The 50,590-nt window shown below is 35.9% G+C and overlaps 2 protein-coding genes across 2 annotated transcripts; both read left to right on the top strand.

Moving 5' to 3' along the window:
• The first annotated feature begins 8,474 nt into the window (after nt 1-8,474).
• LOC115415144 (hydroperoxide isomerase ALOXE3-like) lies at nt 8,475-24,445 on the top strand. Its single transcript, XM_030128618.1, has 15 exons — nt 8,475-8,890; nt 8,973-9,135; nt 10,389-10,596; nt 10,721-10,802; nt 10,881-10,997; nt 11,095-11,198; nt 11,736-11,908; nt 12,067-12,210; nt 16,686-16,889; nt 18,825-18,911; nt 19,020-19,186; nt 20,001-20,122; nt 20,216-20,316; nt 20,465-20,635; nt 23,363-24,445. The coding sequence occupies exons 2-15, from the start codon at nt 8,989-8,991 to the stop codon at nt 23,540-23,542; spliced, it is 2,007 nt and encodes a 668-aa protein (XP_029984478.1). The 5' UTR covers nt 8,475-8,890; nt 8,973-8,988; the 3' UTR covers nt 23,543-24,445.
• A 3,899-nt stretch (nt 24,446-28,344) lies between these two features.
• On the top strand, nt 28,345-48,898 carry epm2a (EPM2A glucan phosphatase, laforin). The gene is made up of 4 exons (XM_030127798.1): nt 28,345-28,809; nt 32,176-32,350; nt 46,240-46,484; nt 47,708-48,898. The coding sequence occupies exons 1-4, from the start codon at nt 28,563-28,565 to the stop codon at nt 47,989-47,991; spliced, it is 951 nt and encodes a 316-aa protein (XP_029983658.1). The 5' UTR covers nt 28,345-28,562; the 3' UTR covers nt 47,992-48,898.
• Nucleotides 48,899-50,590: the final 1,692 nt, after the last annotated feature.

The raw sequence follows: 50,590 nt of genomic DNA, 5'->3' as shown, positions 1-50,590 counted from the left end.
TCAGTCCTTCTGATCAAACCTCCTTAAATTATCTTTTTATACTGCTGAGAAATACCCGAGCTCCATCAGAATTATAATGTAATAAATGGAATGTAAAAATAATCCAGTACATTATCAATAAAAATGCTGTATCATATAAAAGACAGTCGTCTGCAAATGGTTTGTTCTGGTAAAAAGTGCTGAGTAGTCACTAGCAGCAAGTGAGAGAGTTACTGCAAATATATTATCAAATAAGTACAAGTTTGCCTCCAAAGAGGGGGAGTGGTGGTGGGTTAAAGAAAAAAAAAAGTACAAGTTTACAATAGTTACTCCACAAAATGCTTGTTTGAAAAAAAAAAAAAAACCTTACAGGTAAATAAACAGTGAAATACTTACATGTAGGATAGCAGCTAACTACACTAATATAGCTGTGCTTTCTTTATTGTATTTTTATTTAATTTTTGTAACTGGATAAAATAAATTATATGGGCCTAACATTTAAAGTCATTTACAGGAAAAAGTAGAGACAAAAAAAAAAAAAGACTACACATGGAAAAACTACACATTAAAAAAAGGAAAATTGGTCCTTTTTTAACTTTAGGCACCTTTCCATTGACTCTCAAATTGTGCAAATATAACTTGCACATACAAATTTGCCTAATGGAAATAACAATTTCAGCAAAACTCTCATTTTTCAATGAAAAGTTTTTGCGCTGGCAAGAGGTGGTTTCTTTGGGTGTAGCAAAATTGGTATATGTCACAAAACTGCAATGGAAAGACGTTTTTCTGCAACTAGAGTCACATGAACAAAAAAAACGGATGTTGCCAGATGTTATGGTATACAGGTAATATATAATAATAATGAATATATCTGTAAATCAACTAATATTTATATTCGTTGACATGTTTATGGAATGACTTCTCATGCCGTCTCATGAAAATAATAAACAAATCATCGCATTTGTGATTTAATGGAAAAATCGACATCACGTACTTCTGTTCTTTTGACATTTAGTAAATATCTGTAAAGTTTAGCGCAGATGTCCAATGGAAAAGCAACTATTGGTGCTTTGACTGTAACTCAGTATTGACATAATGATAATATGTGTAGCTGTAACTGAATATGAGAGTCCAACAGGTGAAATTTGTCAGATTAGCACCAACAAACCCTTGTAATTTCCATTCTGAGATTATTAGGTTTTGTTTTGCTTTTTTCAATCGTCGATTAACACTATGTTTAATATTCAGGTCTGATAACTTTGAATTGAACTCTGGGATAAAAAGTATAATGAAAGCGTGTCCTATTTGCCTCCGGTAAAACAGTCAGCATTTCAGGGGAACTGCACTGTTGACTGAAGGAGTTTACAGATCTGAGCATGTCTTTGTCGCATTGCCAACACACTTCTGTTGAACAGCAGTTTTCTCACAGTGAATGCAACGCCATCTCTAAACCAAAGACAAAACTCAGATCCATACTCAAAATACTCTAGCTCAGGTGTGTCAAACTCATTTTAGTTTAGGGGCCACATACAGCCCAATGTGATCTAAAGTGGGCCGGACCAGTGCAATAACAGGCATAATAACACTGGTCTACAATTTTTTAGGAATGATTTGCTTCAGACATTAAATGTGCTAAATGTTACGTATTTTAATAAGATTAATTGGAAAATAAATGACAAAAGTGCTCATGTTTTCAAGGTATATGATCAAGTGTTATTACACATATATATTGGTTTATGGACATTTATATAATAGTTTTATAAATCTTCCACTAAATAGAACCTGTAAAGTGAATGTATTCTAATGTGCAGACAGTGTTTTCAAGTAGATCTTGTAGCTCTGAGACAAATATTCCTTTTGAGTCAAACCCATTCTCTCGTTAATTCTTGAATTTCACATTTTGACCCTAGGCTGTATCTTGGAAACTTCAGCCAACCAGCAGTTTTCATTTCGCTTTTCTTTAGCAGTGACTCCCATGTGGTAAAATTTCATTACTTTTATTCTGGAAGCATTTTCCTTGTAGACCAGTGTAACCTTTACCTAATAATCAAAATTTTTCCACTTTGTTTTAGTGTGAAAAAAGTCAAATTGCATTATGAATATATGAATGACCTGAACAACTATGTGTAATTTTAACAATATTATGCGTCAACTTATCATTTATACGTGCACATTACACACAATGTTACACAAACATTTGGTAACAGGTATAATATTGTTAAAATTTTAGAGTTTGGAACTAAAATAAGAACCATTTCTACAATAATATGTCTAGCTTATTATTAACACAACTTGCAGATCACAGTGAATCTATTATTTTGTTCAAAGTTGATTTTTTTTTTCTTAAAACATTTCAGGTTGTTCATATTTGTTCAGCTTATTCACATTTTATTGCAAGGATAGTTTATAAATGTAAATTTGACATCCTTGATTGTTAATATTCTCAGTGTAATTTTTTTCATTTTGCAAATTCAACCGTTGGGCCGGATTGGAACCTTTGGCGGGCCGCATTTGGCCCCCGGGCCGCATGTTTGACACCCCTGCTCTAACTCCTCCTCTGGCATTAATTCTTATCCCAGTCACTTCACATTTGGCTGCAAACTGCTCTACTGCAAACAATAATTCATCTTCACACAAACACACTATTATATTTCTGTTCATCTTATGGTAATACGGTGGCAGAAAAAATTATTAGACCATCAAAAGTCATCAAAAATAATGGTTATGCAATCAAGTACAATGGAAAAAATCTAAATCTTCCCAAGTGTATTTTTCTTATTTCTAGTCAAAATATCTCATCACACTTAAAATAAGACATAATCACCAAAAGAGTAACTTTCCAGTGAGATATAAGAACTTATTTTTAGACAATAGATCTTGAAAATCTTATTTCAAGAAATTTTACCAAGATCATTTTTACTTGTTTCATTGGCAGATTTTTTTTGTTGTTGTTTGAATTAAGCAAAAAAAAAAAAAAATCTTGAATGTGTGCTGCACTGTCCTGTTCAACCAACAACTGAACATTTTAGGTAATCAGCTCAAAGTTTGGACATATTTTCAGTTTTTACTACAACCGCTGCTGCTGCTGGTAAACAGTTATGTCGTACTCGGAGAAATGTTCGTCGGAAGTCTTGACCTTATATGTGCAAATGTCGTGACGTAACTGGTTATAAACGTAACAAATTAGGATGAAATTAAAACTGGTTGTAGAAATCCACTCGATTTTTGCCAAAATGAATATAAAGATAGTTTTGCTGCACATGGAGGGTTCAAATTCAAACTTTATGAACTATTAGGGTCCAAATACACAAATGAACCAAAGACTAATAAAAGTGGGTTTAGCAAAATATGACCCCTTTAAACAGTGCCACTATTTGCACGTATGTTTGTCAAAAAAAAAAAAAAAACAGAAGAAAGATGTAGTTTTCCGTTAAACAGATACATGGACTACATCCGTCAAAGCATGGGATTTACGACTCCAATATTTTTTCACTTAGATCTTCAAGAATGAGGTGGAAAAAGTAAAAAAAGAGGTGAAAACCACTACAGTCTGGTTATGCTGAAGCTGCAGAAACTCCTGAAAGTATAATGGGAAGAGACAGTTATAATGACATCACCTTTATGACTTTTTTTTTTTTTTAATTTTCACAGTCTGATCCAGTTTTATTCCAAACCATTACCATCTAAAACAGGTGTGTCAAACTCATTTTAGTTCAGGGGCCACATCCAGCCTAATATGATATAAAGTGGGGTGGACCAGTCAAATAATATAAACAACAGGATAAGAACTTGTGAGAGAAAAAAGTAAATTCCATGAAATTTAAAAAAAAACTTAAATATGCTTAAATATCCTACAATACACGCAATAATACACTTAATTATGCTCAAAAATCCTACAATGCGCGCAAAAATACACTTAATTAGGCTCAAAAATCCTACAATACGTGCAAAAATACACTTAATTATGCTCAAAAATCCTACAACACACGCAAAAATACACTTAAATGTGCTTAAATATCCGACAATGCGCGCAAAAGTACACTTAATTGGGCTCAAAAATCCTACAATGTGCGCAAAAATACACTTAATTGTGCTCAAAAATCCAACAATACGCGCAAAAATACATTTAATTGTGCTCAAAAATCCTACAATACACTGCAAAAATACACTTAAATGTGCTTAAATATCCTACAATACATGCAAAAATACACTTAATTATGCTCAAAAATCCTACAATACACACAAAAATACACTTAATTATGCTAAAAAATCCTACAATACACGCAAAAATACACTTAATTATGCTCAAAAATCCTACAATACACCCTACAATACACTTAATTATGCTCAAAAAACCTACAATACATGCAAAAATACCCTTAAATATGCTTAAATATCCTACAATACATGCAAAAATACACTTAATTATGCTCAAAAAACCCACAATACATGCAAAAATACACTTAAATATGCTTAAATATCCTATAATACACGCAAAAATACACTTAAAATTCTGTAATTAAACAACCTGAAAATTCTTTAGTAAAATAAGTGCAATGTTAACAATATCACGCCTTAGTTTATCATTTATACATGTGAATCACAACTTACAGATCACAGTGGATCTACAAATACACCAAACATTAAATAACAGGCAGAATATTATTAAAATTCCACAGACTTCTCTTAAGACATTTCAGATATTCACATTTTTTGTAAAAGACTAGTCTGTAAATGTGAACATTTCTGTGTAATTTTACATTTTTTACACTGAAACAAAGAGACAAATTTGCAGTTTTCATTATTTATAGTTTATTATGACAGTACCTTACTGTTCTGATCCACTTTAGAATTAATTGACCTAAAATTATTTTAACATCCTTGATTGTTAATATTTTCAGTGTAATTTTTGTATTTCACAAATTCATCCCATGGGCCGGACTGAACCCTTTGCGAGCCAGATTTGGCCCCCGGGCCGCATGTTTGACACCCCTGATCTAAAACTTGTAAAATCATCTTTTAAACTGACAGATATCATATGTGTAAATGATTCCAACCGAATCAAAAAATAACTTCTGCTTCTCTTCTATGTCTCGACAGCAGCAACAGTGTACAATACTGCCTTGTGTTATCTTAGAACCGGCTTCAGTTAGTGTCTAAATATGTGGTTTGGTGCAGATCTGGTGTAATTATAGTGCAGGTTCTTTCATGCAGTGACTTGACAAACTGAGAATCCCTGAGGCCAAACCAGGTCACACAATACCAGGTTTCTTATTTACCTCCAGTAAAACAGACAATGTTAGAGTGGTGTTGGCAGCCTGTAGTGTTCAATTAATGGTGTTAAAGCACTAGGGCTCAACTGTGCAACTTTACCAACACACAGCTTTTGCACAAGACTTTTTACAAAGAATGTGTGAGGAAATACCTGCATTCTGTATTTAGCACTGGGACGTACATCAGTATAAAAATAGCTCAAATGTAACCCTAAAGTGGGTCATATACTGGTGGATGGTAGGAGGAGAAAATGCAATATTTTAAGAATAGTTTGGTGAAATTTCCAAAAATTTGGCACAAAAATTCACTTGGATACAAGGATGAACTGAGTAGATTTCAGTCAAAAATGAAAAGTCGAGGTCACCATGGTCTGAAAATGTGTGTTTTGGGGAGTGACTCCAGACTCAGCAAATTGTGGAGAAAATTTGTAAGAGGATGTGATGAGATCATGTATCTGAAATGTCAAAGAGAATATCTTGCAAAAACCGTACTTGGACATAAGGTTGAGTTGATTCCGTTTTGGTCACAGGCAAGGTTATAAAAGTTTTAGATTTTTCATTATAGTTTATTTAGTTTCGACTTTTTTTCTCTAATTGTTAGTTTTCATTAGTTTTTGAATAAATGAATGAATACATTTATTTTGGTTTTACATCAGTCATTGTACTCAGTACATCAATTGTAATAAACATAATAATAATAATAATAATAATAATTATTATTATTATTATTATTATTATTATTATTATTATTATTATTGATTAGATTTTATATAGCGCTTTTCTAGACACCCAAAGCGCTTTACATTATTGATCCATTATTCATTCACTCTCACATTCTCCCTCTGGTGGTGGTAAACTACATATGTAGCCACAGTTGCCCTGGGGCAGACTGACAGAGGCGTGGCTGCCAATTTGCGCCTACGGCCCCTCCGACCACCACCAAACATTCATATGCATTCATACACCAGTGTGAGTGGCACTGGAGGCAAGGAGGGTGAAGTGTCTTGCCCAAGGACACAACGGACTGACTAGGATAGAGCGGGATTCGAACTGCCAACCCTTCGGTAATTGGATGACCCACTCTACCACCTGAGCCATGGGCGGCCATGGCTCAGGTGGTAGCCACCTGAGCTATAAAAAACCAAAAAGGAATAGGCTAGAAGCAAAAGCTTATTTTTTTGCCTGTCCTTTTCAACTAATACACTGCTTACATCAACTTAAATGTGTACAGCATCAAGCATTTACACCATAATAATAACAAATTTAAAAAAAAAAAAAAAAAAAAAAAGTCAACAACAAAAACACATCTACCATCTCAATTCAATATTTCTGAATAATTTAAACTTAAAGTACTCTTTTTTTTTTTTTTTTAAACTTCGCCAAAGGAGTGGATAACTTAAATGCATCAAAAGGTCCATTCCAGTTTTTAGAGCAGGTTTGCTAGTTTTTATTAGTTTTTGTTATTTTCTAAATGCTTACTTTTAGTTTAGTTTTAGTTTTTTTCATATCTTTTCTCTTCTTCTCCGTCGTATTCAAATAAAATATCATCCAAAAATCCCATTTGTCTTATGAAGCATCTCTGTTAATACAAATGGCACATCCTCTACCCTTTCAACTCGCCTGCGTAGGGCATAGGGCGTAGGGTATGACCCTGGGTCATAATTTGTCTATTTATATGTATATGTATGTGTTTTCTGTTTAGTGTGTGTGTTCTCCCCCGTCCTGTAGGTGTGCTGTGCGCCCTTTTGTGTCTGTTTGTTTGCAGGTGCTGATTGGTGGAACAAGATTGACCAGCCCCTTTAAAAATGGCCCTGGAGCTTCCATCCTCGCTCTCTCTTGCCTCCTGCCAGCTCTCAACCCTGTGTTCGTGTGTGTGACTGTCAGTCTTCGTGTGCTCCTGAAAAATTCAATTGTTTGTATTTGTAAATAGTTTTTGTTAAATTGAGCCTTTTTCTGGTAGGGGAGGTTGGCTCTTTTGTTTTCCCATATTCTCCTGTTTTTTGGTTAGGTAGTTAGGTAAGTTTCCTGTATTTTATTTCTTGCATTTATTTTGATTAGGTAATTTAGTTTAAACTGTACAGAAGATATTTTGTTTGTTGTTTAAGCCGCTCCCTCCCCTAACCCTTCCTTAGTTGTTTAGAAAAAAATAGTTGAAATAAACATTGTGTATTTTAGGTTTTGACTGACGTGTGTGCTTGGGAGCTGGGAGGGGACAAAAGGTGAGCACATTATGTTCGCCCTGGTGAACCCCTAGGCCGGGGCGTAACACCTACATAAATGCCTCCAACATGACACAACATGAGTAAACTGAATGGATTTTCAGGTTACTTCAGGCAAGATAAACCTTATGTAACCTTGTGGTGTTACAGTCTTCAATATTCAGATTTTTACATTTACACGTTCTGCATATAAATGTAGCCTACTTTTAACAAATATGGGGAAAATGCAAAATATATCTAAAATTCCCCTTAGTGACACTTATTTTCCATGGTCTGAGGTTGAAACTCACAACAAAAGTAGACAAAGGGAAAAGTCACAAGTCTGAGTTTAAAGTCAGAATTCTGGGAAAAAAGTGAGAATTCTGAGATTAAAGTCAAAATTCCGAGAAAAATCAGAATTCAGAGATTAAAAGTCAAAATTCTGAGATTTAAGTCAAAATTCTGAGATTAAAGTCAGAATTCTGAGAAAAAAGTCAGAATTTTGAATTTAAAATCAAAATTCTGAGATTAAAGTTGGAATTCTGAGATTAAAGTCAAAACTCTGAGATCAGAGTCAGAATTCTGAGGGGAAAAAAAATCTGAGATTAAAGTCATAATTCTGAGACTAAAGTCATAATTCTGAGAAAAAAACCAGAATTTTGAGTTTAAAATCAAAATTCTGAGATTAAAGTCAGAATTCTGAGATCAGAGTCAGAATTCTGAGAAAAAAAATTCTGAGATTAAAGTCAGAATTCTGAGAAAAAATACAGAAATCTGACATTAAAGTCAAAATTCTGAGGAAAAAACTCAGAATTCTGAGATTAAAGTCAAAATTCTGAGATTAAAGTCAGAATTCAGAGATTAAAGCCAGAATTCTGAGAAAAAACTCAGAATTCTGAGTTTAAAGTCAAAATTCTGAGATTAAAGTCGGAATCCTGAGATTAAAGTCAAAATTCTGAGATCAGAGTCAGAATTCTGAGATGAAAGTCAAAATTCTGAGAAAAAAGCCAGAATTTTGAGAAACAAGTCAGAATTCTGAGATTAAAGTCATAATTTTGCGAAAAAGACAGAATTCTGAGTTTAGTGACACCTATTTTCCATGGTCTGAGGTTGAAACTCACAACAATAGTAGACAAACAAAACATCTACTGGTTGTTAAACCAACAAAATTATCCAATCAGAAATAATTCATATATTTTATGTTTTCATGTACAGACTAAGGGCGTTTCTCTAAGTCAAGGAAAGATCTGTGACCTTAAAAAATCTTAGCTCTCACTGTGTCACAGATATGAAAAACAAAAAAAAAATGCCAGAGCTGTTTCTCTACTGAGAAGAAAAAAAAAAGAAACCTCCCATATGGCTTTGAATTCATTGTCTGTAAAAACATCCACACAAGCAGCAACATGCAGACAAACAAAGCAACCATCCAACATAAACAAGGTAGGAATTAACCGTGAGACACTGACACATGCAGAACTGTACCATTTTACTTCAAATTTGAGAGTTTTATTTTTATGCACAGCTCCTACTGACCAACCATGGCTGAGTATAAGTTACAGGTGACAACAGGTTCAATGAAAAAAGCAGGAACATTTGACCACATCTTCGTCACCTTAATTGGAACCAATGGGCAAAGTGAGCGAACTGACTTGGACAACTTCGGCTTGGATTTCATGACTGGGCAGGTACGTGAAGAAAATCAGGGAAAATAACTTGTATTGTCAATTACAGTATTGTGTTTTTGTTTGTTTACACATTGCATATGGTTCTAAAAAGGTGCTGAATGTGACATGGGTAGTTCAGGGACATCGACAACAACTTTTTTACAGAAACATATGTGGTGCACAGGGTTAGAATGAGGTTTTTTTTTTTTCTGGTTATTTCACCTGAGAAACTTACGGAGGAGAATTAGAGCCACTGGAAAAAAAATACAATTAAAATTCAAGTCCAAAATATATTTTTTAAATTATCAGTATGGGGGGAAACGCCAAAATTTTGAGATAAAAGCCAGAGTAAATCAGAATTCTGAGAAAAAAGTCAAAATTATGAGGAAAAAAAGTCAGAATTCTGAGAAAAGCAGTCAGAGTTCTTAGATTAAAATCAGAATTTTGAGGGAAAAAAATGTCAGAATTCTGAATTTTAAGTCAGAATTTTGAGATTAAAGTCAGAATTCTGAGGGGAAAAAAAGTCAGAATTCTGAGTTTAAAGTCAGAAATCTGAGGAAAAAAGTCAGAATTCTGAGTTTAAAGTCAGAATTCTGAGATTGAAGTCAGAATTCTGTGAAAAAAAGGTCAGAATTCTGAACTTAAAGTCAGAATTCTAAGTTTAAAGTCAGAATTCTGAGATTCAAGTCAGAATTCTGAGAAAAAAAGTCAGAATTCTGAATTTAAAGTCAGAATTCTGAGATTCAAGTCAGTCACTTGAAATGTCTTTTCGTGCCACCATGATGTTTTTTCTCTTGCGTAACAAAAGTCCTGAAGTGCTACCAGAGTTGCCTGACAAGAAGAACAAGTCTGTGTTACTGTGTCACTGGTTTTAATACAGTACTTCAAATTACTGCAGTACTGCAAAATAATTACCAAAAAAGGCATTTCTGACACTATTATTACAAAGAAAACATGATGACACCTACAGGCGGCCTCAGGAAGCTCTTTTAGAGGTAGTTCTTTAGCAAGTGTCTTTTAGAGTATATATACTAACCTTAATGTCAACATGGCTTCTAACCCATTGTTGTTTTTTGGTCTGTTTTTTGTCTTCTTGTGCTGTATGCAAAGCTGCTGAATACCTGAATTTCCCTCGGGATCAATAAATTATCTATCTATCTATCTATCTATCTATCTTATAATGCCAGTTTTGAAAGGATTAATCATCAAACTTATCTTTTCTGCTCATGGATGTTTTTACTATTTTATTCGTCTATCTTAACCTTTCTTCACAGACATCGACCTACACTATAAAAACCGACTCGTCTTTGGGGGAACTCCTGTTGATCAAGTTAGAAAAAGATCCCAATATGTGGTTACCGTTCGAAGATCAGTGGTACTGCTCTAAAATAGTAGCGACGACCCCAGAAGGAGACGAAATCCTTTTCCCGTGTTACTTATGGATGTCCAGGGGTGAAGTGGTGGAGCTGAGAGGAGGAAAAGGTCTGTTCAAACAACCAGAAATAGCCGACCGTGATCATACTGATGATAAATATTACAGCTCATGTAGTCAATCTGTTCTCATTAATTTCACATATTGATGATGGGGTCTCTTTTTACATCAAAGCTATTAAGGTTTTTGAGGAAACCCACCCTTTGTTGACCGAGCACAGGCAGAAAGAGCTAACACAGAAAAAGAACATCTTCAAGTGAGTTGTGTATGGTGAATATCTGCAGTTGTAAATATGAAATCAGAACTTCGTATGGATTAATGTGTTTCTCTTTAGATGGAAGACTATGGAGGAAGGATTACCCCACCATTTCGATAACGAAGCCGGAATCCCAGCCGAAGTTAGCTTCTCTGATTCCAAATTAACTGAAATACGGTTCACCAAAGCCTTGACGTGAGTTGTATGTATTTTTAGACTGGTTTGCACACAGCTGTAGTTTGGACATGGTTAATTCTCATGTATTCTGTTTCCCTTCTTCACTCTATTGCAGTGACTTTGAGCTCAAGCTTCGAGGACTGTTCAAATCCATGGAAAAATGGGACAACATCGAAGACATCAAAAAAATATTTTATTTCAAGAGGACAGCCATCTCAGGTAGGTTTCTATCCATAGTCTATGGTTCACTGATCTTATAATGTAAACATTTTTAACCCATAAAGACCCAGTGCTACTTTTGTGGCGGTTCCCAAATATTTTTTTCTCTATATTTAACTTTTCTTAAGTGATTTAGATTATAATTGTTTTGGATTTTTCACTATAGCTTAGTTTTATTTAGATTTGACTTCTTTTTCTCTAATTCAGTTAGTTTTAATTTGTGTTTAGAGCAGGTTTGCTAGTTTTTATTAGTTTTCATTTTTTTCTAAATTCTTAGTTTAGTATTAATTTTAGTTTTGTCATATCTTTTATCTTCTTCATCGTCACATTCAAATAAATCCCAGACAGGACTCTGCTGCTTTCTCCCAACTTTAGTCTCCATGTTTAAAAGGTAGAGAAGACGAGAAGATGACTCTAAACAACAAGTGACGAGAAGTGACGGATTGTGAAGTGTCATATGGTGCCGCTAGCTAAAATTGCTAAAAAAAAAAAACACCATTTAGTCTGTCAGATATTCACCAGTTGCCATTCCTCCAGATTATGTAACAGAACACTGGATGGACGATGACTTCTATGGGTACCAGTTTCTGAACGCAATCAACCCTAATGTGATCAAGCGCTGCTCAGAACTTCCACCAAACTTTCCAGTCACGAATGAGATGGTGCAGCCGTTCTTGGAAAAGGGTAGCTCTCTGAAGAAAGAAATAGAGGTATGGGGGAGGTGTGGTGTTGGATAAAGACATTTTGAGTATTGTAAAAGTATGTGTTGTAAGTAGATAAAGTTCACAATTTTGGAAAGCTCTCACAGTCATCATAAATTCTTACCTATTATTATTGCCTAACATCTTGCTTATTTAAATTTTTATAGAAAGGCAATATATTCCTCTATGACCAGAAGATGATGGATGGAATACCCCCTAGACTCCACAATGATGAACCTCTGCATGTGACCCCTGGCCTCTGTTTGCTCTACTTGAACAAAGACAACAAACTGATGCCAATTGCAATACAGGTATTTAATCTGACAGAAACAGCGGTCATTTTTGTCAAACACTCTGCCTTGCATATTTACTTCGATTCCTAAAATATACCTGAGAGAGAATAAAAAGACATTCAAAAAAAAAAAAAAAGCAGTGCGTAATTTTCGTGTCCTTTTTTACTGCGTTACACACGGATTTTTAATCTAAAAATAATCTAAAAATATGTTTTATCTGAAAAATTGTTCCTCTTTTATTTTATAGTAAATATTTATTTTTTAAAATAGACCCAAAGTGCTTCCAAACTTGTTTCATAACATTAGACTACATCTGGTTTGAAGTTTTAGCCCCCATGTCCTGTTTCATAGAAGCACCCAAATCAGCTTCACCGGTAATCTTAGCAGCGAAAACACCACATTTTTTTCAATTTATTTTTTGTAATGAGTAACGATACTGTGCATTAAAAATGAATGGGAGTTGAAGTATGCAATTGAGTTAGGAAATGTAGTGAAGTAAAAGTGAAAGTAAACAGAATAAAAAATACTCAGTAACGTACAACATTCTCCCTAAACATACTTGAGTACAGTAGTGAAGTATTAGTACTTTGTTACTAAACAACATGGTGCAGTTTACTGTATCTTTTCTGATTGCGAAAAAATACAGTCCCTGTGTCCAACCAATGTTTACGTTTTCACTCAACGTAGGGCTCAAACTTTTTGTACTGCTATAATAGCACTTTTAGTAGAGAAAGGCATGATCTGGTTACCACACCTTACTACATCATCCAGACATTTCCTATTTAGCCATCAGAGTTCTAGAGAGTATATTGCATTCTTTACTTCTCAGAAACAACTCTCTTTTGTCACTTCTGTTTCTCAGAACTCCTTCTTGCACAATCTTTAACATTCAGGGGCTGTTTACACGGCGTCGGATTCAGTCGACTCCGGGGATCGCGGATTAGCCTTCTGTTAAGATGGAAACGGTGCCTAGAGTGCCTGAATCCGGAAACTTTTGATACCAGGGTCCAGGGTGGAACGTTATCGATACGCTCCGCATTCCAGCTCCGTGTTAACGCGAGTCGGAGCGTTCCGGGGTAAAATATGATGTCACCGCATGCGCGCGCAGCCAAGAACCGCCAGTTAACCCACTCCAGGCCAGTTGGTGGCGGTAATGCGCCTCCAAGCTGGTTTGCCAGCCTCTATGACACAATAAAGCTGCAGAAAAAGAACGAACAACCACAACAACAATGGCCGGTGTCAGAACAAAATACGTGCTGCTAACTTTTATAATTCAGGGCCACATCCAGCAACAACCCAACTTCATCGTCTGTCCAGACAAAGAAGTCCTGCGTCTTCGTTCTACCACTCGCCATTGTTGTTTGTAAATAGTGTTGTCCGCCTATTCTTCTTCTTCTCATTTAAAGGCTGTCTAAACCAGAAATCGTTTGTGCGCAGGCGCGTGTTTTACCGCCACTGTTTCACTACAACTCTACATCGCCAGCTACTGGTCTGGCATGGCCACTACAGCGTATTCAGCCGTCCTCGCGGACTCATGTTAACGCAGATCGTTATCATAGCGGCTTCGTCTTAACGCGGAATGATTTTAAAACGCAAAGGAGAAATCTTTGCGGAATTGGATCATAGCGTTGCCGTGTAAACGTAGCCTAAGTTAATGGTTAGAACTGTGTTAATGGTTTATGAATGTAAAACAACATCTTTCTCTTACACTCTGATGAATCACAAGTTAATCATTTAAGAATCAACCTCTTCTTAATTATCCTTAACCTTAAAATTTACATTTGTTAAGAGTGTTTATATAAGCTGGCGTAGGGGTCCAGGGGTGCTTGAAATTATTTTGGAAAAATTAATTAATTATTGTAGCACCTGTAGCCTGATTTGAAAGAACACACTACAACATACATTCTCTCTAGGTTTGGAAAACTGGTAATAGTCATGCAATGATACCATGAAGTTAATAGTTGACAATTTATTGCCACAACAATAACACTTAACAGTGTATGAAAATAAAAGGTACAAAATCAAAACAACAAAATAAAATAGAGCTCTTCCCCAAAGAACTGAAAAATAATAAAATAAAATAAATAAAAGTTCAAAATAAATTGTCCCTCCTTCTTTCTTAGAAGGTAAGTGCTCAGTTCAGTTCTGTGTCTTGTGTGTGTAATGTTCCATTCAAATGGTTACTACCCGGGTAGATTTTGTGTATGTTATGTTCTTATCTGTATCACAAATGAAGTGAAGCGATGTCTTTAGTTCCTTGGAGTGGATCCCACAGTTGGCCAGTTAGCCGTCTGAGTCGTTCGTCCTTCCTGGCTCGCCACCGAACCACCTCGGTTCGGAATCTGAATCAAATCCAAATCCAGCAAAACGAAAAAACCAGTCTGCACATAGAGTGCAGAACAAATAACCATTACTCTCTATTCAAATCATGACATCTTTCTATTTCCACTTCTCATTCTATTCCACTCAATACCAAGATACAGAATACAGAAATCAAAGCATTGTAAATGAGATTTACAGTACAACTTAAGTATTTCAATCATGACAATGACCTATCATGAACTTATATCTTAGTATAAATGCACTTATTTATTTTAATAAAGCACCATTTATATTTCAAAACAGCTCTACAAATCAATATTTATCTTTTAAACCATAGATTGTATATCTTTTTAACTCATCTTTTTAAACAACATGAATATTTTAACATCTTCAGTGCAGTAAAACACATAATGCACATTACATTTAACAACAAATACTTCCTCTATCATAACTGGCATCATATCCACACAATTATGCATCATATGCCGTCTTTTTTTCTCTTTCATATGCTACAGTAGTAGCATTTTAGCTTAACAAGCCACACCATTAGCATTCATATTGCAGGCAATACCTAAATTAGCCTAGTAATGCTAACCTCAATTAATGTTAGCTTCCCGCTAGCTCGGTTAGCGATCTTTCTAAAGCTACTTTTCAAGTTCACAATGATACAGCTGGTACCACGGAGGGTTTAAAACATTGGAAAAACGTTTCAGGAAATGTATCGGGTACTCTGACTGGTCTTATGTATATACTTCTATGAACAGGAATTTTCCTACACAACAAGCTAATATCAAAAAGCTAACCACGAGGCTTACTCTCTAGCATGTAGCATTTTCTTAGCAGAGTTCTCACAGAGGACGACACAGTGAAACCGGCTCCTCTCTCTCTCTCTTATGCACATTCACACGGCTTCTCCTAATAACAAAAGACCTATCTAGACACTGCGTGAAGATTATTTGATGATTTACACGGTTTCCGTCATGTTACATACCCCGGTTTGTCAGTTCGTTCCTAATGCACGTGCTCTGGTCAGTATTTCGCACTAAGATGGCGCTTGCACAGACAGAGGTTACGTTCAATGATCTCGACACTGAGGTCACATTAAAAAATCATTACACCTGGGCTAATGTGCCACCTTGTGGTGGGGCTGAGGTATTACAATCAAATCACATATATTGGTCTAGTAACCATGTGGGTAACATTATTATTATTATTATTATTATTATTATTATTATTATTATTATTATTATTATTATTAATAATAATAATAATAATAATAATAATAATAATAATAATAATGACAATAATAACAATGGATTCGATTTCTACAGCACTTTTCAAGGCACCCAAAGTGCTTTACATTCTTGATCCGTTTTTCATTCGCTCTCACATTCACACTGGTGAAAATACATTAAATACATCAAATAAGTCATCATGTACCAAATACATAATAAATAATGAGAATTAATGCTGAAATATAAGACACAATAAATACATTCATATAATAGTTTTATTGTCATTCATCTTGTTTAAACTTTGGTAACATTTTAAGAACATTTCTATTTTGTATTATTCAAAATGAGTTTATTTGAGTAGCTAAGTAATTATTTTTTGTTGATTAAAGGTTCATTTTTTAATCAATGACCAATTTAACTATTTTTCTTATCAATGAAAGAGGGAACTTTTCAGATTATATTTTACACACAAAATTTACTTTAAAAAAATTGTTTTTTTATATTACAGTTAAATCTATGTTTGTTTAAAAAGTTTAGAAAATATAAACAGATACTTTTGGCACAGGAACAAATTTTGCCTATTTTTTTTTTTTTTTTATCAAAACTACTGAAGTGAGAGTTAGGGGTACTTGGCTAAAACAGTATATTTCAGAGGGTACTCCACTGTAAAAAGTTTGAGAACCACTGGCATAGAGAATCCATTTAAATCACAACATTAGTAATTGTTATACAAAAGCACTACTTTACTCTGGATAACATATTCCTTGTTTAGACCTGCATCTACTGATGTGCCCTGAGCCTCAACTCAACTCGACAACTGATACTGCCGACAAAATCTTCTTTCTTCAGCCGTTCGTGAGTTTTATCAGTCTTGTCTTGAAATTTTTACATGACTTTGTTTTTTGTTTTTTTGTTGTTTTTTTTTAATTCCTTCAGCTGCAGCAACAACCCTCTGAGACAAACCCCATCTTTCTGCCCAGTGACTCAGAAACAGACTGGCTTCTGGCCAAGATGTTTATCAAAAATGCAGATTTAATGGAACATCAGTCAGTTCAACACCTCACCAAGACCCACTTCCTTGGAGAAACTTATGCTGTTTCAACACTCCGCAACCTCCCTGTCATTCATCCAATTTACAAGGTACAGATGCACACCAAACATCCAACAGCTGGTGATAGTTTTCTGTAGGTTTGGTTTGTTCATCTGAAACCTGATGTTTTCACTCAGGTTTTTGAGCTGAAATTAATTACACAGGGTGTTTGCTCTTTATCCAAATAAAAGCTCCAGACTTTTTCAAAACTGCTATTTTTTTCCCCTAGACCTTGACTTTATGTACTTTTATACGTACTTATGTGTCTGCTTTTTTGTCTACTCTTATACTTACACTACAAACAAAAAGTTAAAGATATTTTTAATTTTTGGGCTATTTTTTTTTTTCAGTTGGGATTCTTGCACAGCGCTTTTTACTTTTTTGTGCAAATTGAACTGAAACACATTTTTTTAATGACCAGACATAGTTTTATTTACAAATGGCCTAAATGACAAAAAAAATGACAAAAAAAAGAAATATCCTTAACATTTTGTTTGTAGTGTATGTGTCTGACTTTTCTGTCCAATCCTAGCGCAGTTCGTCACATGCATGCTTCTGTTTACAGATTTTGTTCCACTAGTAAAAAAAGTGCAATGACAATACAATCCAACCCAAATGAAAAAAATAAAGTCAGCATTTGATCCGAACCAAATATGCAGACTAAAGGACTTTCCAGATGTGAATACACCCTTAGGGGCTGTTTACACGCCGTAGGATTCAGTCAACTCTGGGAAGATTTCATCGCGGATCTTCTGTTAACATGGAAACGGTGCCTAGAGTGCCTGAATCCGGAAACTTTTGATACCAGGGTCCAGGGTGGAATGTTATCGATACGCTCCGCATTTCAGCTCCGTGTTAACGCAAATCGGAGCGTTCCGGGGTAAAATATGACGTCACCGCATGCGCGCGCAGCCAAGAACCGCCAGTTAACCTACTCCAGGCCAGTTGGTGGCGGTAATGCGCCTCCAAGCTGGTTTGCCAGCCTCTATGACACAATAAAGCTGCAGAAAAAGAAGGAACAACCACAACAACAATGGCCGGTTTCAGAACAACATACGTGCTGCTAACTGTGCTCAGTTTGCTGTCGCTTCTCCACCAAAAGTTAGACTTACTGCGTCTACACTCTTACCAGCGGAGACGCATTTCTTATATTCGCCAATGCCTGAGTCAATCCCTACATCTACAGCTCTACATCGCCAGCTACCGGTCTGGCATGGCCACTACAGCGTATTCAGCCGTCCTCGCGGACTCATGTTAACGCAGATCGTTATCATAGCGGCTTCGTCTTAACGCGGAATGATTTTATAACGCAAAGGAGAAATCTTTGCGGAATTAGATCCTAGTGTTGCCATGTAAACGTACCCTTAGTCAATATGAGGGTCGTGGGGATACTGGAGCCTATCCCAGCTACCTGTGGGCAAAGAGGGGTACACCCTGGACATGTCACCAGTTCACTGCAGGAATGACACGTATACACAAACAACCAATCACTCTCATATTCACAACTATGGACACCAGTCAGTAATGCTAACCACTGCACTACCACAGAACAATAAAGTCAGGAAAATACTGTTAATAGAGAATACAATTAAATAATGTTCATGTTGGAGGTTTGTTTTTTTTTTTTATATTTATACCTTTTTGGTTGTCCCTGCACTTCTTGCAATATTTTCTCTTAAAACAATAGAAATGAATTGCATTTCAGTTTTTTAAATTCATTTTGAACTCTTAAAAACTGATACATTAATAATTGGCTCTGACACCCCCATGATCGTCTATGGGGGCTAAACGGTTCAGAACTAACTCACCTCACATACACCTTTTATATGTCTGTTTGGTTCTAATAGAAGAAACACACTGACATCTGGTTTCAGGTTTGTTAAATTATAGTTTCTTTAGAGATCGTTGCCATTAATGTTGGACACGCTGCTGTTGTTTATGCCTCTGTTACTTTAATTATATCATTCATCCTTTTGTTTGTCCAGTTGCTGATCCCTCACTTCCGATTCAACCTCCACATAAACATCGCAGCCCGCAAAACTCTTTTTGGACCTACACAACCTTTTGGCTTGGTATGACTACTACTGCACTATTGAAACACAAGCCATGCTTTGTTTCTTACAATATACAGACTTTTCTACTTTTCTGGCCTTGGCTGACCGTGTGCTTTTGATTAATAGAGCACAGCTGGATATGATGGAATGATCGAGCTCATGAGGAGGGGTTTGTCCGAGGTTACCTTCAGCTCCCTCTGTCTGCCAGATGACATCACTGCCAGAGGACTGGGGTCTGTCCCCAACTTCTACTACAGAGATGATGGGCTGAGGTTGTGGGACATCGTCAACAGGTGATAGATTCATAGATTCACAAATACAGGAGTGCTCTGGAAGCTGGTTTCTTTCTTTCTTTCTTTCTTTCTTTCTATTGGTAGAATTCATACCAAATTTGGTTTATAGATTGCCAGTGACCCAGAGTAGATCTCATTACATTTTGGGAACAGTAGGTCAAACTTAAAATTTTGTATGAATTTTTTAAATCTTTTTTTTCCCATTTACTTATAATGGGTGAAATTTCAAATGTCTGGAGCAGCAAAACTCTTGATTGAATTCATACCAAATTTGGTTTGTAGATTGCCAGTGACCCAGAATACTTGTGATAACATTCTGGGAAAAATTGTTGAAAATTTAAATTTTTTATGAATTTTTTCAAATCCCCTCCCATTTACTTATAATGGGAAAAATTTCACATGTCTGTGGCAGCAAAACTATTGATTGAATTCATCTCAAATTGGGTTAACAATTGCCAGTGACCCAGAATTGATGGGGTAACATTTTGGGAAAAGTATGTCAAAGTTCAAATTTTTAATGAATTTTTTACTTTTTTTTTCTCCCATTTACTTATAATGGGCAAAATTTCACGTCAATAAAAACATCAATTTTGTTTCAATTTACTTCAAACTTGACACATATATAGAGGCACTTGATATGCTGACATCAGCACATGCATAGACATGATGACATCAGCTGGATCGATGCTAAAATAAGCTACAATCCGTGAGAGGGGCAGGGTTTGTTGTGCCTGGCACCATTTGTTTTGGATATTTCACTAGCATAGAGCGTTGTCTTCAAATCACATTCATTGGTCATTTACACAATTATCAGATTTGTCAAGGCTATGGTTGAGTTCTACTACCCCTCAGATGATGATGTGCGTAAAGACTCTGAGCTGCAGGACTGGATTAATGAGATATTCACCCATGGCGTCTTGGAAAACAAAGCCTCAGGTACAGTATTGAACCCACTTTCTGATTTACTAAATAATAGTCTGCACATCCTGTCATACAAAACTTGCCTAACTTTGCTGATGCTGCTCACAGGGTTTCCAGAAAGCTTCAGTAAAGTTGAAGAAGTTGTCAGTTTCATTACTATGGTGATCTACAGAGTGTCTGCTCACCATGCTGCCGTCAATAACGGGCAGGTCAGTCAACAGGAAACAGCTGGAACATCAGAATATTATGTGTTATCGGATAGAAGGGAAGTATGTTGTGTTTTTGTGGAGAAGAAGAATGGTTGTGTGCATACCATTCTGTATAAGGTGATATAAACTAAGTTCTTTTTTTCCTCAGTACGACTATCAGTTCTTCGTACCCAATGGATCGCTCCTCCTCCTGAAACCTCCTCCAACCACTAAGGGCCAATCAAACATGACGACAGTTCTGGAGGCCTTTCCAACTGTTGGAGTCACAGTCAGCATAGCATCACTGTTGTGGGTGTTTTCAGAGAAGTACACAGACATGGTGAGTTTGGTGTCGGCGCTAACATGAGCCATGGTGATTCACCACTGACATTACATACCGCTTGATATATACTTATACAGACTAACGTTCCCATTTCAGTCTCAGCGCCCCCTTGTCAGCTTTCTTTTTCAAAACGCCCCCCAACAGCGTCCAAACACCCCCCTTTATATACTTCTTTGTTTTGTTTAGTAGTTACATTTACAACCTACTTCTCACAAAAAATATGAATAACTAATACAAACAACCTGAACTGTCTTAATAAAAATAAATGCAATTTTAACAATTATGGGCCGGATCTACTAAAGGTTTGCATGTATTAAAACATGTGCAAACTCATTGCACACACAAAAAAATGTACAAACTGATTTACTAACAGTGAGCACTAAGGGTTGCATCTTTCAAAGGTGCAAAATAGTGCGTCTGCATCCAGTTAGTACATTTGCCACAATGAATATGTAATATAAGGCACTTACATGCAATTGTGCGTGTGGTGGGAAGAGAAAATATAAATATATTAATTTGATCTGATAGAAACTGCGTCTATATTTAACACGTCTCAAAAGGAGGTGCAAACAGTTTGGATGTGTAATTGCGTACACATGGAAAGTGGTTAGGAGACATCGAAACGATGAAATGAGATGCAGAGAAACGCATTTTTCACCCTTGTGTGAACATTTTGGAGTGACAGAAGAAAAAATAATTGAGACGTAAGCCCCCCCCCCCCCCCCCCCCCCCCCCCCCCACACACACACACACACACACACACACATACACACACTTGACAGGAATCTTTTTCACTCCTTATGATTGTGATTAAAAATACGCACCGACATTCAGCTACAGTGTGACAAAATGTGTGCACCTGACAGTCATTCAGTCCAACTACTACCCCCCCCCCCCCCCCCCCCCCCCCCCGCACACACACACACACACTTTTAAAATGGAAAATGAATGAGTCATGCATTACCTTCTATAAATCCTCTCAACTCAACGTTACATTTCTGTGCGTCTGGATCATTCAGTCACTGTTCCCATTAATGCTGCCGTATCCCACAGCAGTTTTTACAGCATATTGTCTCCAGTAGCGCACGCAAAACCTTCATTTAAATAGGGCGGTCTCCAAGACTTTGCACCTGTTGTAATTTGCACAAGCAACCTTGATAAATCACCCGCAAACCGTGGCTACTTCCCACACGCAAAATTCTAGATTGCGCAAGCAAATCAGTACACACAAGTAGGGATCTTAGTAGATCCGGCCCTATGTCTGCTACAAAATGTTTTGTGTGTTTGTAGATCCACTGCAATTTTTAAGCCTTTTTGTATAAGGAACATATGGATTTATACTATTTCTTTTTTTTTTTTTGTCTCACCCTATGGACCAAGTTTTTGTGTCCTTAACTCTTTCCCCGCCATTGACGAGATATTCCGTCAATTGCTTCTCAACGCTTCCCCGCCAATAATGAGATTTTTTGTCGATCCGTGTTTTCACTCCTATACTGTAGTTGAAGCTGTTGCGGATCACGTGAATTACTTTCCTTAGTCCAAAAACAAACAATTAAGCAGCTTTTCCAGAAAAATTAAAGACCGGGTATAACGTTTTCACACTGGAGTCACCGTATCCCATGGCAACGCATACAGCACCAGTCACTCTGAATGAGGAAATGCCAACTCTGCAGGAACCGCGCGCAGTTTCAAAAGCCTTAAAGATGATTATGGAGACAGACTCCGACAATTCAATATATGACGGAGCTACAGAAGAACCATTTAGAGACAGGAACGGAGAAATAGAAGGTGACGTAGACGGACACGGAACACGGGAAACACAGAGCGGCTCCGGTCTGACATGGAGATGGGGAGGGGGAAGCAACACGGAGACAATGACAGACAGGAAGAAGAGACATTTATAGTGAACATTCAAGGAGAAGACCAACACGCAGACATGAGACAAGACAAAGGACACCTAGTCTGCATCTGCTAGATGTTTGGTCTAAAGTTTGGTGTGGATTCTCCTAATATTTTGTGGAATGATGGGATATCTTAGAGCTGTTTGTTATTATTATTGTTGTTATTATTATTTTATTTTGTGATTCTGAATACAGTGTTACTGTCTGTAAATAAGAAAGAGTCAAAAATGGAAATAGGAAATCAGTTTTATCTTGAAAATCAGTATCCTTGGGAAAAAAATGCAGTTTTCTCAGTTTTTTGCTCAAAATTCATTTTTTCCTGAAAATGATCAATTTTCAAATGTTTATATCTCACGAACGAAAAAAGATAGAACAAAATATTTTTTTGTGTTTAAAAGTTGAAGTTCTGTTCTTTCTTTTGATGTATTCAGTGTTCACATACTCATAACGGAACATTTTCAGTGAGCCTTCAAAGATGAGTGAACATGACCAAAAAGGCTGGCGCTGGTTACCAACTCACTGGAAAATGCTCTGGTGGGGAAAGAGTTAAAGTTTGAATGAAACTGAGGCATAATATTGTTAAAATTGCACTTATTTTTCTTAAGACATTTCAGGTTGTTCATGTTATTCACATTTTGTAGATGTAAATATTTTCATGATGTGATTTTACTTTTTTCATGTTATTTTTTCATATCTGGCCCATGTGAGATCATATTGGGCAGAGTGCGGCCCCTGAAGTAAAATGAGTTTGACACCTCTGGTCTGAAGCGTACCCCAGTGAAAGACTTGATCTTCCAGTAAATCATTTGTGTCTTTTCTGCAGGTCGTCTTGGGTCAGTACCCTCAAGAACGATTCGACGAGACCGAGCCCAAGGAGATCATTAAGAGGTTTCAAGCTGAATTGTCCCTCCTCAGTGAACATATTACAGCAAGAAACTCCAAGCTTGACGTTCCCTACATTTATCTGGACCCGGCTCAGATAGAGAACAGCATAGCTATTTGAGCCAAAGTGTCTGAGTCATAATCCATGAGAAAGTTCTGTAAACGGTACAGGGTAGGCTCACAGATGCATGGACAGGATACAGATCCAACTGGTCTGATCTCTATTATTCTTTGTTTCATATCAATCATATTCACTAATTCTTCAACTTTAAGCTTTTTTTCATATATACTGTCAAACAAAACAAAAGTTAGTGTAATTTTTCACTAGTATCTGAAAGTAACTAAAAATCCATAGTGCATTTCAACTTGAAAATTTTGCACAGTGTAAGTTATAGTGAAATTTTTAAAGGATTCTTCATCATTATGAGACTTTTGGACATTTTTATAATTTTGTCAGAAATTAAGAAAAAAATCATATGATCTTTCAACCCTTAAAGATCTATTAGAACTTTTTGTGGCAGCTTCTAAATTAATCTTTCTACACATTTAACCTTTCCTATGTGACATTTCCACCATTTATTATAATATTATTCTCTGCATTTTGCATTTTTCAGTGAGTATCAGGTATTTTTCCATATAATATTAACTGAACATAAAAACTACATGGGATTTACTGTTGAATCAGTGTTGCAGAAGGTGATGGTGTTTCCACATTCTTCATCCAAATGGGTCATACTGTATTTGATGCAGCTGAAAAGCTGAGAAACTGTATTTTATCGGAATTATTTCAATATAGTGATAGGATTTCTGGTTCAAAAGTTATTGCACATTTTAAATCAATAGATGCTTTTGGTTGCCGGGCAGCTGTTTGTGTCTTTGAGTAAACTGATCTCATTATATCGCATTTTCATCCTTTCACATGTTATTCAACGCCATTTGATCGTGTGTCAATGTATGCCAAGATGTCCGGTTTACATATCCATAACCCCTAAATACTAACTCTAAACCTAACCCAAAACCTAATCCTAAACCGAACCCTAATCCTAAACATAACCCTAAACCTAACCCTACGACTAAACCTAACCCTAAACCAAAGCCTAATCCTAAACGTAACCCTAAACCTAATCCTAACCTTAAACCTAACCCTAAACCTAAGCCTAAACCTAAACCTAACCCTAATCCTAAACATAACCCTAAACCTAACCCTACGACTAAACCTAACCCTAAACCTTAGCCTAATCCTAAATGTAACCCTAAACCTAACCCTAAACCTAATCCTAACCTTAAACCTAACCCTAAACCTAAGCCTAAACGTAACCCTAAAGGTAACCCTAAGCCTAAGCCTAACCCTAAAGCTAACCCTAACCTTAATGGTAACCCTAAAACTAACCCTAACCCTGACCTTAAACCTAACCCAACACCTAGTTCTAAACCTAATCCTAACCTTAAACCTAATCCCAAACCTAAGCCTAAACGTAACCCTAAACCTAACCCTAACTTTAATCCTAACCCTAACCCTAACTCTAAGCCTAAACCTAATCCTAAACCTAACCCTAAACGTAACCCAAAGTCTAACGCTAAACCTAACCCTAGCCTTAATCCTAACCCTAAACCTAACCCTAAACTTAATCCTAACCCTAAATCTAACCCAAAACCTAACCCTAATCCTAACCTTAAACCTAACCCTAAACCTAATCCTAACCGTAACCTTAAACCTAACCCTAACCTTAATCCTAACCCTAACCCTAACCCCAAACCTAAACCTAACCCAAAGCCTAAACCTAAGCCTAACCCTAACTTCCTGATCTGGACCCTGATCCAGACCCATGAGCATATTTTAGTTTAATTTCTAAATCTGCATTACTCCTCGGACATTCCTGACTCCTGTTTTGAACATAGTAACTTCAGATTTGGTTTGTTCTCTCTTGGTTTGGTTTGCACTTGGGAAAATGTTTTTGAGTCAAGGAACTGATTTAAAAAGGTTTGTTTTGCTGTATTTCCGACACGGTGGAATTATTGTGTGTGGTGGATATGATCTCAGAGGGTAAAGGTCTGTAATCACTGTGTATTTGAATCCAAACTTAACAGAACCATAACAGTTGTACGCATGAATCACAAGTTCTTCTTTCATCAAAACTGTGGAGTCTATAATTTAACCCATAAAGACCCAGTGCTACTTTTGTGTCAGTTCCCAAATTATTACTTTTTCTATATTTAACATTTCCTAAGTGATTAACCACCATTTATTATAAGATAATCCTCAGTATTTTTGCATTTTTCCGGCGAAAACCAAGTTTTTTCTAATATTTAATTTACTGATCATATAAATGTACATAAAAGCTCATAGTAAAGTTGATAGTTATTATTGTATCAAAAACAGAAAAAGTGGCTTTTTCACTAAAATACATCATTAACTGAACATAAAACAAGTATCTCCATCCACTGTCATTGATCCAACTCCATGGGTTTTACTGGTGAATTAATGTTGTAGAAGATGACGGTGTTTCCATGGTAACTACGGAGCCTCTGAACGTCCAAATGGGTCATATCTGATGACCATGAAATGACGATAAACTGTATTTTACACCAGTTATTTACATGTATTGATAGGATTTAATGGATCAACAGGTATTAAACAGTTTAGATCCGTAGATGGTTTTGGTCGATGATGGATGTTTGGGTCTTTAAGGGTTAAACTTGACTCTAAATCTAGTCATTGCACTTTCATGTCCGCTGTAATTTAATAAAATAATCCATTATTTAACAGGGAAATATTGATTTCACATGACATTCTGTACTTCAGCACACTTCCAGAGTATGAGGTGATGGCACACCTATGTCCTCTATACTACAAATTATATTGGGCTGGGGATTTATTCAAGTAATTGTAACAGGATAATTCCACGACAATAAAGTTCTGCCTTCAAACTGACTGCCCAAAGTCGTCATTCTGCAAGAAATAGTCTCAAGCAGATTAGTCTGGTTCATACACTGAAGTCCAGGGGTGGGGGTACATCATGCAAGCAGTGAGTTAGTGTGAACTTTTGAACTTCTGTGGTGAAATTCAAGACAAGTCGAGTCATTCCTGAGGTTAAACAAGTGTTACTGAAGATCTGTCGTACATAAGAACTTGAGCTGTCGATTACAAGCGAAAATAGATGAATTCTAGTGATCTTTAAAGAGGTCATATTTTGCTAAACCCACTTTTATTAGTCTTTGGTTCATTTATTTGTGTATTTGGACCCTAATAGTTCATACAGTTTGAATTTGAACCCTCCAGCTGCTGCAAAGATATCTTTATATTCATTTCGTCAAAAATCGAGTGGATTTCCTTCTTTAATTTGTTATGTTTTATAACTAGTTTCGTCACGACATTTGCACAAATAAGGTCAAGACTTCTGATGAACATTTCTCCGAGTATAATTGTTTATCAGCAGCAGCAGTTGTAGTAAAAACTGAAAATATGTCCAAACTTCAAGCCGATTACCTAAAATATTCAGTTGTTGGTTGAACGGGACAGAGCAGTATGGTCAACAGCCTGGAGGGGGCGGGGCCTGAAGTGGCTGATTGGCATTTAAAGGACCAGTGATCAAAATGACCTTTCTGGTGTCATTACTCAGAAATAGGGTTGAGGATGGATGGATGGATGGATGGATGGATGGATGGATGGATGGATGGATGGATGGATGGATGGATGGATGGATGGATGGATGGATGGATGGATGGATGGATGGATGGATGGATGGATGGATGGATGGATGGATGGATGGATAGATAGATAGATAGATAGATAGATAGATAGATAGATAGATAGATAGATAGATAGATAGATAGATAGATAGATAGATAGATAGATAGATAGATAGATAGATAGATAGATTTACTTTATTAATCCCCAAGGGAATATTCAAAATATGGTCAACGCTCCACAGAAACAGTCATACCACATCAACAATAAATAAATAAATGCACAGTGTAAATAGCTAAGAATAAGTTAGATTAAAAAGAAAGTAGAATTAAAAAAAAAAAGAAGAAGAATTCAGACCCAAACATAGCATTTACAGTTTATGTCGACCACAGGGAAATGTTTTAAATGCATAATTCCATTAAAAAAAAGCAAAACATAACTCCTTTATTGGAATATATATTACAAATGCATATAGTTAATATACACAACTCCCCCACCAGTAGTTATGACAGCATCAATACATAGAAAATATCAATTTCACTGATGTAGTTATAGGAGGTGATGCTACTTATAACAGTTTTAGGAAAGTTATAAGTCTTTTACAACAAATTACGACAATTTTTTCATCCCACTAGTCCAGTGTTTTTCAACCTTGGGGTCGCCTGACATTTCTAGCAATTGATTTAAAAAAAACAACTTTCTAATAAAAAATATATGGTAACTTGACAGAGACAATCATAATCCATAAGACATGACAAACTGTGAAGCTGAAACTGCAGCACTGTGGTTCTGTTCATCTGTCAAATGTTCATTGTGGTCAGTTTCAGATGCTGCAGCTCTTTCATAATTCATAGTTTGAGTTCTTGTTTGTTCAGTATTAATTGTCAGCCCTGTAAATCCAACCTGGACTGACTGTACATACCCTGACCAAGGAAAATAAAATTCTCACTTTGTGCAGTAATCTACACCTGGCTTTTCTGCCTCTGTCCATAATAATATACATTATATAGACTAAATGTTGTCTAAAATCAACATTTGTTTCCAACATAATAGAGCAAACTATTACATGATCAAAAACAAATGAATTGTAGTAAAAAAAAAAAAAAAAAAAAAAAAAAAAAAAAAAAAAAAAAAGTGTCCGTTTTGAATGTCTGGGGTCACCAGAAATTTGTGATGTTAAAATAGGGTCACGAGCCAAAAAAGGTTGGGAACCACTGCACTGGTCGATAAAATGTATTTACTTGTGGTGTTTGTTTCTTTTGACAAAGTAAGACCTCTTTATTTTTTACCCATCTTTGCAACAGACTGCGCCGTTAGAAAAAAACAGACTGAGTTATTTTTAGACTGGACTAAAGAGCAGAAGGGTCACTCGTGAACAGGTTATAGAATCGTATCCAAAGTCCGTCGTGGAAAATAAACTCTAGTGGGTAAATATTAGAGTCTGGGGTGGAACATGTTGTTCAGATTCGGGGTCGTCCTCACTCCGGAGTCCCAGGATGTGGAGGTGTTTGCCGTGGGTTCCCGGCCTGAAATGGGCCACTGGGATCCGAACAGAGCGGTTCTGATGACAGCCTCACAGAAGGTTCTATCCACGCATGAACCGTGTCTGTGGGTCTGTGACGTGGAGCTGGAGGAGCCGTGGACAGACCCACTGTGGTTCAAGTTTGTCAAAAGAGTCGGAGGCACTTACGTCTTTGAAGGTAAACAGTTTTTTGATTTTGTTGTTTTTTTTTTACAGGTTTTCATTTGCGTGGGTTTCATGCACAAAAACAACTCCGCCATATTTGTTTACATTATGTAATGTAGCCGAACCACCGCATGATGGCGACAAAGACCCACTTCTCATCTGTGATTACAGGCTGAATGTTCTAGTATTCAGAGCACATGTATGAGCTCAAAATAGGAAAATCACAGTGTAATGTATGCAATTATATACGATTATTTAATTATAGTAAGAGCCAATGATTAAGAAGTGAAATTATTTGTAGTGCAGTTTGATATTAACCCATAAAGACCCTAAAGCACAGGTGTCAAACATGCGGCCCGGGGGCCAAATCTGGCCCGTCAAGGGGTCTAATGTGGCCTGTGGGATGAATTTGTGAAATGCAAAAATTACACTAAGATATTAACAATCCTTTTAGTTCAGGTTCCACATTCAGACCAATTCAATCTCAAGTGGGCGGGATTCTGTAAAATACTATCATAACAACATATAAATAATGACAACTCCAAATTTTTCTCTTTGTAGATGTAAATATTTTCATGTATTTACACTAAAATAAAGTATAATTTCGCAAAAAATGTGAATAACCTGAACAACTAGAAGCACTCGGAGAGCGCAGACCTCCGCCAAGGCTGATCAGTGGCCCCCCCCGTGGGCCCCCCCACGCCAAGGAGGTTATGTTTTTGCCAGGGTTTGTCTGTCTGTCTGTCTGTCTGTCTGTCTGTCTGTCCGTTAGTGTGCAACATAACTCAAAAAGTTATGGACAGATTTTGATGAAATTTTCAGGGTTTGTTGGAAATGGGCCCCCCCGTGGGCCCCCCCACCCCCAATCACCACCAAAATTTAATCATTTCTTCCTTATCCCATTTCCAACAAACCCTGAAAATTTCATCCAAATCTGTCCATAACTTTTTGAGTTATGTTGCACACTAACGGACAGACAAACAAACAGACAGACAAACAAACAAACAAACCCTGGCAAAAACATAACCTCCTTGGCGGAGGTAAATATGAACAACCTGAAATGTCTTCAGAGAAGTCAGTACAAATTTAAAGAACATTCTGCCTGTTACTAAATGTTTTGTGTATTTGTGGATCCACTGTGATCTGTAAGTTATAATGTACATGTGTAAATGATAAACTGAGGTGTAATATTCTTAAAATTACACTTATTTTTTCAGTTTGTTCACGTATTTCACATCTTTTGAAAAGACAGTTTGTAGATGTAAACCTTTTCATAATGTAAAAGTACTTTCTTTGCTCTAAAACAGAGAGAAAAGTTTGGAGTTGACATTATTTATATATTATTATGTTATTATTTTACTGGTTCGGCCCACTGCAGATCAAATTTGGCTGAATGTGGCCCCTGAACTAAAATGAGTTTGACACCCCTGCCCTAAAGGCTACTTTTGTGGCAGTTAAAAAAATTAATTTGTCTCTCTAGTTAGCCTTTCTTGAGTGATTTATCAGCATTTATTATAATATTATCCTCTGCATTTTGCATTATTCAAGTGAAAATCAGGTATTTTCCTATATTTTTATTTATTTACTTACTTACTTACTTACTTACTTACTTACTTATTAGTGCATATGAATGAACATCTACAACAATTGCAGCTGTAAATATGCCAGATTGTAGCAACAGTGCTAATTTCCATCTGTAATCCCGAGGCAGGTGACAAAAAGGCAAATCATAAAAACACATAGAACAACACAGTGAGGATGATCTACTGACGATCACAGGCTTGGTTTTCCTTCATCCAATGTTCAAGTTGTGATTTGAAGGAAGCATATGATTGTGAGTCTCTTATGTTGAGCGGTAAACTGTTCCAATATTCAGTTCCAGCGACTGAAAGTGTTCAAGCATCTCCGTCCACGGTCATTGATTCAACTCCATGGGTTTTACTGGTGAATCAATGTTGTAGAAGATGACGATGTTTCCACGGTAACTATGAAGCCTCTGAACGTCCAAATAATATTGTTAAAATTGCACATTATTCTCTTAAGACATTTCAGGATGTTCATGTTATTTACATTTTTAAGGAAACTTTGTAGATGTAAAGATTTCCATGATGTAATTTAACTTTTTTCCTGTTATTATTTAATATCTGGCACACTTGAGATCATACTGGGCTGAATGGGGCCCCTGAAGTAAAATGAATTTGACACCCCTGGCCTGAATCATTTTAACCCTTAAAGACCCAGTGCTACTTTTGTATCAGTTCCCAAATGAATTTTTCCTCTATATTTAACCTTTCTTAAGTGATAAATCACCATTTATTATAATATTATCCTCTGTATTTTGCATTTTTCCCACCATGAAAATTGAGTATTTTCCTATATTTTGTTCACTGATCATGTAGATGTTCCTTAAAGCGCATATTAAAGTTGAGGGTTATTATATCAAAAACAGAAAACTGAAGAAAATCTGACTTTTGCAGTAAAATATATCCTTAACTAACCATAATTCAAGCATCTCCATCCACAGTCATTGATCAAACTCCATGGGTTTTACTGGCGGATCAATGTTGTAGAAGATGACAGTGTTTCCACGGTAACCACAGAGCCTCTGAACGTCCAAATGGATCATATCTGATGACCATGAAGAGATGACAAACTGTATTTTACACCAATTATTTACATGTATTGATAGGATTAATGGATCAACAGGTATTAAACATTTTAGATCCATAGATGGTTTGGGTCACCAGTTGCTGTTTGGGTCTTTATGGGTTAAGAATAATCCCAAATGAACCAAATTAGATGTAGCTCACTAACTATGTCTGTGAATTATACAAATACTTACATGCTGTTATAACTTCAGAATCCAAGATAATGACCTTTTTGGACTGACTAATTTGCGTACATTTATTATAAACAATAAAGTGGAGACAGTTAAGACTGGCAGATGAGTTTGGTCACCAGTGGCTGTTTGGGTCTTTATGGGTTAAAGTGGTGTTAATATACAGTATTTCACTCTTGAGGTTAGTTCTTGGTTTTTGAGGATTAGTATTAAATAAATTGAGATGGAAATGTTTAAGAAAAGCTGAAAATTGCTTAAAAGTAGCAAAAGATTATTAACTTGTAAAGTTGTAAAGCTCCTGTTTTATGGTGTCATGTTTTCTGCTTCAAATAGAAAACATAGCGGGTTATTTTTCCATTTTATACCAAAGACTAATAAAAGTGGGTTTAGTACAATATGACCCCTTTAAAGGATCTGCTGTTGACATCTTGGTTCCAGATACCACCGCTCACCTTCAGAGGTCTTCTAGAGTCCAGAGGTGTTTTTACTCAGGTGGTACTCTCACTAACATGTGCTAAGGTTCCTCTTATTTATCACCAGGCAGTGGTCCGACTCATGACAGATGCTGTTCGTTTGAGGAGAAGAATGTGGTTGATGGAGTTTATTGTCACCCGATTGGTCACTGGATCGAACAAACGGGACACACAGATGAGATGAAGCACACCACCGACTTCTACTTCTCTGTGGCTGGGCAGAAGGCCATGCACTTTTCCAGGTAATGACAGAAAAGACTATTTCGTGGGACTGACACGACCGATCAATTCTTGTCATTATTCTGCAGTTGCCACGTTTTAACCCATAAAGACCCAAACATCCATCACTGACAAAAAGCATCGACTGATCTAAACTGTTGATCTATTAATCCTATCAATACATGTAAACTGGTGTAAAATACAGTTTGTCATCCTTTCATGGTCATCAGATATGACCCATTTGGACGTTCAGAGGCTCCGTAGTTACCATGGAAACACCATCATCTTCTACAACATTGATTCACTGGTAAAACCCATGGAGTTGGATCAATGACAGTGGATGGAAAGACATGATTTATACTCAGTTTGGTTTTCTCTGTTTTTGATAAAATAATTGTCCACTTTAATCTGAGCTTTTATGAACGTTTTCATGGCAAGTAAATTAAATACAGGAAAATACCTGATTTATACTGATAAAATACAGAGGATAATATTATAATAAATGGTGATAAATCACTCAAGAAAGGTTGGATATAGAGAAAATTTCATTTGGGAACTAACATAAAAATTGTGCTGGGTCTTTTTGGGTTAAACTTTAAGCCTATAATGGACTTTATTTTTTTTATTACCCCAGCCCCCAAAGGGGAGGCAAGGGGAATTGTTTTTGGTTCAGTTTGTTTGTTTCTTTGTTTAACACTCTAGCAGCTAATCTATGGGTTGAATTCATACCAAACTGGGTTTATAGATTGCCAGTGACCCAGAATAGACGTGATTACATTTTGGGAAAAGTAGGTGAAAGTTAAAATTTTTTATGATTTTTTTTCTATCTTTTTTTTCTCCCATTTATTATAATGGGCAAAATTTCAAGTGTCTGTAGCAGCAAAACTATAAGTTGAATTCATACCAAATTGGGTTTATAGATTGCCAGTAACCCAGAATAGACATGGTTACATTTTGGGAAAAGTAGGTCAAAGTTAAAGTTTTTTAGGAATTTTTTTATATCTTTTTTTCTCTTATTTACTTATAAAGGGCAAAATTTTAAATGTCTATAAAAACATAAATTTTGTTTAAATTTACTTCAAATTTGCCACATATATAGAGGCAATTGTTATGCTGACATCAGCACACATACAGATATGATGACATCAGCTGGATCAATGCCAAAATAAGCTACAATATGTGTGAGGGGCGGGGTTTGTTGAGCCTGGAGCCACTTGTTTTGACTATAAAAAGGTTTGAAAATATACTGTGAGTAAGTCTGTTTGCCCATTTTTCCAGAACACTTTTTTCCAGATCTTTCAAAATCTTGCTATCATTTACAATTTACTTCATGTTGTATAATACAGCTAAAACAGCTTCTTCTCCAGCTTCCAGTAGAGGCGTGAGTTAAATTACAGTAATATTTAATATAATAGATTTGTTACTGGTATTATTTGTTATAGGTATTATTTGTGCGAACATGGCGTACGATATTTTGTTCATGCTTTCTTTTCTTATATTCATCATTTCATAGGTCTTATGTATTTCATTATTGTTGTTTTGTTTTGTTTTTTTTGTAGTTTTGTTTTTTTTCTCTCTCTTCTGCCCAGTTTACTCAGTTCTGGTTGTAGTTATTCTTTCCATTATAATTGTCTCCATGGTTGTTACTGTTTGTATTGTTGATACTTTCTTGTGAGGGTCTTCGCCACCTTCTTCTCTCTTGTTCTCTCCCCTTCTTCTACCCCCACCCCCCATGTCAGGTCCAGTATCAAAATGTGGTTCAACAAAACTCATAATAAACACAGTAGAATATCAAAGGGCGCTTCATATACTTTATGAAGTTACCCTTGGCAAAGCAAATTTGTTCAGCACCGGGAGGAACCAGACTACCATTCTGCTGTTGGGACGCTGGACAAGACAAGTAGTAAAAAAAAAAAAAAAGTAGTGTGAGATACTCCCTGGTAAAATGTCCAAATAAAAGAGGATACACAAGCAAAGGTGTCAGAAAAATGGGCAATGATGACTGGGAGTACAGTTGGTGTCGGCTGCGGCCTTATCGGTACAGACAGCTGCCTGTCAGCCAGCTGAGCCCATAAAAGAAAAAGAAAAAAATACATAAATAAATAAATTACAGTAATAACCCAATAAAGCCTATAAAGCACAACATCTCAGGTTTCAGAAACTGTTGGAATTTCTCAAATTGCACAAACAGTGAAAGAGTTACAGCCATCCAAACTGCATGTGCATGTGTCAGTGATGACACGTCAGGTTTTAAGGAGTTAAACAATCCATATACTACAAACTAACATGACTGGCTGCTGGAACTAGCTTTACATTTACTGCAAACACATAAGAGTGACGTTATTTAACTTAACAAAAAGAAACTAGTGGATTTCCCAAACTTACGCTGTTACTTAGATGTCTATATTTGCTATTCAATTACTTGTACATTTATATTCATTAATTCTTTGTCTTTGATGAAAAAAAAAATCCAGAACCTGCACTTGACTTTTCTTAAAGGTCTTCTAGTAATTTTAATTTTAATTTCTTCCCCAGTTTAATGAAATGACATGCCTGCTGGAGGTTTGCTGTCGTCACGAAAGTGAAATCTGATGCGCTTATTAAATTTAATATTACTATGAAATTAATGAGGTCCACCGAGGCCAATGAATGTCCACCAAGTCTGATTGTTTCTATAACAACAGAAGCGAAGCACGCCGGCTCTTCTGGTCATATCTCATTTCAAACATTTTCAGCAGTTTGTGCATTTTTCCGCCGGGTATTCTTATTGGAAGTCGGAATCCTCCAGCATTTTGATACTGAATCTATTACAGAAAACTTTCCTCTTCATATCAGTGTTTCTTCTCCCACAGAACAGACAGAACCACCCTTTCGTACCCATTTCTTTGTGTTTTTTTTTAAACTGAATTCTCCCAGTTGAGTTTTAACTGCAGCTTCGGTCCATTTAGTTTCACTGCACTGCACACATTAACTATCAAACACCCTCATCCTCTGCCCTTGGCTATTTTTCTTTCTAATTTATTCAGTGTCACGGTGAGTCGGGCCATATTCAGTTGTTGTTTTTGGCCGTTTTGGGAACTTTATTGTTTATAATAAATGTATGCAAATTAGTCCGTCCAAAAAGGTCATCATATTGGATTCTGAAGTTATAGCAGCATGTACGTATTTGCATTATTCATAGACATAGTTAGTGAGCTACATCTAATTTGGTTCATTTAGGATTATTCATAACCCCTAAAGACCGAAACAGCAACTGGCGACCAAAACTATCCAGTGTTCTAAAATATTTAATAACTTCTTAACCACAAATCCTATCAATGCATGTAAATAATTGGTGTAAAATGCAGTTTGTCATCTTTTCATGGTCATCAGATATGACCCATTTGGACGTTCAGAGGCTCCGTAGTGAACGTGGAAACACCATCATCTTCTACAACATTGATTCACCAGTAAAACCCATGGAGTTGGATCAATGACAGTGGATGGAGATGCTTGAATTACGTTCAGTTAATGATAGATTTTACTGCAAAAGTCACTTTTTCTTCAGTTTTCTGTTTTTGATGTAATAACCCTCAACTTTAATCTGAGCTTTAATGAACATCTACATGATCAATGAATTAAATATAGGAAAATATTTGATTTTCATGGGGGGATAAATGCAAAATACAGAGGACAATATTATAATAAAAGGTGATTTATCACATAAAGGTTAAATATGGAGAAAAATTCATTTGTGAACTGACACAGAAGTAGCTCTGAGTCTTTATGGGTTAAAATGATTCAGGCCAAAGTGGGCCAGATGTAAAATGAAAACAAGAAAAAAGTAAAATTACATCTTCTACAACATTGATTCATCAGTAAAACCCATGGAGTTGAATCAATGGCAGTGGATGGAGACACTGGGTTTATGTTCAGTTAATGATATATTTTGCTGAAAAAGTCACTTTTCTTCAGTTTTCTGTTTCTGATCAAATAACCCTCAACTTTAATCTGAGGTTTGATGAACATCTACATGATCAGTGAATTAAATATAGGAAAAGAGATGATTTTCAGTGAAAAAATGCAAAATTCAGACGATAATATTAGAATAAAATGGTGATAAATCATTTAGGGAAGGTTAAATAGAGAGAAAAAATTATTTGGGAAGTGACACAAAACACTGAGTCTGTATGGGTTAAGATGGAATCCAAAACCATCTGCTGATCTAAAATATTTAATAACTTCTTAACCACTAATCCTATCAATACATGTAAATAATTGGCGTAAAATACAGTTTGTCATCTTTTCATGGTCATCAGATATGACCTATTTGGACGTTCAGGGGCTGCGTAGTGAACATGGAAACACTGTCATCTTCTATAAGTGATACTCAAAGTGTGGTCCGCAAGTGCCCCCAAGTGGTCCACAAGAGGACATCATAAAAAAGTCAAATTTATATCAGTGTTTCTCAAATCACCCTCATCTGACTTCCAAAGCAAAATTACAAGTATAGATAATTGTTTTCTAAATTAAACACGAATCAAATGTAGCCTAAATAAGCATAAGACTAGACTTTTATTGAATTTGTCTATGCAAACCCACGTTTTCCATCAAAGTCAATATACAGTTAGGTTACCTAGGTTACCTATTGTCATATCAAAAACCTCTAGTTACTTGTGAATTATGGTGGAAATGACATAGAATAGGTAACTAATCAAAAACAACGAGTGACTTGAACAGTTCTAAAATACGACAATGGATCAGTGACTAAAGACAAAAGCTGGAGAAATGACAACCAATGTTAGCAACAAGGTGCAAAGACATTCTGTTAGCATCAAGCTGTTAGCATCATTTGTAATATACACGGACTTAATTTGTAATATACAAAATATTTGATTTGATTTATTTATTTATTTCGAACATGCAAAAAAAACAAAAACAAAAAAAAACAAAATAAAAACAAAATAAAACATTCAAATGGACAGAATCTATCTCCAAGCACATACAAGTCTGAATTTTGCACGGTCGAAAAGGAGTAGGAAAAAGTATAAACTTATTTAATCGTACCCCTCAGTGCTTTTACACCTGTATCGCTCACTTGATACAAGAGTCAAACAATAATATTTTCCTAATTTTAACATCAAGCCACAACAAATACATAATGCAGTAACTGAATTACACCCAACAATATGATCATGGCAGTCCAGTCATACAAACAGACTCAACAATTCAACCATTTTCTTCAATAATTACAGCAGATTTATCAGTACAACATCACTGATGATGATGAAATTCTTTATTCAGTCATCACATAATAACCAGTGTCAACAACAGCACTTCAAACATTACAAACATTTCCAACAGGTTATGACTGAAAAGGTACAGGCAGAAGCAGAATGCTTATATTAATGCATGTGCTACATAACAAATTCAGCTACCCAGCATCCAATATAGGAAAAAGAAAAAAAAAAACAAAAAAAAAACAATGTATCCAAGCAAACAAATAAGCGAAACATAAAAAGGTGAAAATAAACCAGAGAAATAGAAAACTTAACCACCAAATTAATGGTAATTTAATGTAGACTCATAAATAAATAATTTTCCTGTTACTTGTTAGAGCTTAACAGTTGTATCCTTCAAAAATTGCCTTATGTACCTTTTTTTTTAAATATCAAAAATGGGCTACACATTCTTAAATCCATACTGGCCTCATTCCATAGTTTAACTCCAACAACATATGTACATCTTCTTTTTGTCTCTTTTTTAGCTTTTTGTACAACAAATTTACAAACATCTCGCAAATCATATTTAAACTCATGTGTTGAGAAGAACCTTTGTACACAGACAGGGAGTAACTTTAATTTGGCTTTATACATTATTTGCATTATTTTATAGTAAACTCAATCATTCAATTTCATAATATGAGATTTCATAAACAATTCATTAGTATGTTCATAGTAACCGGCCTTATTGATAATACATATTGCTTGTTTTTGTAGGACTATAGTATTTAGAGTTGTTTTATATGTCGAACCATCATCCATAAACAAACAGTCCTTATTGTCATTATTAAGTACTGTACCTCTCAAGAATCTTTTTTTTTTTATATCTTTTTTTAAACTGAATTATGTTTGATATTTGTTTTATCTCCACACACAATTTGTTCCACAATTTTACTCCACAGATGGTGATACAGAAACTTTTTAACATAGTGCGTACTTTATGAATCTTTAAATTTAACTTTCCCCTTATATCATAGCCTCCCTCTCTTTCACAAAACATTTATTGAATATTGCCCGGTAGTAAGTTATTCTTTGCTTTATACATTATTTGAATAGTTTTGAATTCCACAAGGTCAAAATATAATAATATTGTAATATAGGCTGTTTTAAAAAAGGGGGGGTTAGGGTGGGAGAGGGAAACTGGCTGGCTGGTTTGGTGGTCCGTGATTTTTTATTTTTTATTTTTTTATGATAAAGCGGTCCTTGGTGTGGAAAAAGTTTGAGAAGCCCTGTTCTATAACACTGATTCACCAGTAGAACCATAGGAGTTGAATCAATGACAGTGGATGGACCCACTTGTTTTTATGTTTACTTATTGATATCTTTTCTCACTTGGTTTATGTTGTTAGAAATAGATTTAGCTGAAAAAGTCACTTTTTATTCAGTTTTGTCTGTTTCTGATATAATAACCCTCAACTTTAACCCTTTCATGCATGAATTATGAGAACCTTAATCAAGATTTTTTTTTTTTTTCCTGAGTGTTTTTATTCCTCTTTAGGCATGAAAAAAAAAAACAATGTGATTGAAATTTTTTTTAAATCAACCTGTTTTTCATGGAGTTACAAAAACGTCCACTCAGCTACACCATGAATTTTATTCTTGACGCAAAGAAACATGTATTTAAAACCCAATATCATCAAGTGATATGAAAACAGTGAAATGAAACCATGTTTAATGTAGCTAATCTGATGTTTTCTCACATTTTAACATATTCTAATACTAGTTATTACTCACTTCATGGAGATAATATGCAAAAAATAAATATTAACAATTGATTTCCACTCAAGAACCAATCAAGAACAGCAAAGTTACAATAATGGTATGAATTGCAGTTTATGAGATGATGCATAAGTGTCCACTGTGTTGGTTGATATGGAACTAAAACAACAAAACCCATGAATATACAAGAGCAAAGCTGTAGAGTAACTGTCAACTGTAGTGACCACTATGCATGAAAGGGTTAATTTAAGCCTCTATAAACATCTATATGATCACTAAATTAAATACAACAAAATGCATGGTTCTCATTGAAAAAACACAGAAGACAGAGGATAGTATTAACATAAATGGTGATAAATCATTTAAGAAAGGTGAACTGTAGAGAACATTTTATTTGGGAACTGCTACAAAAGTAACACTGGATCTTTATGGGTTAAAGATAATTAAAAAAAAAAACACATTTACACACACATATAGTGATTGAAGCCATCAGTATGAAAGCATGACCTTCTTTTCTAAAGGCATATTGCCTGTTCAACATATGGTGAACGAGGCGGTGAAGAAATTAGCTCAGGACCCTGAGGCAACAGGCACATAATGTGCATGAGAATGAACAGACTTGACTGGTGCAACAAGGTTTTAATTTGTGCCTGAAGACCTTACAAGGTTTATGTCAGGGACCTGTGTTCAGGAGGAAGCCCTGTGCCCATCTATCTGGACTATTAATAGGTTTTTAAAGCAGTCGCTCAGACCTTGCATCTGTGTATCCCCTCATACACACCCACCTCTGCAGTGTCTCAAAGCCGTTAACCCCTAAACACCCACTGCTATTTATGTGGTACTTCCAAAATATTTTTCCTTTATATTTAACTTTTCTTAAGTGATTGATCACCATTTATTATAATATTATTCTCTGTATTTTATGTTTTTCAGTGAAAATATGGTATTTTCCGATGTCGAATTTACTGATCATGTAGATGTTCATAAACGGTCAGATTAAAGTTGAGAGTTATTATATCAAAACAGAGAAAACTGAAGAAAAAGGGAGTTTTGTTTTGTTTTTTGTTTTTTAGCTAAATCTATCATTAACTGAACATAAACCAAGTGTCTTCATCCACTGTCATTGATCCAGCTCCATGGGTTTTACTGGTGAATCAATAGTCACTTTTCCATTGGACATATGTGCAAAACTTTATCGATATTTAATAAATGTTGAAAAAACAGCAGTGCGTAATGCTGGTTTTTCCGTTAAATAACAAATGCAGTGATTTGTTTCTTTATTATCGTGAGATGACACATGAAGTCATTCCATAAACACGGCAACAAACATAAATATCGTGTTGATTTCCAGATATATTCATTGTTATTATATATTACCCCTCTATCCCGTACTAAACACGTACAGAAATATCACCTCACTCCCTCTTTTCAAATCCAAACTCAAAACCCATTTGTTTAGATCTGTTTTTTCTTTTTGAACACAATTGCATTGTCCAATTTTTTTAACCTGCCTTTTATTTTTTACTCTGTTTTATTGTTTGTTTTATACTCTCCTGTTTACTGTTTTACTGTATGGTGTCCTTGAGTGCCAAGAAAGGCGCCTATAAATAAAATGTATTATTATTATTATTATTATTATTATTATTATTATTATTATTATTATTATTATTATTATTATTAACCTGTTTAACCCTGACCATATTTTCAGGGGAAAAACGCCTAAACAGACATACCCAAAGTAAATGAAGAATTACTTCACAATAATAAGGTTCATATGGATGTTCTTGGTGTCTATGGACATTTACAGACCTCACAGAATCTATTCCCATTGTCTAAAATATTGTATCTATTACTATGCCTGAGTAAACTGTAACAAACTAAAAGAGAATTTGGAACTTATTTATCTTCGCCTGTTTTTTTTTGGCTGGATTGACGATGATATGCATAAATTAACTGTTCGTGTCTGAGATTTTTAATAGCGTATATTTCACCCCACAAAGATTAAAAATCATGTTTGAACATTAAAGTTTGCACTAAAATACACTTTTGATGTACTTTTATTAACATTAGGGTCTAAACTTTGAGCAAAAGTTGAAAAAAACATTCATTGTCCTGATTTATTATATTTTTATAGTAGATGAATATTAATATAATTTTTTTGGCCCGCGGGCAGGCTGATAGGGCTAAAGGGGTTTTAATTAATGAAATGACTCAGTTTCCTGGTGTGTCCACACATACCGCTCCATGTTTCTTTTAAAATTCTTCTTCTTTGCTTCTTGTAACGTCTGTCAAAAGTCTGTTTTATTTTTTTTTATTTGTGTGACTCTAGTTGTGGAAAAAGGTCTTTCCATTGCAGTTTTGAGTGACATACCAATTGCGCTATACCTGATAAACCAACTTAAGCCAGAGCAAAAACGTTTAATTGAAAAATTAGAATTTTGGCAAAACTGTCTTTTTTCCATTCGGTAAATTTTCATGCTCAAGTTATATTCGTGCAATTTGAGGGTCAATGGAAAAGCGACTAGTGTTGTAGAAGATGACGGTGTTTCCATGTTCACTACGGAGCCTCTGAACGTCCAAATGCATCATATCTGATGACAATAAAAAGACGACAAACTGTATTTTACACCAATTATTTACATGTATTGATAGAATTAGTGGATCAACAGGTATTAAACGGTTTAGATCAATAGATGGTTTTGGTCACCAGTAGATGTTTGGGTTTTTACAGGTTAACTCACTCTGTATCAGATGTAGAAAAGGTTTACGGGTCGGACAACCGTTCTTCTAATGAGTTTTCATTAGTGTTGAACTGAACCATTGTGACATGCTTACATGGTGTGATTTATTTCAGTTATGAGGCAGTTGTAAAGCTGAACTCCACAGAGCTCAACATGAGACAGAAGGGATGTCTTGATGATACGTCTGTCACTCCCACGCCGACATAAAATTAGAAGCTACATTTGATTGCTTTATGGTCTTCGTTTCAGATTAACCCTCAGTGTAGCGGAGTGTCGTCTCCAAGCAGCAGCTATAAACAGCTGAATCACCTACGATGTCATTGGGTACATTTTAAAGTAAAAACCGAGGTTGTCTCGTAACAGCGAGTGAAAACCAGAGTCCTCAATGTCACTGTGGGATATCACAGATTAACATCGCCCTCCCTTCCTTCCGTTTTTATGTCACCTTGTCTTGCTGTTGACTCCATGCATGTTAATGAGCACTGAGTGAAGTGTGCCTGGGACCACAGTGGTCTGGAGGAGCGGGCCAGAGGTCAACACAACAGCACCGCTCAGAGGGGGGGGGGGGGGGGGGGGGGGGGGGGGCAAAGGAGACGGAGACAGATGGAGCTGAACTCTTGTCTTATTAGTGACCCTCTAAGGCACAGGTGTCAAACATGTGGCCCTCGGGACAAAACCGGCCCACCAAAGGGTCCAATTTGGCCCGTGGGATGAATTTATGAAATGCAAAAATTACACTGAACATATTAACAATCAACGATGTTAAAATCATTTTAGTTCAGGTTCCACATATAGACCAATATAACCTCAAGAGGGTCAGACCAATAAAATACTATCATAATAACCTCTAACCCACAAACCCCACCCCTCGCACATATTTCGCCCATTATAAGTAAATGGGAAAATTTTAAAAAATTCATAAAAAGTCAGAACTTTGACCTACTGTTTCCAAAATGTAATGAGATCCATTCTGGGTCACTGGCAATCTATAAAGTCGATGTGGTATGAATTCAACCAATAGTTTTGCTGCTACAGACATTTGAAATTTCGCTCATAAGTAAAAGGGGAAAAAAAAGATTTAAAAAAATTAATAAAAAATTTAAACTTGGACCTGCTTTTCCCAAAATGTTATCACATCTATTCTGGGTCATTGGCGATCAGTAAACCAAATTTAGTATGAATTCAACCAATAGTTTTGCTTCTAGAGTGTGTCTTCAGAAACTTTTATTTGAGGGGGCAGGACGTTTGTTGCAATTTGACTGTTTCTTTGTGAGTACTGAACTAAAATGTCTCCTTTACCTCCTTCCACTGAATATACTCATTCTTTAAACCAATTCTGGTGGACTGGAGAATTTTACGTTGTAGTGATTTGGTTTGTTTTCTTGCCAAATCTGTGAGAAACTGCTTTTGCTTGGTCTCTGCGTGGAATTCCCATTCGCACTTTACGATAAAATTTCTGATTTTAAAAATGTATAACTTTGACCTACTTTTCCCAAAATGTAATGAGATCCATTCTGGGTCACTGGCAATCTATAAACCCAGTTTGGTATGAATTCAACCAATTTGCTGCTACAGACATGTGAAATGTCACCCATTATAAGTAAATGGGGGAAAAAAATTACAAAATTCATTAAAAAAATTTAACTATGACGAACTATTCTTGGTCGCTGGCAATCTATAAACCAAATTTGATATGAATACAACCAATAGTTTTACTGCTAGAGTGTTAACAAACAAACAAATAAACCGAACCAAAAACATTACCCCTTGCCTCCCCTTCGGGGGGCGGGGTAATAATAACAACTCCAAATTTTTTTGTGTTAAAAAAAAAAGGAAAACTAGAAGCACTCGGAGAGCGCAGACCTCCGCCAAGGCTGATCAGTGCCCCCCCCCCCGATCACCACTAAAATTTAATCATTTCTTCCTTATCCCATTTCCAACAAACCCTGAAAATTTCATCAAAATCTGTCCATAACTTTTTGAGTTATGTTGCACACTAACGGACAGACAAACAGACAAACAAACCCTGGCAAAAACATAACCTCCTTGGCGGAGGTAATTACATGAATATGTTTACATGTGCAAACTATCATTTCACAAAAAATGCAAATAACTTGAACACATGAAAAACCTGAAAAGCCTTCAGAGAAGTGTAATTTTAACGATATTCTGTCTGTTACTAAATGTTTTGTGTATTTGTAGATCCACTGTGATCTGTAAGGACATGTGTAAATGACAAACTGAGACATAATATTGTTAAAATTCCACTTATTTTTCTTAAGACATTTCAGGTAGTCTATGTTATTCACACTGTTAAGGAAACTTTGTAGATGTAAACATTTTCATAATGTAATTTTACATTTTTCACTTATTATTTTACTGGTTCGTACCACTTCAGATCATATTGGGCTGAATGTGGTCCCTGAACTAAACCCTACCCCTGCTTCAAAGGAGTGATATTTTGCTTTTTTAAATGGAATTAGGCATTTTAAAACATTTCTCTGTGCTCCACATAAACTGTAAATGCTATACTTGGGTCTGAATTTTTCATTAATTCAACTCCACAGGTCCATCTTCAACAATTTTTCTGAGTAACGACATCAGAAAGGTCATTTTGAGCGCTGGCCCTTTAAATGCATATGACCCTGCCCCCTTGTGGGCTGTGCTTGTTAGTAGCTCTTTAATACAACCAACAACTGGAAATTTTAGGTAATTGGCTCCAAGTTTGGACATATTTTCAGTTTTTACTACAACCGCTGCTGCTGATAAACACTTATGTCGTACTCGGAGAAATGTTCCTTGGAAGTCTTGACCTTATACACTACCAGGCAAAAGTTTGGACTCACCTGGTTTTTCTTTATTTTTAAGACTATTTTCATTGTAGATTCTCACTGAAGGCATCAAAACTATGAATGAACACATATGGGATTATGTAGTTTAAAAAGGTGTGACAAAACTCAAAGTATGTTTTATATTTTAGATTCTTCAAAATAGCCACATTTTGCTTTTATTACTGCTTTGTGCATTCTTGGCATTCTCTTGATGAGCTTCATGAGGTAATCACCTGAAATGTTTTCCAAAAGTCTGGAAGGAGTTCGAAATGATGCTGAGCTCTTGTTGGCCATCTGTGGTCCATCTCATGTCTTTTAAATAAGAAGGTGAGTCCAAACTTTTGCCTGGTAGTGTATGTGCAAATGTCATGATGTAACTAGTTATAAAATGTAACAAATTAAGGAGGAATTAAAACAGGTTGTAGATATCCACTCGATTTTTGCCTAAATGAATATAAGGATAGCTTTGCAGCACCTGGAGGGTTGAAATTCAAACTTTCTGAACTATGAGGGTCCAAATACACAAATAAATGAACCAAAGACTAATAAAAGTGGGTTTAGTAAACTATGACCCCTTTAAGGTCAGCCTTCCCCTGATGGGTGGAAGTATTTAGCTCCAAGCCAAATGAACCCTTTCATGCATAGTGGTCACTACAGTGGACAGCTATCCTACAGCTGTTCTCTTATATATTCATGGATTTTGTTGTTTTAGTTTCATATCAGCCAACATATTGGACGCTTTTGCATCATCCCATACACTGCAACTGATAATGTTACTGTAACTTTGCTGTTCTTGATAAACATGATCTAACATGTTTGAGTGTAAATCAATTCCTTGTTATTGTTAGAGTTAGGGTTAGGTTTTGCATATTATCTCCATGAAATGAGTAATGACTAGTGTTAGAGTATGTTAAAATGTAAGAAAACATCAAATTAGCAGCATTAAAATGTTTTTATTTCATACTTTTCTCACAGTATATCTATAAATGCATGTTTCTTTGCTTCCTCAAAAATTAAAATACACATGGTGTCCAGCTAAGTGGAAATTTTCTCAACTCCACGAAAAATAGCTTCATAAGAAATGTATTTGCATTGTTTTTTTAAAGCCTAAAGAGGAATAAAATCACTCAAGAAAAAAATCTTGATTAAGGTTCTCATAATTCATCCATGAAAGGGTTAAAATGTTGAGTGCCCATCCAAGGAAGTCACCAACTGCCTGCCTACACTTAATTTTCTTTCATCATTTTGGAAGTTACTTGAATCTACTTAGTTTCTAGCCAGTCACTGCATGGACAAATATCATTATAATGACTTAAAAGTGCTACTAAATGATCAGTGCATCTATGTTTAATGCCTGTAGGATCCTACCAAGGGTTTGGCTGGGCAGCTGCCCTCGACAAGTGGAACACGTGACCATCAAGATGAAGCATGAACTGGGTATCACTGCCGTAATGAACTTCCAAACAGAGTGGGACGTGGTAAACAACTCCTACGACTGCAGGCGCAACCCCGGGGAAGCCATGACCCCAGAAACCATGATGGATTTGTACCGAGACTGTGGCCTGGTCTATGTGTGGATACCAACACCTGACATGAGCACTGAGGGTAATGAGGATTTAGGAAACACTTCTACATATGAATGTGAGGTTATTATTGTTAATGAAAACTAACGAAATGACGAAAACTAGAATTGAAAAAACAGTTTCGTGAACTGAAAATGATAACTACTGTAACTGAAACTGTATTGTGTGCTTACAAAACCAACTCACTAAAAAAAAAATTTAAATTATATGAAGTATAAAAATTATGGATAAAATTCCCTTCGTTTTTGTCTTTGTATATGTCGGATTGATATGAAATCAATTTATTTCGCTTGAGCAATTTTAGCTGGTGTTGTATTTGATGCATATTGTCTTGTGCTGCTGTACATTTGAAATTCTCCCTTGGGGGATCAATAAGGTGTACCTTATCTTATCTTATCTTATCTTATCTCATCTTATCTTAAATTACCTTACCTTACATTAAATTATCTCATGTTATCTTAAATGACCTTACCTTAAATTAAATGATCTCATCTTATCTTAAATGACCTTATCTTAAAGTAAATTATCTCATCTTATCTTAAATTACGTTACCTTAAATTAAATTATCTCATCTTATCTGAAATTACCTTACCTTAAATTAAATTATCTCATTTTATCTTAAATTACCTTACCTTAAATTAAATTATCTCATCTTATCTTAAATTACCTTACCTTAAATTACATTATCTCATTTTATTTTAAATTACCTTACCTTAAATTAAATTATCACATTTTATCTTAAATTACCTTACCTTAAATTAAATTATCTCATTTTACCTGAAATTACCTCACCTTAAATTATCTCACCTCACATCATCTTATCCCATCTTATCTTGTCTTAAATTACCTTACCTTAAATGAAATTATCTCATCTCATCTTAAATTACCTTACCTTAAATGAAATTATCTCATCTTATCTTAAATTATCTTACCTTAAATTATCTCACCTTATCTCATCTCACCTTATCTTATCTCATCTTATTTTAAATTACCTTACCTTAAGTTACATTATCTCATCTTATCTTAAATTACCTTACCTTAAATTAAATTATCTCATCTTATCTTAAATTACCTTACCTTAAATTAAATTATCTCATCTTATCTTAAATTACCTTACCTTAAATTATCTCATCTTATCTTAAATTATCTCACCTCACCTCACCTCATCTCATCTCATCTCATCTTATCTTATCTTATCTCACCTTATCTTATCTTACCTTAATGTTCTGTGTGTTTGTTGTGCAGGTCGGATCCGGATGCTTCCACAGGCCGTGTTCCTCCTCCACGGCCTTCTGGAGAACGGTCACACTGTCTACGTCCACTGTAACGCTGGCGTGGGCAGGTCCACTGCAGCTGTGTGTGGACTCCTCATGTACATTTTGGGCTGGAACATGAGAAAAGTACAATACTTCGTTACATCCAGGAGGCCGGCGGTTTACATCGACGAAGACGCACTGGTCCAAGCTCGATCTGACTTCATCCAAAAGTTCGGACAGCTTCGATCATCCATCTCTTACCCTGAGATCTGACATTTGAAAAGCTGACGCAGAATATACTGAAGCGGCAGCTGCAAAAAGTTGGGAGGAAAAAAAATGTTGTGAAGGCAGACTGCAGAAAGAAAATAAACATTTTGTTATTTACATTAATGATCCACTTTGACTGAGCGGCTTTTGAAATGAAGTTCGCTGAGGAAAAAAGATCCTTAGCTTTAAAATTCATGAATCCTATGACGCAGTTTTGCATTTTCTGTAAATACCCTGAGGGGTTTTTGAAAAGATCTTTTGTTTTAGCCTTTTTTTTTTTTTTTTTTTTTTGGAATAATGTGTGAATAGAGTTGACATTTTAAGAAAGCGAATTTCATCTCACAACAAAGAATGAAAGGGACGCGGCGCCGCAAAGAAATAGCATTAAAACAAGTGGAAAATGTAACAATAACAGAGTCATTCTGCAGGGTGACATTTCTCATTCCGTGCTGTGACTGAAAGAGGTCAAAGATGAAGAGGAAAAATAAACTTGGGGTTCTCGTTCTGCCGTTTGCATTCTCATTTCTTGAGTAAAATACTGTTAAATAGCCTCTTATGCTTCGTCGTGTGTCATTTTAAGAAATCCACAAAACATAAAATTCATACTTGAAGCTGAAACGAACAAAATCACTCCTAAAACCAAAAAATAATGACAATCCCTTTCACTGTCTGAGAGGGTTACACATCAATAACACTTCTTCTTTATTTATTTATCTCTCCGACAGATGCTATTCCAACCCATCTCTTAAACCACAAAAACAACATCCCTGCCAGACAATTTTAATGCATACATAATAAGACTTTATTGGAATATGATTTGCTGTCAGTTCTGAACTTCTGCCGAGATTATTATTATTTAGGACACATTGCTTTATTACCTGTTCCTGATTTAAGAATATTAGTCAACTGGGGCAAATATTTCTCTCTTGGAGCACAATTCTTGTACCATCTCATTACTTTTTATTGAGATTATGCAGAAAACAGCATCTTGTGAGGGTGTCAGTGTGGAATTATTCATTAAAACTACTATAAAATAAGTTAAATCTTTTTTTCACTATGTTTGTGTTATGGTTTCAAGTGTATAGAAGTGATAAACATCTTGGATTTACTTCAGTCTACTGTCAGTGATCGATGCAGAGAAGCGTGGTGTGCTGTGCCTGCGTCGTCAAACTGCAGACAGTTTAATCTATCACTCAGCTGTCACAGATAAATATTAGATGGCTGTGTTTATTGTTTTTCTCAACTATTGTCTTGTTTCATCCAACAGCTTGGCAGAAAAGCTCTTTTTAGTAGCAAGAAAGCTACTCAGACCATCGCACTAGAGTTCATTGAACGTCACACAGGTTTATTTTGCATATGGGTGCATCTACAGGGTGTATAAAAAAAAAATACACTATACATCAGTGGCGGCTGCTCGTCTTTCAGACAGAGGAAGCTCATTGTCAGCTTACATCAAAAAAAAAAAAATTGTCAAGTTATTTAAACATACATTCGGCCCTCCGTTCCTTTTTAAGAAAATGCTCAGTGACCTTATCGTACCAAGTAGGCGTCTTTTCCAAGGACTGGACCAGTGTCCTCTGAATGTCCAGCAGAGCTGGGCTGCTTAGATTGCCTTGGCCCATTGTGTTGTGGGTGTAAGACCTCAGCCTTTTGAAACAAGAGATGCTCATTTCACTCTGACGTAGCCAACAGTTTGATTGATTTAACTATCTACAAAATGATATTAAACTCAAACAAGAAATGATTAAATTATGGAACTGAAACAAGAAAATGCTGAAATTATGTTAAATTGAAACAAGGAAGTCCAATGAGTGTGTTTTATTTACAGTGCAAGAAATGAACGAGTAATTTCGGAGTGGTTTCTCTCTTTTTCACAGCAGAATGTGCAGCGGTATTAAACTGAACTGTGCCAGTGAAGGAGGAGATCTCAAACTAGCTGTCAATCAAACGGGATTCAGCCTTTCGACTGATCCTCAAATCAGCACGTGGGATTCTGGCATCCAGCCTGGCCGAGCTCCGCCCACAGCTCCATTCACCCCCAGAGACGCCCGGCGTCCGGGGGCAGGACAACATTGTGGCATTTATCCAATTACTGTCCAGTTTTGAGGCAATGAACAAAACTGTTCCACTCAGTCCCATTGAAGTGCATGGACACGGAGCGTCTACGGACAAATGCACTGAGCAGAGATCGAATGAGAAAACAGCGCAACGGGAATGGATGAGAAGTGAACAACATTGCGTCCGTTGATTTGTGATAAAGCTGATTCTGAACAAACTCATCTTTGAGATGAACGTGTTCTAACACATTTGTAGTCAATAAAATGTCAACACAACCGTACAGATTTAACCATTTAATTTTCGTCATTTTAGGGGAAGCCGGGCTTCCCTTGCAGTCTATGAGAACTCGCCACTGCTATACATTGTTATGACCCTGGTTCATAATTTGTCTATATATCTGTATATGTATGTATGTTTTCTGTATATTGTGTGTGTTCTCCCCCCGTCCTGTAGGTGTGCTCTGCCCTTTTTGTGTCTGTTTGTGTTACAGGAAGCTGATTGGTGGAGCATGATTGCCCGGCCCCTTTAAAAATGGCCGTAGATCTCC

This window comes from Sphaeramia orbicularis, chromosome 24 (genome assembly GCF_902148855.1).
Source record: "Sphaeramia orbicularis chromosome 24, fSphaOr1.1, whole genome shotgun sequence".
Taxonomy (NCBI): Eukaryota; Metazoa; Chordata; class Actinopteri; order Kurtiformes; family Apogonidae; genus Sphaeramia; species Sphaeramia orbicularis.
This window is presented reverse-complemented; position numbering and strand designations above follow the sequence as displayed.

Excerpts from the sequence above, each read along its gene's own strand:
- LOC115415144 (XM_030128618.1), top strand. The coding sequence starts at position 8,989 with ATGGCTGAGTATAAGTTACAGGTGACAACAGGTTCAATGAAAAAAGCA. Across the intron at positions 9,136-10,388 it reads TGGATTTCATGACTGGGCAG|ACATCGACCTACACTATAAA; the intron begins GTACGTGAAGAA and ends CTTTCTTCACAG. Across the intron at positions 20,317-20,464 it reads CTGCCGTCAATAACGGGCAG|TACGACTATCAGTTCTTCGT; the intron begins GTCAGTCAACAG and ends TTTTTTCCTCAG.
- epm2a (XM_030127798.1), top strand. The coding sequence starts at position 28,563 with ATGTTGTTCAGATTCGGGGTCGTCCTCACTCCGGAGTCCCAGGATGTG. Across the intron at positions 28,810-32,175 it reads AGGCACTTACGTCTTTGAAG|GCAGTGGTCCGACTCATGAC; the intron begins GTAAACAGTTTT and ends ATTTATCACCAG. Across the intron at positions 46,485-47,707 it reads ACCTGACATGAGCACTGAGG|GTCGGATCCGGATGCTTCCA; the intron begins GTAATGAGGATT and ends TTTGTTGTGCAG.